This window comes from Microcaecilia unicolor, chromosome 10 (assembly GCF_901765095.1).
Source record: "Microcaecilia unicolor chromosome 10, aMicUni1.1, whole genome shotgun sequence".
NCBI classification, from domain to species: Eukaryota; Metazoa; Chordata; class Amphibia; order Gymnophiona; family Siphonopidae; genus Microcaecilia; species Microcaecilia unicolor.
Window position 1 is genome coordinate 19,075,617 of NC_044040.1, and position 70,998 is coordinate 19,146,614.

A 70,998-nucleotide genomic window follows, 5' to 3' on the forward strand; every position below is an offset into this window, starting at 1 on the left:
AGGGAGCATGGAAACAACGAAGTTGACCGGCGCGCGGCACCCCCCCCCCAGCGGCGTGCACCCGGTGGGGGGTTCTTTCGTCGGGGTGGGGGGTGATGAGGGGGTTCGCACTGCATGGGGGGCGGGGCGCATCGGCGACTGCCCCGGTTGTCAGCGCCCCTAGGAACGCCACTGCTGTCAGGTACTACTTGATGTCCTGAGCGGGTACTTTGACCATTGGATCGTCTACTTTTGACATATCAGACAAGAATCAAGGGGAAGAAATGATGATGGAATCTCTGTCTTAATGCCATCAGCATCACAGTAGCTGCTGCTTGGTGCCTGCATTGCTGTGTTTCTGATCCATCATCAGCTCTAACACACCTGGAGTTTCGACAGGGAATTACTCAAGGGCTAATCAGAAGTTCAGTCCTCGGTCATCTTGGGGGACCAGGAGCTCTTGTCCTACCTTCTATTTGCTATGATGGTGTCGATCACTACTTGCACTCCACAAGCCAAGGAAGATAATGCATTTTACTCCATAAACACCACAAAACGGTGCAGCAAATGTCTGAAAAGAGGCTGCATGAAATGCATATCATACCTCTACTTAATCTTTTTAATAATGGTTTAATCAAATATGTAACAAACTAGAAAGTTAATCGAGATGCTTATGTTTTCTTGTACTGACAGTGCTAACGAGAAAATACGTCATTGTTCCTTTTTTTGGAACAGGCCTAAATTTGAATTGAAACTTAAAATTTGATGAAAAACATGGCATATATGTCTAAATATATTCAAGATCTTACTAGTAATTAAATATCTTCTTAAAATTCAAGCTCTGTCACATGTTGGGAAAATAAAGGTTAAAAAAATAAACATAGCTGTACATTTATTAGTGTTCAGTTTTTTTACACTCATTAAAATTTTATCATGTGCTAAATCAATTAATGTAGGTTAAGCTATGAGTTAACATGTGTTAGGTTGATTAGCAAGTGTTAAATTCTAGTGCATATTAAAAAGTTATATTAAAATTAGCTGTTCAGTCAACATTTTTCATTACAATTAATTGCCCAATTAAAAATTTTGATCACAGTTAATCACTGTCCTGGGCAGTACAATAACCCAGCTAACTGGATAGTTGCGATATTCAGTCCGCTAACTGGTTAGTGAACTGAATAAAGTTAGGACAACAAATATTGGGAGGGTATGTTTACTCCCTTGATGCCCTTCCCCCAGAGCATTCACATCCCTCTTGAAGCCCTTAGAGGTTGCAGTCACCATTTTCAACCTGGAGTCAGCACTGGGAATCAGTCTTGGTTGCTCTACTCTATACAAGTAGGACTTGAGGGGCCTACATTCACCTCAGAACTCCCATTCCGGTATTATCACATCACTCATACCCTTACTCACAGAAAGTTATATACCATATGACTTCATGCCTTTTTATCGCCCCTAAGCTCCCATTGTTTCCTTCCAAAGTTGCAATGCGTATGTTCCATTATTACATCCCTTAACGACACCTCAATTGTTTCGCTTAACCCTGCATAATATAATCCATAACTATCTGTAACAAATTGTATTTCCAACATTCAACTCATATTGTAAGCCACACTGAACCCGCAAAAAGGTGGGAAAATGTGGGATACAAATGCAATAAATAAATAAATACAGGGGGTGGATGCCCTTGGGGGGGGGGGGGTGTTTCGTGGAGGGCTCTTCAGGAATGGGATATTTGGGAGGTGGATGCTCAATTCAGCTCAAAGTGGTCAGCATTTAAAAAATGCTGGCTGCCACAGGTTAAATACGGACCAAGCCGAAATCCTCTCTTCAGCGTGCCTAAACCTGGGGGAGTCCCCTTATGATGTAATTGATAGGAAACTGCCTGTCCCCTTAAGCACGTTCCCTCACAGGGTCACATTAACAGGCCTAGCTCTAGAGTTCTCAACAAGGAGGGCATAGTTCAGTCCAGGAAGATAAAATCCCAGAGCAGACGCAGGCCAGAGAGGCCCAGAGTAGGAAGGAATAACGCTCCAAAGTATGCCTCCATAGCTTATCTATGAAGGAGCAGAAGGCTAGAAAAGGTAAGAGAAAGTTCTTATAGCCTGGCAGGACTTTTTCATGTTTAATGTTGAACTCCAAACTGATATTCCTGTGCACATTGTGACTTTCTGTAGGCTGGCAGAAGCTGGTCCCTTTTGATGATTGAAGTTGAACTGCAAGAATATTTTTTTTAACCCTGAGTTTCCAGGCTTGTACATAGAATGAGATTCTATGCATATTTATGTATTTATTTTATTTTATTGCATTTGTATCCCACATTCCCCCACCTATTTGCAGGCTCAATGTGGCTTACATAGATTTGTTAACATTGTCATTTCATGATATCAGATACAGTTAGTAATGTGTAGTGATCAAGGGAGGGAGGAGAGCGATTAGGGTAGTTATAGAAGGTGGGCGTTCATAATTGAGTGGGTTGGTGAGGTGACTTAGTGAGGCTATATGTTCTCAATTGTATTTGTTTGGAAACCACCATTAATGGAGTTTTGCTTTACTTTTACACTGCGGCTTGGTTGTGTCTGTGGAGGCGCCGCGCCGTGCCCCACCCCGGCTCATGCTATCACAGTCCCTCTTCAGGATTCCTGAACTGGGAGGGGGGAACCATGTACAACTATCAATATGGCTCTTCTTTATGGGCCTCTTCAACCACTGTGAGTAGGCAAAAGAACTAGCTGCAACCCCCCTGATTGTTCAGTGGAGGATATATGGCTCTCCACCTCCCTAACCCCATGTTGGCACAATATCTCCTCTTTCTAGACCAACCCCTGCATTCTTACCGCATCCTCCCTGGCTAGCATTAGTGCCCTTCCCTTTCTGTCCTCCTACCTTTCCAGCTGCCCTTCCCACTGCCTCCCTCTTAACCCGTGCCTTTACACAGAGTTTGTGGTGGTTTAGGAGCACCTCTGTTTAGGGGCCCCGAGGATGCGGGTGCCCAGGTTCTGTTATGGAAAGCTAGTATAACCTGGTATCAGTATGCCTAACATTTTCACATCAACCATAGAACCGGCATAAGTGTCAGCACTTAAATGCAACAGGGATGCACGTACGTTACGCACACAGCTGGGAGCACCGCCCCCTTGCACTTGCGCAATATGTAAGTTAGGAGCGCCATTACAGAAGAGCGCTTAGGTGCCCTGCTGGCACTTTTGTGGGCAAGTGTATGTTTAGACAAGTGCTAGTATTCTAGACATTTCTGCATACAAGGAGCATGTAAATGAGGGCACCTAGATTATACAAGTACCCTTCATGTGTATTATATGTAAAAGATAGACTGTTCCTGAATATATAAGGGGGTGAGATTTGACGAAAATGATAGAGGGGATGGAACGACTTCCCTATGAGGAAAGACTGAGGAGGTTAGGGCTCTTCAGCTTGGAGAAAAGGCGGCTGAGGGGTGATATCATAGAAGTCTACAAGATACTGAGCGGAGTTGAGCGGACAGATGTGAAGCGTTTGTTTACACTTTCAAACAACAAAACCAGGGGACACAAGATGAAGCTAGAATATGGTAGATTTAAAACAAACAGGAGAAAGTTTTTCTTTACTCAGCGTGTAGTTAGACTCTGGAACTCGTTGCCGGAGAATGTAGCGACAGCAGCTGACCTTACGGAATTTAAAGGGGGGTTGGACAGATTCCTGAGGGAAAAGTCCATTGAACATTATTTTTTTTTGGGGGGGGGGGGGTTGCTGGGTTCTTGAAGCCTGGATTGGCCGCTGTCGGAGACAGGATGCTGGGCTTGATGGACCCTTGGTCTTCTCCCAGTATGGTGGTACTTATGTACTTATATGTACTTATGAGTGAGGAGGGGTACTCGGCGTGTGACTTGGGGGCTCATTTTCAAAGCACTTAAGACTTATCACTCTACTTCCCAAGCTATCAGTGTATCATCTCCATCAGTTCTAGCCCTTACTCAACTCTGTCACCACTGCTCTTCTATTACTAAGCTCATTCCCTCTCCGAGAGTCACAAGATGCAGACATGCTTCTTGTATCCCTTTCCTTCTAATTGGATTTGCTTCCCAGAACTTGGATTGGTTTCCTTTTGTCTTGTTGATTATCAGTAACTGTATCTCATCCTTTCCTTATACCTGGAAGCAATCTCCTAACCTCCTCTAAGGAAGAAGCCCGATCTCAATGTGTCCATCTGCTCTAATTACTGACCAACGTCCAACTTAATGTATCGATCAAAGCTGTTAGAGAAGCTGGTTTTTCAACAGTTTATAGAGCAACCCCAGTCAGGCTTTAGACTCTGATATAGCAATGAACTGTGCCGACCTTTTTTTTTTTAAAGCAAAATTCATAGCACATTTGACTCGGGCAAGGCAGGCTTGATGGTAGCACTAAATCTCTCTGCATTATTTGACTTAGTCGATCACCAGCTCCTCCTTGCAAGGTTAGCTTCCATCTGTGTGGAACACTGTGTTCTGAACTGTTTTTCATTTTTCTTCATGATTGCAATTTTAAAGTCATCTCTCTCATTCCACCCACTTCAGGCACAGGCAGCTCCTTGTGACTCTGGGCAAGTCACTTAACCCTCCATTGCCCCATGTAAGCCGCATTGAGCCTGCCATGAGTGGGAAAGCGCAGGGTACAAATGTAACAAAAATAAAATAGATACTATTGGAGATTCTACATGGAATGTTGCTATTCCACTAGCAACATTCCATGTAGAAGGCTGCGCAGGCTTCTGTTTCTGTGAGTCTGACGTCCAGACTCACAAAAGCAGAAGCCTGCGCGGCCACATTGGTGATCTGCAAGGGCCGACTTCTACATGGAATGTTGCTAGTGGAATAGCAACATTCCATGTAGAATCTCAAATAGTAGCAACAGTGGAGGAGTGGCCTAGTGGTTAGGGTGGTGGACTCTGGTCCTGGGGAACTGAGTTCAATTCCCGGCACAGGCAGCTCCTTGTGACTCTGGGCAAGTCACTTAACCCTCCATTGCCCCATGTAAGCCACATTGAGCCTGCCATGAGTGGGAAAGCGCAGGGTACAAATGTAACAAAAAACCCATCTTACCACAACATTATTTTGTATTTGTTCGCACCGGAGTCTGCAAATGCCTCTCCGGTACTATGTAAGCCACATTGAGCCTGCAAATAGGTGGGAAAATGTGGGATACAAATGCAACAATTAATAATAATAATATACTGCCTTTCTGTGGTTACAATCAAAGTGGTTTACAGGTACTTATTTTTCTGCCTGGGGCAATGGAGGGTTAAGTGACTTGCCCAGTGTCACAAGGAGCTGCAGTGGGAATTGAACCCAGTTCTCAGGACACTGCACTAATCACTAGGCTACTTCTCCAGTCTATACAGAATTATCACCTGCGCGCTTATAGATTTTTGGGAATATTTTTTTCATGAAGTGCAAAGGAATGACAGAAAACCATGAGGTCTCTGCAGGAGGAAGGAAAAAGGAGATAGTTGGGGGACATTTTCATTTTTGTTCCTTATTCAATTTATTTTGTTTTGATTTAGAGGCTGTACAAATGAATGGCATTATAGAAAACAGATAAGAGTCATACAAAATAAATAATTAAAAAGTCACTATAAAAGATAAGGACAATTATTAGTTTCTGCCCCCAACAGCTTCCACTCTACGTTCAGATCTCATTGATAGAGGCGATGTGCTGTGGGTGAGGGACCATCATTGCTGTTCCCCTGGCACTTACTGATCCAGAGCGTCCACTCAAATCTGCTGTTGTTCATCTGCATAATAACTGGTGTGTGTGTGTGTGGGGGGGGGGGGGGGGTTAGAAAAGCCCTAAGCTTCTGTCAACCTGTTCTGATACACTGAAACCTGAAGCATGTGTGCTGTATTGCTGAGGGACATGCTCAGGTTCACCTTGTCTGTTCTACCTGAAACACCTTGCACTGAAATCATGAAATTAATTCAAGGTTCAGTTAGATTTTTAATTATCTGATCACTTGGCACACGTGGAGGGGGATAATCGAACAGGGCACCCATCTCTAAGGACGTCCCGGCGAAGGGGCGGGGAAACCCTTATTATCGAAACAAGATGGGCGTCCATCTTTCGTTTCGATAATATGGTCGGGGACGCCCAAATCTCAACATTTAGGTCGACCTTAGAGATGATTGTCCCTGGTTTTCGGCCTTAATGGAAACCGAGGACGCCCATCTCAAAAATGACCAAATCCAAGCATTCGTAGTGCACTGGTCCCCCTGACATGCCAGGACACCAACCGGGCACCCTAGGGGGCACTGCAGTGGACTAACTGATGCACTAACTGAACGGAAAAAGCCCTTCCCTTACCGATCCCTTAGCGATTCGGAAAGGAACGGGCATGCATGAAGGAAATCGCATGCAAATGAGCTGCTTACTGTTAGCTCATTTGCACATGATTTCCTTCCTAAGGAGGGGAAGCCAGTGCAGAGCAGCCAAGCATTATGCTTGGTTGCTCTGTGCATGCCAAAGACGGCTTCATACATGCAGACAAGCTGCGTGTATAATAGCTCTCTACAACCTTAAATAAATTGCTATCTACAACCTTAGAAAAGTACAAGTCCAGGTGAAAACATCCAAGTGTTTAAAATGTGATGTTTCTGTGAGAAGGATGTCCATGCCTGGATGTTTCTTGTGAGATGGACATCCATGCCTGCTATGCCTCTGACATCTCCTTTATTTATTTGGATTTTGGATCACAAGTAGCAGCAGTGGGATTTGAACTGGCCACCTCTGGATTGCAAGACCAGTGCTCTGGCCACTAGGTCACTCCTCCACTCCACTCCTTTGAAATTTGGCCATCCCTGTGGCGGGGGAGACAGTTCAGGACATCCAAAATGTTTGAAAGAAGGATGTCCACGCCTTCGCTGACACACACATACCTCCCCTCCCATGGACCTGCATACTGCTGCGATGGACCTGAGTATGACATTTCAGGCTGGCAAAAAAAGTTTTTAAAGTTGTTTTTTTCAGGGGGGGGGGGGTTAGTGACCACAGGGGGAGTCAGGGGAGGTCATCCCCAATTCCCTCCGTGGTCATCTGGTCAGTTCGTGCATCTTTTTGAGGCTTGGTCGTGAAAAATAATGGACCAAGTAAAGTCGGCCAAATGCTCATCAGGGACGCCCTTCTTTTTTCCATTATTGGCTGAGGATGCCCATCTCTTAAGCACGCCCTTGTCCCGCCTTCGGTACACTGCCGACATGCCCCCGGGAACTTTGGTCGTCCCCGCGACGGAAAGCAGTTGAGGATGCCCAAAATCAGCTTTCCATTATGCTGATTTGGGGGACCCTGAGAGAAGGAAGCCCATCTCCCGATTTGTGTCGGAAGATGGCGCCCTTCTCTTTCGAAAATGCTCCTGATGGTATTAATCAGTTAGAAACAGGCCTGTACCACTGTCAACAATCTGCTAATTTCTTATTCCTTTTTTTTAAATTATTATTTAAAAAAATTCTAAAACAAATGCATTTTGGGGCTGATTTACTAAGCCACAGTAAAAAATGGCTGCCACTGTTGTTGACGCTCGGATTTCCTGCACACTGCAGCCACTTTTAGTACAGCGGGAAAATGGCTGCATTTGTATCTTTTTCTGTAATGGCCCCCAATTTGCGTGTGACTATTACCGCGGCAGCCCTAACCAACACCTGTTTTGTAGGTACTAGGGGCTCCTGTGCTAACCCAGTGCTAATTGGACAGCATGTGGCAATGTGCCTGCACTACCCAATTAGCGCAGGGCGCGCCTACTCTCCAGCCATTGACACGCCTCCCGCACACTACTGCGAGACGCCTCAGCGTGTCCCACAGCAGTACTTGTGCCTACCGCGGCTTAGTAAAAGGGCCTCTTTATCTTGTCTCTTTTGAGAAAGGAAATTTACTGTCGCCTCGTTACTGCTTTAGACTTCTGCCCAATTGTCCCTTTCAAACTGTGATTAGGAATCACAAACCCTACCGTAGGCCAAGTGTGTTTGCCCATGAGTACAAGAGGTCTTATAACTCCAGAGTGCCCCAGTGGGCTATATAGACATCTCTCTTGTTTCTGGCAAGTCTGCGTCTTCAAAGACAGCAGATGCTGGCATGTACAGGCCGTTCCTTCAAACCTGCCAACAATCTGGTCATGCCTTGCAGGTTTCAAGTCAGGCCATGGCTATTTTGAGACCATCTGCAATCTGTCATGAAAATGCTGAGCTAAGTTTTCAGTACGTAGAAGCATAAGAAATGCCAGACTAGATCAGATCATAGATCCATGAAGCCTAGCATCCTATTTTCCAACCCTTGCCAGTCCATGTCACAAATAACCAGTAATATGAATAGATGGTTGGCGTTTCCTTAATACTTATCCAAATCCCTGGTATCTTTTAAGATGGAGGTAGATTGTGCTAATCTGTCTTCAGAATAAAAGTATGGGTGAATTAGCAGAAAACTGAAATGCCTCTCCGCTCTTGTCTCACTATCAGTACTGCTATCTTGGTTGAAAGCTTTCGAAGACCATTGACGGACCTGGGTCATTGTGGGTTAACGGGAGCACTCGGTTTTCGCAGCAGAGCTCACGTCTGGTAATTGGAACAGGAACGGAAGTGTAAAAAGATGGTACAGAGATGCCTTGTGAAACAGGCAGTGACACATGCTGCATGCTCACAGAAACAGGAAGTGACATCCTCTCTAACAGAGAGCAGGACCATGGCCTCACACCGGCAGGGCTGGAGGAAGGGTTTCCATAGGAAAGTGCTCTCCTGACTGACAGCAGTCCTGTAGCAAAGCCAAAAACAAAAATGAAAGAGAATTTTAGGATTCCATTCTCTATTTTTCCAGAGACATTGGACCTGATATTCAGCGCTATTTAACTGGCCAGGAACAGCTCCCGGATGGTTAAATAGTGCTTAGCTGGCTAAGCACTAATATTCAGCCCGAGATAGCAGGTTATCTCTGCTGAATATTAGCGCTTAGTGGCTAGCCGTTGACCAGCTATGTCGTGAATATTCAGTGCTATATTGGCTAGTTGAGCAGTTAAGATAGGCCTGTTATTTCATCAATGAAAATCTTGGGAGTCACAATAGATGGTTTCCTCAACCTTGAAAATCAAGTCTCTAAGTTGACCTCGAGTGTCTTTCACTCACTTTGGAAGCTAAAGAGATTGAGGCCATTTTTCTCTAAATCTGTCTTTCATACCCTTCTCCTCACCAGATTCGACTATTGCAATTCCATCTATGCTGGACTTACAGGTGGTCTTCTCAAAAAATTACAAACAGCTCAAAATACTGCTGCTCATCTTATATGTAGATCTCCTCGCTTCGCTACAGCCACTCCTCTTTTATATAAGCTACATTGGTTACCAATAAGAGAATACCTTTCAAAATATGTGTTTTCATTCACCAAATTCTGTTTGGTCAAACCCCATCGTATATGAATAATGTTATTGAATTACACCCCCCCCCCCCCCCCCCGTAATGCTATTTCATCATCTAGAGAATATCTTGACTTACATTTCCCTATCTGTAAGAATGTGAAAAATAAAACAATTCACTCTGCTAATTTCTCCTATCAAGGCACCAAAATTTGGAATTCTGTTCCTAAATCAATCAAGTTTACAGATGATTACCTAACTTTTAGAAGTCTTCTAAAAACACATTTCTTCAGTCTGGCCTTTCTGAATACAAAAAAACTCTATTTGAATTTTACCCACACCCTTTTCTTAATCTCTTTTCTCATCTAGTCCTGCCTAATTATGCTCTCAGGTATCCATCCTTAATTATTTGTTTGTCCTTGAGATAGTCTAAATCCCTGCTTACTTACTGCACATGTATTCATTTGCTTCTTGAAGTTATTGTAATTTATGTTATATTCTGTACATTATTATGTTTTATTCACTTTATTGTTTGTTTGTAAGCCACATTGAACTTGAGTCTGTTTCGGACTAATGTGGGATATAAATGTCATGAATAAATAAATAAACATCCTGACTTTAACTGCTATGAACCGGCTAGCGCTGAATATTCGCTTAGCTGGTTAAGCTGACTGTTACGTGTATAAATTTTAGCTACACACTCAGTGGAATTCTAGAACTTATGCGCACAAATTCCTTAGCGCAGTGGTTCCCAAACCCGGTCCTGGAGGCACCCCAGCCAGTCAGGTTTTCAGGATACCCACAATGAATATTCATGAGAGAGATTTGCATGCACTGCCTCCACTGTCTGCAAATCTATCTCATGAATATTCATTGTGGGTATCCTGAAAACCTGACTGGCTGGGATGCCTCCAGGACCGGGTTTGGGAACCACCGCCTTAGTGCATAAATGCACGAGGGGAGAGTCATGGGCGTGCCCAACATTTACATATGTAACTTACCGAACGCTGTAAATTATATGCTAAAGTGCTGCATTTATAAATCACTTTAAACAAGTCCCATAATCAAATTGATAAGTGGGGGCACTAAACATAATACACACACACACACACACACACAAAAAGCCCAGCATTTAATTGAACTTTAAAGTCACAAAATTCAAATAGCCTCAGCGGTGACTCTGCTCATGGCTCACCAACCTCCTCACTGGCTGCAATCATAGGAGCCAACTTTTCAAAATGATTGGGGGGGGTGCTGATTTTTTTTTTTTACAGGTGGTGTATTCCCCCCTCCCTTCTCTCCCTTGACCCCCTCCCTCTCCTCATCCCCCTCCCTCTTCCCTGTCCCCCTCCCTCATCCCCCCTGTCTCCCGTCCCCCCTCCCTCATCCCCCCTCCACCTCCCTCTGAGTTCCAGGCCCCCCCCCCTCCCTTCGAGTTCCAGGCCCCCTCCCTCCCTTCAAGTTCTAGGCCCCCCTCCCTCCCCTCTCTCCTTTCCCTCCCCCCTCCATCCGAGTTCCAGGGCCCCCCTCCCTCCCTCCCAGTTCCAGGGTCCCCCCTCCCTTCCTTCGAGTTCCAGGCCACCTCCCTCCGAATTTTAAAAGTCATCTATTTTACCTCGTCGGAGTTAGGGCAGCAGCAGTGGTAAAAAGCATGCAGGCTCGGCGCGGTGCTTAGTTGTTTTCCCTTGTCTCTCTCTCAGCTCTGGTCCCGCCCTTGCGGAAACAGGAAATGAGGGCAGGACCAGAGCTGAGAGACAGAGAAAACAACTAAGCACCGAGCTGAGCCTGCATGCTTTTTACCACTGCTGCTGCCCTAACCCCGACGAGGTAAAATAGATGACTTTTAAAATTTGGAGGGAGGGGGCCTGGAACTCGATGGGAGGAGGGAGGGAATGAACTTCCGGTGGGTGAAATATTGGGGGTACTCGAGCACCCACAGCACCCATGGAGTCGGCGCCTACGGCTACAATTGAACATTTTAAATATCAAAACTTCACTTTTAATGCTAATTTTACCAACAGTGATATTTATCTTAAATAGGTCAAACAGACCAAATGCCAGGCGTACACCTGCTCCCGCCCCTTTCTTTCCGAGCACTCTACCAAAACCCTCATCCACACCCTTGTCACCTCTCGTTTAGACTACTGCAATCTGCTTCTTGCTGGCCTCCCACTTAGTCACCTCTCCCCTCTCCAGTCTGTTCAAAACTCTGCTGCCCGTCTCGTCTTCCGCCAGGGTCGCTTTACTCATACTACCCCTCTCCTCAAGACCCTTCACTGGCTCCCTATCTGTTTTCGCATCCTGTTCAAACTTCTTCTACTAACCTATAAATGTACTCACTCTGCTGCTCCCCAGTATCTCTCCACACTCATCCTTCCCTACACCCCTTCCCATGCACTCCGCTCCATGGATAAATCCTTCTTATCTGTTCCCTTCTCCACTACTGCCAACTCCAGACTTCGTGCCTTCTGTCTCGTTGCACCCTATGCCTGGAATAAACTTCCTGAGCCCTTACGTCTTGCCCCATCCTTGGCCACCTTTAAATCTAGACTGAAAGCCCACCTCTTTAACATTGCTTTTGACTCGTAACCACTTGTAACCACTCGCCTCCACCTACCCTCCTCTCTTCCTTCCCGTTCACATTAATTGATTTGATTTGCTTACTTTATTTTTTTTTTGTCTATTAGATTGTAAGCTCTTTGAGCAGGGACTGTCTTTCTTCTATGTTTGTGCAGCGCTGCGTACGCCTTGTAGCGCTATAGAAGTGATAAGTAGTACTAGTAATGTAGAAGCCTGCCCTTGCAGATCAACAACGCGGCCGCGCAGGCTTCTGTTTCTGTGAGTCTGACGTCCTGCACGTATGTGCAGGACGTCAGTCTCACAGAAACAGAAGCCTGCGCGGCCGCGTTGCTGATCTGCAAGGGCAGGTTTCTAGATGGAATGTTACTAGTGGAGGAGTAGCCTAGTGGGATGTTGTTACTATTTGAGATTCTGGAATGTTGCTATTACTTGAGATTCTACATGGAATGTTGCTACTATTGGAGATTCTGTTGCTACTATTGGAGATTCTACATGGAATGTTGCTATTCCACTAGCAACATTCCATTTCAGATTGTGAGCTCTTTGAGCAGGGACTGTCTTTCTTCTATGTTTGTGCAGTGCTGCGTACGCCTTGTAGCGCTATATAAATGCTAAATAGTAGTAGTAGTAGTAGTAGTCTTGACGTGGCATAAGCAGCCATACCTAAATGGAGGTGCGTAGATGCTGACTTAGGCTAATATTCTATAAGAGCAGCTCACAGCACATGTCATTTGGCAGCCTACTAACCTACAAATGCACTCGATCTGCAGCCCCAGTTGGTAGGTGGAGAGTGCTAGTATAGAGCATGAGCCCAAGTGCAGGCGAGGCTGCACAGTGCTGGGCAGACCCTCCAGGTGGCCACAGGGTTAACCCCAGGCCAGTGCTAGGTGTTTTATGACAACTAGAATAACAGGTTAGATACCATAATTTAGGTGACCTGGGGCTAAGGTGATTAGGGGGCTTAATGCCTATATTTTGTGTATTGTAAGGAGGTTGGAGGGTCTAAGCAGCTCAGGAGGAGGTATGGGGCCAGACTACATTCCTGACAAGGCCCTGAGAGAAGGGATCGGGGTGGTAGGTCCCAAAACCCAGTATGGCCCCCACGTGGAAGGGAGGGGGAAAAGGACTGGAAAGAGCAGCTGCTATGGCAGGCGAGGGCCAGAAGGGGGAGCAGGGATGACAAAGCTCACTACCCTTGGGTTAGAAATCAGTACAAGATTCCTTCCACCTGGGAGGGGGAGGAGGTCTCCAACCAACAGCCTAGCAGAGAGGCAGAGTTAATGGAGTGTTTGGAGGAAGGAGAGGGAGAGACCAACACACCAGGTTTGGAGGAGCCAATTGACATGGACTGTAATTGTACTTTGGGGCAGAGTTGCAGGGACTGAAGGCAGTGGGTGGTCACAGGAGTCATTTAGCTGTGTTGTGGGCAGTGTACAGCCATTCTGCAACCACCCAAGCGGAAAGACTTTTAAAACTGAAACCCAGGCTGTTGAACTGGGGGGAGAACTTGGATTTAAAGGGAAGGTTTTTTTCTTGTTGCTTTATTTTGGAAACTGAATGGGACTTTAACCGCTTGAACTGAGATTTTGTGGAGGAGGGGAAATAAACTGTTTGGAACTAAAAGCTGTGTTGTCTGGAAGGACTTTGTTTGGGGACTGCTAAAGGGAGCCTACCACCCCCTGAAGGTTTGCTACCGGGATTACAGTTATTACAGTATGCATGCACCTATTCTTTCCAGCGCATACACACCCACAATTACACCTGTCTACTTTCCTTGTGTCATTTTATAGAAATACAAACGTTGCCTTTAAAAACAAGCCCAACATAATGTTCCTATTACCTATGAATGGAATCTCAGGCCAAAATGCCAAGTCTTCTTACCATGGAAGGGGTCTTCTCCCAGAGATAGGGGAGATGTTTGCTGGTTCAGGTGGGCTGATGCACTTGGATACAAACTGAAGCCAGGAGGGCTGAGGGACTCTGCCATGGAGGGCATTTGTGGAGAGGTGGAAAGCTGCTGGAAAGAAGATAAAGAGATATAAAATTCAATCTCAGAGAACATCTGTAACACCGGGGGGTGTATGGAAAGAAGGCTTAGAGGAACAGACGTGCTAGAGAGCTGCACAGGAACGGAGTTAGCAGGAATCCTGCGGTTACCGCGAGGATCCTGCAGGGACAGATCCAGGTCCGCAGGGATGGACCCGGGTCTTGCAGGGATCCTGCGGGGATGGACCTCGGTCCTATGGGGATCCCATGGAAGTGTAGGTGAGACCAGTCCTGGGTGCCCTCCTTGAACGTGCCTCAGTACATCCTGGTGGTCTAGTGGCCTCTTACGGGCAGGAAAGATCCCCACTCTTTCCTGCCCACTGCCACCGCTCCTCTCACTGCCGCTGTTTCTTTAAAATGGCTGCTGAGACTTCAAGCTGCGGCCTTGTGAGGCCACCGCTTGAAGTCTCCGCACGCACATTTAGGTGCCGAATCGATGCCTAAAATTTTACACACAAGTCAGAAAAGGGGCGCTGAAATGGGAGGGCCATGGGCAGATTGGGGCAGATCAAGAGCATGAATTTTAGTTATGTGCATAATTATAGAATAAGGGGGGGGGGGTGCTCCATGCCTTGGTGCAAATGGCTGCACCTAAATGTAGGAGTGATCCCTGGGCTTAAGCAATATTCTAAACTGCACCTAACTATAGGCACAGTTTACAGAATACTGCTAGGAGCTTTTCTTTCAGCACCATTTATAAATTCCTCCCTAAATGTGTGCTTTACCAAGAAGTAACTGCTAGCGTAGAGCCGCAATAAGGAGCTATGTCATAATTTAGCAGTTACTGCGCAGTAAATTGCAAGTAAAGCACTTTTTATGTCAGAAAGCATGGCATGGGTGGAGGGAGGCATGAAAGATGTTCGGCAGTTAACCATGTGCTAACGTGGAGTTAATGTGGGACCACTTACCTCCTCCCATAAGTACTTCCGTATTATTCAGGAGCAGGTGCCGTACATTAATGTAAATCAGGGGCGTAGCCAGACCTCAATGTTTGGGAGGGTTCAGAGCCCAAAGTGTGTGGGGGGGGGGCATAGTATGTCCCGCCGCCCTAGCACAACCCCACATAACTTGGCTGGCAGGGGTCCCCAACCCCCGCCAGCTAAAGCCTTTCTCCGGCACTGTTCTCTGCGCATTGCCTTCCCTGTTTCCCCTCATGGTATGTGCATGCTCGGTTTTAGTGAAAAAACAAGCCTGCGTGCGACACGAGAGGAAGAAGGGCAGGCAATGCGCAGAGAACAGCGCTGGAGAAAGGCTTTAGCTGGCAAAGGTTGGGGACCCCCACCAGCCAAACCAGGGGTCCCATATCCAATTTGGGAGGGCTCCCCAAGGCCCCCCATAGCTACACCACTGATGTAAATGTTAATGCACATCCCGCAACAGAAGATACTGGGAATGCTTCCACTAGATGCTCCATTAAATTTGCAGCTGCTATGTAGTAAAGTCAAGTGTTGAGCTACAGTAACTGCAAACGTTATTGTGGTTTAGTAAAAGGGCCCCCAAATGTGTACAGTTTCATTATTACTACACCCTCTGTTTTAATAAGTACTTAAGTACATAAGTATTGCCATACTGGGAAAGACCAAAAGTCCATTGAGCCCAGCATCCTGTTTCCAACAGTGGCCAATCCAGGTCACAATTACCTGGCAGAAACCCAAACAATAGCAACATTCCATGTAGAACCCCAAAGAGTAGCAAGATTCTAGAATTCTAAAGAATAACAAGATTCCATGCAGAATTTCAAAGTGTATAGCAACATTCCATTTAGAACCCTAAAGAGTAGCAAGATTCCATAGTAGTAGTAGAATCCTAAGTACATAAGTGTTGCCATACTGGGACAGACCAAAGGTCCATCAAGCCCAGCATCCTGTTTCCAACAGTGGACAATCCAGGTCACAAATACCTGGCAGAAACCCAAACAATAGCAACATTCCATGTAGAACCCCAAAGAGTAGCAAGATTCTAGAATTCTAAAGAATAACAAGATTCCATGCAGAATTTCAAAGTGTATAGCAACATTCCATTTAGAACCCTAAAGAGTAGCAAGATTCCATAGTAGTAGTAGAATCCTAAGTACATAAGTGTTGCCATACTGGGACAGACCAAAGGTCCATCAAGCCCAGCATCCTGTTTCCAACAGTGGACAATCCAGGTCACAAATACCTGGCAGAAACCCAAACAATAGCAACATTCCATGTAGAACCCCAAAGAGTAGCAAGATTCTAGAATTCTAAAGAATAACAAGATTCCATGCGGAATTTCAAAGTGTATAGCAACATTCCATTTAGAACCCTAAAGAGTAGCAAGATTCCATTCAAAATCCTAAGTACATAAGTGTTGCCATACTGGGACAGACCAAAGGTCCATCAAGCCCAGCATCCTGTTTCCAACAGTGGCCAATCCAGGTCACAAATACCCGGCAAGATCCCCAAAATGTACAAAACATTTTATACTGCTTATCCCAGAAATAGTGGATTTTTCCCAAGTCCATTTAATAATGGTCTATGGAATTTTCCTTTAGGAAGCCGTCCAAACTTTCTCTGGAGAGTTAAAGCTCTTCCATTGTCCAAGCTGTGTTCATGCTTCATTCCTAGCAGTGTAATACCTTCATGGAGTTCTGATGAGGCGCAGCACCTCTGACTTAGATTTATAATAGTTGAGGTGGGGGGGGGGGGGACAGCATTTCACTCCACAGACTGTTAAGAACATCAAAAACAAAGAGAGTGGAAGTATGGCTCATTCAAGAACTGACACAGGGATTGTTTGCAGACTCGGAATTTGCATACCACCATGGCTTTTCTCACTGAGTCTGGAGTTCTTCCATTCTGAGAGATTAAGGTTCATCCATGAAGATGCCTGAAGCACGAAATGACAGAGGACATTACCTGTGATGAGGCAGAGCCGGTCAGTGTAGCTGGATGAAAAGCTGGAAATCCATGGGGAGCAACTGCAGGTCCACTCGGGGTGTGAATGCATTCATCTGCTGAACCTGAACATGTGGTGAGAGAGAGAATGAGGGAAGTAAGATTAGAGATGGAAGACAGAGGGAAGGTTATGGAGAGAAGAAGAAATGTTGCAGAAACAAAGAAGAGAAAGGAAGAAAGCAATTATAGAGAACAACATGGGAGAGAATTAGAGACAGGAAAAATTTCAGACACAGAAAATGAGATAGATGGTTTTGGAAATAAGTCCTTCACTTATCCCTTTAAGACCAATGCAACTAATATGGACAGCGGGTATTGGAAAGAAGCACTTCAATTACAAACAAACAATCACAGAATAAAACATGACAAAGCAAACAATAGAATACAGAAAATAAATTACCAAGACAGTATATACAGAAAGAGGAGGTGAAAGAAATAAAAAACACAGTGTCTTGTACTCACTTCACAACACAACACAAACTACTCTACCATAACCACACCATACTGTTCTCTACCCGTCTCACAAAATCTGAAAATCCTTGGAGTTACCATTGATCGAAATCTCACACTAGATGCCCACGTGAAGAATACAACGAAAAAGATGTTCCACTCTATGTGGAAACTCAAAAGAGTAAAACCGTTCTTCCCGAGATACATCTTCCGTACCCTGGTACAGTCAATGGTAATAAGTCATCTCGACTACTGCAACGCACTATACGCGGGCTGCAAAGAACAGACTATCAAAAAACTCCAAACAGCCCAGAATACAGCAGCCAGACTCATATTCGGAAAAACCAAATATGAAAGTGCAAAACCCCTAAGAGAGAAACTTCACTGGCTCCCACTCAAGGAACGCATCACGTTCAAGATCTGTACGCTTGTACACAAAATCATCCACGCAGACGCCCCGATCTACATGCTAAACCTCGTGGACCTACCTCCCAGAAATGCCATAAGATCAGCCCGCAAATTTCTCAATCTGCACTTCCCCAGCTATAAAGGACTGAAATACAAGCTGATACACGCCTCCACCTTCTCTTACATGAGCACACAGTTGTGGAATGCATTACCTACAGCCCTGAAAGCTATTGAAGAAATAACTAACTTTCGCAAATCTTTTTAACAAGGCCTACAAAGATAACCCTTAACCTTATAAAACTACCTCACCAACCCATCCAGTTATTAAAATCCACCGTCTATATCACCCAGCCTAACACCTCCCTTCTCTCTTCCCTTACTTAATTTTGGCGCATTACCAATTGTATCTGATTTAATCTTTGCACATTACAAATAAGTACATAAGTACATAAGTAGTGCCATACTGGGAAAGACCAAAGGTCCATCTAGCCCAGCATCCTGTCACCGACAGTGGCCAATCCAGGTCAAGGGCACCTGGCACGCTCCCCAAACGTAAAAACATTCCAGACAAGTTATACCTAAAAATGCGGAATTTTTCCAAGTCCATTTAATAGCGGTCTATGGACTTGTCCTTTAGGAATCTATCTAACCCCTTTTTAAACTCCGTCAAGCTAACCGCCCGTACCACGTTCTCCGGCAACGAATTCCAGAGTCTAATTACACGTTGGGTGAAGAAAAATTTTCTCCGATTCGTTTTAAATTTACCACACTGTACCTTCAACTCATGCCCTCTAGTCCTAGTATTTTTGGATAGCGTGAACAGTCGCTTCACATCCACCCGATCCATTCCACTCATTATTTTATACACTTCTATCATATCTCCCCTCAGCCGTCTCTTCTCCAAGCTGAAAAGCCCTAGCCTTCTCAGCCTCTCTTCATAGGAAAGTCGTCCCATCCCCACTATCATTTTCGTCGCCCTTCGCTGTACCTTTTCCAATTCTACTATATCTTTTTTGAGATACGGAGACCAGTACTGAACACAATACTCCAGGTGCGGTCGCACCATGGAGCGATACAACGGCATTATAACATCCGCACACCTGGACTCCATACCCTTCCTAATAACACCCAACATTCTATTCGCTTTCCTAGCCGCAGCAGCACACTGAGCAGAAGGTTTCAGCGTATCATCGACGACGACACCCAGATCCCTTTCTTGATCCGTAACTCCTAACGCGGAACCTTGCAAGACGTATCTGATATCCTGTAGACTATGTCATAACTACACTCTGTAAGCCATATTGAGCCTGCAAATAGGTGGGAAAATGTGGGATACAAATGCAATAAAAAATAAAGAGAAAATCAACTTTACAAGACAAGGAAGATTAAAAAGGAACAAACATAAGATTACAAAGAAAATGAAGGAATTTCATAAAGAAATCCCAAAAGGAAAGATCAAAAAGGGGAAGTGTGTGCCATAGAGAGATTTAAAATTTGTTGGAATATCATACAGATAAAATAATGTACAGAGACTTTGAAGATTGTGGAGAAAGAAGAAATGGAAAGAGTAAAAAGAAAAATCAGAGCGAATACAATTATGAGGGAATAAAGAAAAAGTGAGATTTGAAAAATGAAGAAAACTATGAAAAAGGAGGAGAGAAAAAAAATAAGTCAAGAAAGAAACAAAAATAAGTGCATTTGAAATAAATGAAATTAAATATTTATTAAAGGCTTTATTCCATTTGTTTTCTATGGAGAAACTGTTGAAAGCATCCTCTCTGGAAAATGGGATGACTTCTGAAATAGTCCCTGTGATCAGTTCAGAATAAACGTCTGAATAATCATGTAGGTAGATTAGAAATGAAGAGATCAAAGGGAAATGGAAGGGAACCTAAGAATAGCCATACTGGGAAAACCAATGGTCCATCTAACTCAGTATCTTGCTTCAAGAAGTGGCCAATCCAGGTCACAAGTACTTGGCAGAAACCCAATTAGTAGCAACATTCCATGTAGAATCTCAAAGAATAGCAAGATTCCAGAATCCTAAAGAGTAACAAGATTCCGGAACCCCAAATAGTAGCAACATTCCATGCTACCAATCCCAGGGCAAGCAGTAGCTTCCCCCATGCTCATCTCAACAACAGACTATGGACTTTTCCTCCAGTAACTTGTCTAAACCTTTTAAAAAACCTAGATATGCTAACTGCCATTACCATATCCTCCAGCAATGAGTTCTAGAGCTTAACTATTCTTTGAGTGAAAAAAAATAGAACCACAGATCTGTGACTGCCGCTTCGAATGCAGGGGGCCCCGGAGCCAAGGAGGCAGGCAGGTGAGACCGGGAACTGACCCCGACGCCAGGCCCCCCTTGGAGGCCCGGGGAATTTTGTCCCCCTTGCTCCCCCTCTCGGCGGCCCTGCTGCAGGTTTTTGTACAGTGTTGTTTGTGCTAATGTCTACCATGTAGTAAAACCTGCACTAGAAGCTTAACATAGTTTAGTAAAAAAACACTTTTGGGGTAATTTTATAAAGTCTTTTCTATGTGTAAAGCATGTTTAACACACAGCAAATGGCCGTTTTAACATTTTTGTATAATTTTTTTTATTTATTTTTGGTTTTTTTTGTTACATTTGTACCCCGCGCTTTCCCACTCATTGCAGGCTCAATGCGGCTTACATATAGTGTACAGGTACTTATTTGTACCTGGGGCAATGGAGGGTTAAGTGACTTGCCCGTATACACTTGTACAAAGTAGATGCACTACCAAATCTGCACATAGGTGTTCCTAGGGACATATTTTGGGTAGAAAATGGGTGAAGCTGAGATGTACACATGCACTTACATGCACACGTTTACAGCTGTCTCAGAGCAGGTGTAAATTTCTACAAGAACGTTGCCCAAATTCCCTCCCTGTGAATAAGGGGAAGGGGAAATGAGACTTGATATATTGCCTTTCTCTGGTTTTTGCAACTACATTCAAAGCAGTTTACATAGTATATACAGGGACTTATTTGTACCTGAGGCAATGGAGGGTTACGTGACTTACCCAGAGTCACAAGGAGCTGCAGTGGGGCTCAGAGCCACTCCCCCAGCATCAAAGTTCACTACACTAACCACTAGACTACTCTTCAGTTTGGAGAAACATAGAGGATGTAAGCACATAATTGTCTGTTCAAATGCCGATTTCTGCATGTGAATTGCTGTTTTTACTTTGAGAAATGCCAGATGGATGGTGGAAGAAAGAAAGAAGCTAGCTAGCAGGATGCGAGGAAGGAGTGTAGCATATGAAACATAGAGTAAGTATAAGTTAGAGAACATGATAAACACAGGAAGCACTAGAGTCAGGGCATGAATCACCTTTATGACTGGTCTCCATCTTCAGTTTCTCTTCCCGTCTCCACTTAGCTCTCCTGTTTGAGAACCAAACCTGGCAGAAAAGCAAAAAGAAAAGAAATACATTGCATTGCATTGCCACAACGTTACAGCTGTTATTGAATCACTGGGTACTGGGTGAATCAGCCCAAAGAACTATACCAGGGAGGCAGTCACATTGGATCTCATGCAAAACTGCTGCAAAGAGTTTGTTGAGTTTGTTTCAGCCGTACCAACGTCCTTATATTGGGTCTGGGAGGATTCTCCCATTACACATCTAAAAAGTAGTGGGTGGATCCATGTGGGAAGGGGCTCATCCATTTTGGGCTCAGCCCCATCCAAAACCCTCTGGCTACACCACTGTTTTATATGGTTTAAAGGTCAATAGTGATATCTGGAATTGCAGAAAGTTGTACTTTATTTCTCTGCTTTAAATCGAGTCATACACAGTATATATCATCACCTGTAGAGGGCGGCCTTACACCATGTCACAATCAGCAAAATATTTTGTACCCGCCCACCATGGCAGAAACCCAATCTGTTCACAGACAATATCGAACAGCACTTGAATCCTGGATTTGTGCTTTTTATTGGTGCTTTTCTCTATTAGTAATTATATTTACAGTCATTTCTATAGCGCGCTACTAGAAATGCGCAGCGCTGTATACAATCTGCAGGTGATACTTTTTCACTGAACTAATTTAATAGATTTGTGAGTAGCTTAAGGGAGCTATACACCTTTCATCAGGTGAGCGATAACGATCCAGAGACATTCGTTTCTGAATTCTGACTTCCTGGAGCTATGGGTACCACAGACGAGGCACAAGGCTTGACTAGCCATTGTGTGCATTTTCTATTAAAATAAACAGTATAAACCTCAGTGATTATTCTGCCCAGTATTTTGTGCAAAGGGGCCAAATCACTGTTTGTTTGGGAATATAGGTCAGTTGGAGAACTGCAGTGATCTCCTCACTCACACGAACAGTCCCTTCCGGAAGATCCATCTCTGTAGCCAGCTTCTCGCGGGTGAACATATCTGGGTACTGAACTCTACTGAACTCTGAGAAAAGGAAAGTTAAAGGCACATAGTAAATGTGTTTTACTGTCAAGTTTGTTGGGTTTTTTTTTTCTTCAAATGATTCTTTATTGAATTGTTAAAAGGTAGTACAATAAAAGAAACATATAATTAACAAAACATTAATAATAACAACTATTGTTGCATCAAGGGTTGCTGCTTTTTTTTAAAGCAACAAACACAGTGAAGGTGACTACAAAAAAGTAGACTAGATGATGTAAATAAATAGTTGCAGCTTTAATAAAGTCTTTGGATGTTTTTATTAAAGCTGTAATTATTTATTTACATCATCTAGACTACTTTTTTGTTGTCACCTTTGCTGTGTTTGTTTTTTTTTTAATTTACATTTGTACCCTGTGCTTTCCCACTCATGGCAGGCTCAATGTGGCAGGCAATGGAGGGTTAAGTGACTTGCCCAGAGTCACAAGGAGCTGCCTGTGCCGGGAATCAAACTCAGTTCCTCAGGACCAAAGTCCACCACCCTAACCACTAGGCCACTCCTCCACTGTTGCTACTATTTAAGATTCTACATGGAATGTTGCTATTCCACTAGCAACATTCCATGTAGAAGTCGGCCCTTGCAGATCACCAATGTGGCCGCGCAGGCTTCTGCTTCTGTGAGTCTGACGTCCTGCACGTACGTGCAGGACGTCAGACTCACAGAAACAGAAGCCTGCGCAGCCTTCTACATGGAATGTTGCTAGTGGAATAGCAACATTCCATGTAGAATCTCCAATAATAGCAACATTCCATGTAGAATCTCCAATAGTATCTATTTTATTTTTGTTACATTTGTATCCCGCGCTTTCCCACTCATGGCAAGCTCAATGCGGCTTACATGGGGCAATGGAGGGTTAAGTGACTTGCCCAAAGTCACAAGGAGCTGCCTGTGTCTGAAGTGGGAATCGAACTCAGTTCCTCAGGACCAAAGTCCTAACCACTAGGCCACTCCTCCACTTTTGTGCCTTGCAAGGGACTCTGTTCTTCTGTTTGTTTGTTTGTTTGTTGGTTTATTTTTCTTTTAAATACATATTTGTTGCTTTAGTTTAAAAAGTGATGCAACACTAGTAGATTCTGGTACAAGACAGGATGGTGCTGTAACCCCCCCCCCCCCATACTATCCTGTCAAGGTACCTTGGTTCTAACCTGTAGCATTCCTGGCTGTTCTAGTAGTTTGCCTATGTATCAGTCCTGTGCTCTAGCACCCCATGCAGCTATGCTCCTGCTCTTAAATCCTAAGCTGCTGAACTTGGCTTCTCTTTTGCCACCACAGAAGATCTAAATTACAAGCACAATGGTTTATGGACCACTGCAACTAATGCTTAGAGTATTCAGCCATGAAAGAGAAGGGGGGGGGTGGAGAGGGGGCAGGGAGATAGGGAGGGGGGGAGGTAGGGGAGAAAATCATTTATATTTGAAACTGGTAGCATTGAAGTTCACTTTGTTTGTATAATTGCGCAGCTGGTTAGCTGAATGTATGTATGATATTAGTGATGAAGTGTTTAATAAAAATTATCTTTCAAAAAAAAAAAAATTACAAGCACAATGCAGACAATGGAGAGTATCTCCTTTATAGTATATGAGTGGGAGCTAAGCACCTTTTTCCAGTGTGTCAGACTGTTCCTGGGTGAAGACCGTGCGACCGCGATGCTGAGTGCCTAGGCGTGGAATGCTGGGTGGAGATTTGGATTCTTCCTGGAAATGGTCTGGCATAGAGGCATCACATGGTGTCCTGAGAGTGTCTTCTTCTATGGACATGAGAGGAAAGAATTTCATTTCTACAGTGTGACTGTCTTGATAGGTGGACTGCAAACTTTCCATCTGTACGCCCACCTGGATGGAAGAGTCACTAAGTTATATAACATAACACAGGGGCTTCAGGCCGTAGTAAACCCAGATGCAAAGAAGTGAACAGAAGACCCAAAATGCTGAGTGCAGAGTTTCCTAACACTGGGGCTTTAATACCAGGTCTGAAGAGGAGTAAAAAGTTAACTTCTTCTTCTTTTGCTGACATAAATAGGGATTTCATGTCTGTTTCTTCCTCCTTCTGCAAGCATGAGAGTCCATCAACTCTTTCCTGAATTTGTAAGTGTATAGATGGGAAAAAACCCCAATCAGGTGATGAGGAGGAGCTGAGTGGGAGGTGCTGCTGTTGCTGTGAACAATATAACACTGGACTGCATATTTATGTATGGAACAGCACATACAATTAGATGGCTACTTTTAACACAATCCCTTGTGTGCATGCTTCTTGTGTGCTCTCCTTGTGAATGCGCAAACTATTTGCACACTACCTGGTTACTGCATTAGAAGGGGGAATATTTTCTTTATGCTCCAGTTAGGAAACTGTGCGCTGGGTTTGAGCACATGGCTCTAATGCAAGGTTATTATATTGACCCCCTCCTTCCACCCAGACTTTGAAACTCTCCAGCAGAGCTCTGAAATCTCACTACCATCCATTGGCTCACAGATAAGCAATGGACAGTCCCTGTTGGCTATAAATGTATCTGTGGTCTCGCTCCTGTGCTCTTGTTAACAGCTGCACCCTGACCATTTCTCTATGTGTAGGTAGAAAACTTATGCTGGCTCTTCTCAAGTAGCTTCCTTCTATCTTGTGTGCATTTTGCTTTCTTGTCTCTACTTTCCGAAACAAATTATCTCCTTGCTGTTTAGTTTCTCCAAATAAATCTGCTTTGCCATCTCTTATTTATTCCATTTTGGACTACTATATACTGTTACTACTGGTTTTTGAGAGCCCTACAAATAGTGAAATCCAATTTTAAAAAGCCAGCAAAAAACAACGATTACTATGCTCAGCTTTCACCTGAAGAGGGCGCACCAGAACTTCAGTCGCTTTCCATTCAGAAGAACCTGTTTGACTCCTTTCCTTCCTCCCAACCAATTTGAATATCTTTAAAAAAATCAGAAAGTGGTACTAACAGCTTCCCGAAAATTATGTGTATTTTTTTTCCCAAAATGTGGGTACTGTTAATGCTCCTTTGACTCCCTCAAACACAAAGTGCGCTTCTTTAATAAAGTCTAGCAGAAAATCTGCACGCTTTGGATGGAGCCTACGCCTCAGTACTTTCTGGTGAGCAGGTTTCAAGAATCTGTAGTGAGAGAAGACACTATTAACAATGGCAAGTATATTAAAAAAAATACATGAACAGCAGAGATTGCTACAATTGTTCACAGTGTAAAAAGCAGAGATTGCTACAATTGTTTACAGTGTAAAAAGAAAGCAGAACGGAAACCCTGGCTCGCTCAGAAGTGACGCGCGTTTCGGCTGCGAAGTCTTTTGGACGCTCCGCTTTCCGTACTCATTGTACAGCGATTGGTTGGAAGAGATGCCGGAAGTAAAGATGGCGCGGTCTAACTCCTGTTCGTGTCCTGCAGTCTGTTTATTTAGGATTGTATAATCGGGGGCAGTAGGATCTCTTTTGGCCTCTTTGCTGGCTGCCTGGTACATCATGATCCCTTTCTAGCACAAGCCCTAGCAGAGTCCTTAAAACAGCAGCTTCCATGCATTTTGGAGCTGCTGTTTGTTTGCTTTGGGTCTCATTCCTATGACTGCTGGGGCAAGAGGGGTTAGCTATTCCTATTTATTATGTTTTTCTTATTGTGTGTGTGTGTTTTTAATCGCTTTCCCCGAGTGTAGTCGGCACTCTGATCATGCTTCACGTGTGTGTCCCTGCTGTACCTTCTGGAGATCTTCTTGGGTGATTTCATTTGTTTCAACTATATTATAGAAAACAGTAGTATTGTTAGGATGTAAGGCTGTGTAATATTGCCAGTATGCGTGTTACTGGATTACTGTGATTTGTGTGTCTCATCCACCTAGTTGGAAAAATCCTATCATAGTAACATAGTAGATGACGGCAGAAGAAGACCTGCACGGTCCGTCTAGTCTGCCCAACAATTTAAACTCATATGTGCTACTTTATGTGTATACTTGACCTTGATTTGTTTCTGCCATTTTCAGGGCACAGACCGTAGAAGTTTGCCCAGAACAAGGCCCACCCCCCAACCACCAGCCCCGCCTCCCCCCACCAGCTAGTAGGACCTCTTATGGTTTAAAGCAAAATTGGCCCACAGTAGGAGCAGATGCACCAGCCCATGAAAATGCAACTGACTACCATGGACACGAATATGTTACACTGGTGGTTTTAAATTTTTCCCCCTCACATGCTACTCCTAGTTTTAGTTTATTGCATCTGTGCACTGACATTCCATTCATGCCATAGAGTAAAAATAGAACTAGATTAGCTTACATCGGGATGACAGGAGGGAAAATGGGCAACAGATAGTTGTTTCCAGCTGTGTAAGTATTACCGATCTGTTGGCAGTGCTATCCACTGCCATTCAGAGGGGCCTGGGTTTGCTTTCCGACAAGGGTCTTTTATTCCCTTGTTCAGCCTGTGCTGGGGAGGAGTAGGTGTAATACCTACAACTGTTGGTTTCTGAAAAGAACCCCGGTGAATGTTCCCTGGCAGAAGATTGTTAATATAATGAATGGACTAAATTAATTTAGAAGGGGATACAAAATAGAGGCTAAATCTCCAGGTCATTGCAAATGAAAGTTCATGGCATGGCCTTGGTTCTTCTCACTGAACTGGAAATAAACAGGAGTAGTGGGAAACTGCCATACCAGTGCACCCAATTTTTTCTTTATGGGCAGGATTAATGTGGCTAAGCTGATTGGCTGTTTGATCTTTTCATCTAGTGTGAATAGTTCCTGTCCTGTGTTGATTTTGGAATTCTCTTCCATTCTTATAGTCTGTAAACCACGCTGGCCTGTTTCTCAGAGTGGTACAGTACATTTTAATATAAACATTAACATCTTCTCTGGTGTGTAAGTCACTTCTTTGCAGTGCCTATTTTGCCAAATGTAGTTTATCATTTTGCATATAAGGTTACCAGAGAATATCTATTTAGAAAAATTGTGCAAGTCAAATGATGGACACCAAGTTTTAAATTACTTGAAATTAGCTAAAAGGTTTAGCAGCTGCATAGGCTAGTTCTTGTTTCATGCTTACTTTATTTTTTTTTGTCTATTAGATTGTAAGCTCTTTGAGCAGGGACTGTCTTTCTTCTATGTTTGTGCAGCGCTGCGTACGCCTTGTAGCGCTATAGAAATGCTAAATAGTAGTAGTAGTAGTATGATAGGAAACTGGAAGTAGACTTATGACTGGGAGCAAGGGGGAGGGAGAGAGAATTTTATTTATTTATTTATTGTATTTGTATCCCACATTTTCCCACTTTTTTGCGGGCTCAGTGTGGCTTACAATATGATATGAATAATGGAAATACAATATGTTACAACTTGGTTATGGATTACATTGTGCAGAGTTATGCGAGACGATCGAAGTATCGTTAAGAATGTAACAATGGGACATAGACATTGAAACATTGGAAGGAGACAATGGGAAGCTTAAAGGGCAGAATTAAGACACAAAGACATATGGTGTACATCTTTCTGTGAGTAAATGTATGAGTGATGTGAGATTACAGGGGATGAGAGATCAGAAGTGGATATATGGCGCATTGAAGATTAGTGAGTGTGGACTCTATGTGTTTTGGGGGGAAGAGAGGAGAATACAAGGAGGGTATGTAGGAAAGATATTCCTAGGGTACTTAATGCCCCATATATACATGAAATATATTTGTATATGTATAATCATTATGAGTATCCTATAAACCAGACCAATTAGGGAATTTCCAAAGACTGGATTCAGGACCTCTGCCTTGGAGAGAAATGGAATAAATAATAATAGATAAAGCAGAAGATGTAAGAAACTAAACCACAGGCAGTTTGTTCTAGAACATAGAGACAAGAAGACTGGGAACCTGAAGGCCCAGGTTCAAATCGTACAGCAACTCTTTGTGGCCTTGGCAACCCTCTATGCCTCAGAAGAAGACAATAGCAAACCACTCCTGCACCTTGGCAAGAAAATTATTGATCCATGGCTCAAAGTTCAACACATCACTTCTCCACCTCATCTACATAAAAGCACCTGATTCTTTCCCTGCATTGTGCTCACAAGTAAACTTGCATCTCTGCAAATAGTGAGATGGAGAATTTTGACCCAACTTATGGCTGACTCAACTCTTGATACTTGTCACTTCTTAGTGCAAGAATGTGGTAAAACCAAACAGTTAAGATAGAGAATTCAGCTTCTCACGCTTCATTAGCAGAACTAAACTGTGACATTGCTCTGACTAAATTCTCTCCCTTCTGACACACAGACACATCTAGCTCACATTCATTTATATTCCCAGGTTATGCTTGTATGCATCTCTGAGAGGTGGTTGCGATTGGAGAAAATATATTTGAAGGTATCTGTATGTATTTGTCTGCAGGAGGCATTTATAGGTGGGTAAATGGCATTTTGACACTAGCCCTCCCCCAATGGCTCCTGATATCTCACCTGGCACTGGGGAGTCTATGAAACAGTCAAGGGCAGCTGGCAGCCCCAGGTCTGCTTGCAGCTTTCTCAGGACCCGGTTTATAGAGGACACCTATGAAAACAAGAAGCAGGCATGACAAGTTGATATTGAGGGGCATTTTCGAAAGAAACATTTAAGTTGGAATTTGGACATCTTTGTAAAACATCCAGATTTGGAGGCGGGGAGAAGGTCATTTTCGAAAAAAAGATGGACGTCCATCTTTGTGTTCGAAAATACCATGGACGTCTTTGGATTTGGACGTCTTTGATTTTCAGCCATTTTCGAAACCTAAAACGTCCAAATTCAAGCCATTTGGACGTGGGAGGAGCCAGCATTTTTAGTAGACTGGGCCCCCCTGACATGCCAGGACAGTAATCGGGCACCCTAGGGGGCACTGCAGTGGACTTCATAAAATGCTCCTGGGTACACAGCTCCCTTACTTTGTGTGTTGAGCCCCCCAACCCCCCCCCCTTAAAACTCACTACCCCCAACTGTACACCACTACCATAGCCCTTACGGGTGAAGGGGGGCACCTATATGTGGGTACAGAGGGTTTCTTGTGGGTTTTGGAGGGCTTGCTGTTTCCTCCACAAATGTAACAGGTAGGGGGGTATGGGCCTGGGTACACCTGTCTGAAGTGCACTGCACCTACTACTAAACTACTCCAGGGACCTGCATGCGCTGTCATGAACCTGAGTATGACATCTGAGGCTGGCAAGTAATATTTTTAATCATGTTTTTTGAGGGTGGGAAGGAGTTAGTGACCACTGAGGGAGTAATGGGAGGTCATCCCCGATTCCCCCTAGTGGTCAAGTGGTCATTTCAGGCACCATTTTGTGCCTTATTCGTAATAAAAACAGGTCGGGTGAAAACGTCTGAGTTTTAGTCCTGGATGTCTTTGTTTTGTTCCATTATAGCTCAAAGACGTCCAAGTAACATAGTAGATGACGGCAGAAAAAGACTTGTACGGTCCATCCAGTCTGCCCAACAAGATAAACTCATATGTGCTACTTTTTGTGTATACCTTACCTTGATTTGTATCTGCCATTTTCAGGGCACAGACCGTAGAAGTCTGCCCAGCACTAGCCCCGCCTCCCAACCACCGGCTCTGCCACCCAATCTTAAGCTTCTGAGGATCCATTCCTTCTGAACAGGATTCCTTTATGTTTATCCCATGCATGTTTGAAGTCTTAGGAACGCCCAAGTCCTGCCTCAAACATGCCTCCAATGTGCCCCCTTGAGATTTGGACGTCCTTGTGACGGACTTCTGAGAAAGACGTCCAAAATCGGGATTCGATTACACCGATTTGGACGTCTATGTGAGACGGACGTCCAAGTGTCGATTTATGTCACTTTTTGGACAGCCATCTCTTTCGAAAATGAGCCTGATAGTCTGTTTAACCAGTAACATGGCAGTTCTGCATCCAATCAATAGGGGACGGGAGGCAATGGTAAAATCAACTGATAGAGGAGGTCAATGAAGCTCAGGATTCAGAAGGATAGGAATATTCCAGTGATTCATTCAGGGACATGATCTTGTAGTGTAATCATACATCATAATCTATAGGTAAAGCCTAGCAATTGAAAAATGTAATTTATGATATCTTGGGCAAATGATGCTGTGGCTCAGTGATACGAAATGTATGGAGCTAGTGCAGCAAATATCCCTCAAGTCATGATCACTTTTACTGACACAAGAATCGCATTTCTCCACTGAATTCTATGGAGATTGTGATACGTTTATTGGACCAGCATGAAAATAACCCAATGTTGATGTAGTTCTCAGTAGAGGCTCAGTGGCAAATGTATTCTGCCATGTAGAGGGTCTGTGTTTGATTCCTAGATTAGGACTTTTGACCCCTCAGGCTTGAGGATGATGTGAATGTAGTGTTCTCAGCTCTAAGAGGAGGAAGTCCTGTTCAATGGCAACAGCTAGGGGCTGGTTTAGGGTCTGTGTTGACTGGTCGCTAGAGGAAGCTGTGATTGGGCCCCTGACCAAGGGCAGTGCTGGGTTGAGATACATAGTTTTGATTGAATCGGAAGCCCAAAGGAGCATGAGGAAACAGCCAAGAAAAAATAAAAACCTGTGACATTTTTCTTCGAACCCGCCAAAAGCATTTTTTTGTTACTGGTAATGCGTTTATAGAATATATAAACTTTTATCCATTCTACTATAAACTGTTACATTTAAAATCCGTTATCAAACTAAGGAGATGAAATGAGGGAATCTGATGCACTAATCTCATAAATCAATCCTTAACACCTAACCAGCAAATGTCACAGTCCACCAAGAATGGTCCCAAATCAATGAAGATCAAACTGTGCTGCTAAATCCAATGTCTTGAAAAGGCTTAAAACAAGCCAAGATATTGTCATGTGTTCAGGAATATGCACAGGCAAACCTATATGAAAAAAAAGCCCATGAGGGATACCACCCCCTCCTCACCCCTGACTCAGGAAAGATGTCAGGAAGTATTTCTTCACAGAGAGGGTGGTGAACGCTTGGAATGCCCTCCCGCGGGAGGTGGTGGAGATGAAAAAGGTAATGGAATTCAAACATGCGTGGGATAGGCATAAAGGAATCCTGTGCAGAAGGAATGGATCCTCAGAAGCTTAGCTGAAATTGGGTGGCGGGGGGAAGAGGGGTTGGTGGTTGAGAGGCTAGGATAGGGGAGGGCAGACTTATACGGGGTCTGTGCCAGAGCCGGTGATGGGAGGCGGGACTGGTGGTTGGGAGGCGGGAAATACTGCTGGACAGACTTATACAGTCTGTGCCCTGAAAAAGACAGGTACAAATCAAGGTAAGGTATACACATATAAGTTTATCGTGGGCAGACTAGATGGACCATGCAGGTCTTTTTCTGCCATCATCTACTATGTTACTATGTTACTTTCAAACTCCCAAGAATAAAGGTTTCACCAAATCCTCTGTTGTCAGCAATAAAATTCACAGGTTAAAGTCCGGGCTTTTTTAAGCTACTTCGAGGCATTGAATTGGGAAGTACTCACAGCTTGATCGTCATTGATTTGGGAACATTCTTGGTGGACTGAGACATTTGCTGTTATAGACTGGTTAGGTTTTAGGGATTGATTTATGAGATTATCTTTAGGGCATCAGATTCCCTCATTTCCTCTCCTTAGTTTGACAGTGGATTTGAAATGTAAAGGTTTATAGTAGCATGAATAAAAGTTTGTATATTCTATAAATGTATTTTTGAGGTATAGTTTATGGTTCTGGTATTTATATTTTTAGATCTTTCTTTGAACATTAAATGAATGGATCTCTGTGCTTTTGAAAGGTCATTTGCATATTGCATTAGTCACGGAAGAAACCTTATGTTGGACCAAAAAAAAGATATGGAATGAGATTATAGAAAGGATATCCAACTCAGAATATTGATGTCCAAGTTAGCGCTTCATATATGGATGTCCATTTCTCACGTATTTTAGAACAAGATCTGCCAACATAGGGCGCTTTTACTAAGACGCGTAGGCGCCTTTCGCGCATAATTAGAACCACCGCCCGGCTGCCGCGTGCCCCTAGCGGTAATTTTAATTTCCATGCACGTCCAAAACGTGTGGCAGAAAAATAATTTCTATTTTCTACTACATGGCGCGAACTGGGCAGTAAGCGGCAGTGTACACGCGTTGACGATTACCGCCCAGTTAAAGCGTGAGACCGTAGCGCTATGTCAGTGGCTGGTGGTAAGGTCTCGGGCCCAAAATGGACGCGTGCTGATTTTTATTTTGCCGCATGTACATTTTCGGCAAAAAAGGCCTTTTTTGCAGGTGCGCTGACAAATGGACCTGTGCATGTCTAATACATGCGTCTACACCAGCGCAGGCCGTTTTGTTTTAGCGCACCTTAGTAAAAGGACCCCATACAGCCTTGTTCTAAAATACATGAGAAATGAATGTCCATATGCTAGTGAAGTCCAGCATGAACATCCATTTTACACAGCCAAATTAGGAACAGGGAAAGCGAGGCACATGGATATCTTTGTGGCAGTATAGGAACGTCCATCTTATAAAATGCTTCCTTCACCTCTCTAGACATCCAACCACACAGTAAATCATGGAATTGTTATTATGGACCTCAGCTGTGTGGCGTGGGGTCATTAAACTTTCACCATTGTGATTAACATGATCACTTCATCATTGGTCTTCTTTTAACTAATTATATTGCTTATATTTCTTATCTTGTAGACTTCTATATACTTTTTAAAAGGTACTCATCTGAATTTTCATGATGGTGAAAGTTTGACGACCCCGTGCAATGTGGCTGAAGTCCAGAATAACAAATCCATGATTTACTGTGTGGTTGAATGTCTAAAGTGCCGAAGAAAGTGTCTGTACTGTTCTAGACATTTACGAGCATTCTTTGGCCAATTGTACATAAGTACATAAGTAATGCCACACTGGGAAAAGACCAAAGGCCCATCGAGCCCAGCATCCTGTCCACGACAGCGGCCAATCCAGGCCAAGGGCACCTGGCAAGCTTCCCAAACGTACAAACATTCTATACATGTTATTCCCAGAATTGTGGATTTTTCCCAAGTCCATTTAGTAGCGGTTTATGGACTTGCCCTTTAGGAAACCGTCTAACCCCCTTTTAAACTCTGCCAAGCTAACCGCCTTCACCATGTTCTCCGGCAATGAATTCCAGAGTTTAATTACGCGTTGGGTGAAGAAAAATTTGGTTTGGTTTTGGTTTAGTTATCTTATGAAATGGCCATGTAGATACCCAGGCAGAGCAGAAGGGTAGACTAATCGTTAAAGCAGTGGGCTGAGAGCCAGGAGACACAGATTCAAATCCTGCTTTCCTTCTGATTTTTTTTTAAATTGTGAGCCTTTAAAGGCCAGAAAATTATCTGCTGTACCTGAATGTACACCGATTCACTAGTCTTCAGGTTTCTTATACATTCAGGAACAGTAGGTATTTTTCTGTCACTGGAGAGCTCACAAATCTAAACAAAAAATCACAAAAAGCTGGAATAGGATTGAAGCTGGGTCCCCTGGCTATTGGCTTACTTCACTAATTATTAGGCTACTCAGCTCTGCATGGAAGTAAACTAAACTAAAATATTAGTTCTATGAAGGTCACTAGTTCCTGAAGCTATTGTAGGGGAGGGAGGGGTACAGCAGCCACTGGGGGGGGGGGGGTTAAAGAGGTTGCTTGCCTTAATCCCTTCAGTGGACAGCTGCTTAATCAGAGCACCTTTTCTGTAAGCTGGATGTGCCAAATACCAGGTGTAAATAATAACATCCATCTTTTTAGACAAAGAAATCCCCCTCCCCTTATGAAATCAGAACTGGTCATCCATATTTTGGCCCCTCCCAAATCCCACCCAAAACACACCCACACCACACCCCTTGCCATGTTGACGTACTGCAATTTTAGTCAACAATTTCTCGACTTTATAAAATTGGGATGTGAACATCCATGCATTATGGATGACTACATTCCAGTTTTCAGATGTCTAAAACACGAACAGAAAACTAAGAGCCATAGCCTATAAATAATCCACTGGGATCACTACTCAAACCCTTAATTCCTAATTGTAAATTGATAGCACCTGTGATAATGTCCCCATCATTGCTCCAGTGGCGTAAAGTCCTTAGAATGGTAGCAGCATGAACATTAACCTCAGCTCTCTGCTGTCAGAAGGAATGGGGCATTGTGGTTTGGACCAGAGGCGTAGCCAGACTTCGATGGGAGGGGGGTCCAGAGCCCGAGGTGAGGGGGCACATTTTAGCCCCCCCGGCACCGCTGACCGCCCACCATTGCCAACCCCCCTCCCGCCGCCAACCCACCGTCGCCTACCTTTGCTGGCGGGGGACCCCAAACCCCGCCAGCCGAGGTCATCTTCTTCTCGCAAAAGGCTTCCTTCTGTTTCTGACTTCCTGCACGTACAACATGCAGGACGTCAGACTCACAGAACGAAGCCTTGCAGATCAGCTGATCACGTTGTACATGCAGGACGTCAGAAACAGAAGGAAGCCTTTTGCGAGAAGAAGAGGACCTCGGCTGGCGGGGGTTGGGGGTCCCCCACCAGCAAAGGTAGGTGACGGCGGGAGGGGGGTCGAGAGGGTCATTGGCAGGGGGGGTCCAGGGCCAAATCTATGGGGGCCCAGGCCCCCCTGGCCCCATGTAGCTACACCACTGGTTTGGACACATTACTAGGTGCAGAGAGGCTGTTTCCCTCAATTCCAAAGATTCCAAATGAGAAGGGAGCTATATTCAAGCCCTGAAGCAGAGCCTTACGGGAGGAGAAATGTAAGGGAATCAGTTTGGAAGAGACAGTCTTTGGAGGACGATATAATTTTCTCACTATGGAATAGATAGGCAGAAGCTGAGGGTGGTGCTGAAAGCAATTCTTACCCTGCATCAGCCCTTTTCCCTCCTCCCACAAAACAAGGACGACTTTGGGGATTGATACAAACTTACATGGTCTTTCACCTCCAGGTGTACCAAACCCAGAATAATAAACAGTACATTTAAACATGTCTCCTGGTTTCCATATCCTCACTCACACTTGGGATTTTGTCCACTGCACAGACTCCTTCTGACAGAAGCTTCCCTCGGATCTCCCAGGCAAAAATGGTTGGGTGCTTCCACTTCAGCTGGGCAATTTTTGCCACTACTTTTGGGGTAGCCAGACGAGGCTTACTCCCTCCTATTGCTTTGGGTTCCACAAATCCTGTCTGGTAAAATCGTCCCAGGATTTTGCTCACACACCCATTGGATACCTGTGTGTTTGTGTGTGAGAGAAAAAGACTGATAAAGTTTTATTATTCTTCTATCCATATGAAGTGGTTTACAACATTAAAAAAATAGTAAAACAGAAACATGCAACAACAACATGAATGATCGTAAACAGAAAGGTTTTACCTAGTTTATGGGAAGCCTGAAGGTTCCCAGCTATAACATGACATAGGTTCAACAGACAGCTGAGTTTTTAATCAGTATGAGAACATTCTCTGAATAGCATCACGTGAAACAGTTCCATTTGTAAATAAACTTTTTTGGCATGTCTCTTTTCATGGTTGGCCCAGGAAATTCTACCTATGCATAAGTAGTCAAAGGTATTAGGTGCTGTAGATGATCCTCTAGTTTTGCCCTCACCCCTTCAATGAGCTTTAAGTCTAACTTGTAATTCACACCAACAACACCCCTCCCAGAACCCTGTACAAAAACATAATTTCAAATCATAACTTTCACATATTTCATTTCTTTAAATCAATCACCTTACTTTCTAACTCTTCCTACTTTCTTACCTATGTGTTACATCTTTGCTTTACCCTTCACGGTCAATTATAATGTTCTATTACGTATTGTGTTGACATTGTAAATAGTATACCATGCCGTACTCTGTATTGTTTTTGAATATTTTTCCTGTTGTAATTGTCTATTGCTCATGTTTGATCTATTCTTACTGTACACCACCTTGAGTGAATTCCTTCAAAAAGTTTGTAAATAAATCCTAATAAATAAATATTAAACTTTGTTTCAAGTATATACATAATGGACTAGATTCAGGAAATAATGCTGAAAAATGCGTTATGCTATTCTATAAAGGGTATCTGCACTTTATAAAATAGTGCCTAAGCATTTAATGCCTTCTGAAGCCAGGTGTAAATTTCAGCGCCTAAATTACGAATGGAACTTATGCATGGAACTTATAGGAACGCCCTCGAAGCACCCCCTAAATATGCCCCCTTGAAATTACACACTATCCCTGGGATTCTATATAAGGCACCTTAATTTCCGTGTGGAAATTGAAGCATATTCTATAACCATGCGCGTAACTAAATTGCTTAACTAGCTAATCAGCACTGCTAATTGGATGTTAAGCAATTATCAACGCCAATTGGCATTAATTAAGAGTTACGCACACAACTCACTAAGTGTATTCTGTAACACGGTGTGTGTAACAAGCTTATGAGAAGTGGAATAGGAGGGTCATGGGTATTTCTAAAATATGTGTGTTGTTGTAGAATACATTCACTCCTGAAGCAGGCATTTGATTGCTGAAACCAGTGGCGTTCCGACCCTAGCTGACACCTGGGGCGGATCGCCGATGCACCCCCCCCCCCCCCGGTGAAATGACACCCCCCCGGGTGCACGCCACTGGGGGGGTGCCGCAGCGCGCACCTGTTGCCCTGTCTCCGAGTTCGCAATTCGCATGTGTTCACTGCTCCCTCTGAGTTTGCCCCGGAACAGGAACTCAGAGGGAGCAGTGAATACATGCGAATTGCGAACACAGAGACAGGGCAACAGGCGCGCGCCATGGCACCCCCCCAGCGACGTGCACCCGGGGCGGACCGCCCCCCCCCCCTTGGTACGCCACTGGCTGAAACATGGCTCTGTGTCAAGCCTGTTTTGCTGCATTTCCTCTGGATGTATTAAATACATTTTTCATCCATACTCTGACTTTTGGCTATGTTTGATGCTTGGTTGAAGCCTGCAAGTCTATTCCTATTTTCTTCTCCAGTCTGATTCTCCTGTAGGGATTCTCATCTCCTTGTCTTCTGGATTAAGAAGATAATGCCATTAAGCTCCATGGACTATATTAGGAAACTATTTCTAAGAAGGTGATTCCATTGAAATTTGTGGAGGCAAATTGAGTGGATAGACAGGTAATATGATTAGAAAAGTGATATGCACCCTCTAAGGGCTTTGAGTGCTATTTCAACAACAGTCCTAATTCGTACTTGTTTAGAATCCTGTTTAGAAGGAATGGATCTATGGAATCTTAGCAGAGATCGGGTGGCGACGCTGGTAATTGGAAAGTAAAACCAATGCTGGGTGGACTACCTGGAGTGTAAATTTTAAGGGGCTTCTACGTTAGCTTCAGAACTTTTAGTACAGGAACAGTGCTGGGCAGACTTTTACGGTCTGTGCCCTGAGAAAGGTAAGGACAAATCAAACTCGGGTATACATATAAAGTATCACATACCATGTAAAATGAGTTTATCTTGTTGGGCAGACAGGATGGAGCATTCAGGTCTTTACCTGCCATCATTTACTATGTTACTATGCTATACTTGAGAAGCAAGAACCAGAGCAGGCAATGGAAACCAGGTGTCTTGCTTAGCAATCACAAGACCATCTGGCTCACCCATGGTCATAATACAACATAACTGTCCAGCAAAAATGGTATCTGAGTCACTGTCCCTAGTTGGGTGACTATAAGTAACTCTAGACCTTACAGATTTTCTTACCTGTAAAATGCGAGAGATGTCCGAGGCTCGGACCCCACTGGATGCCAGCTCTATAATCCTCTTCCTTTTACAAGAAGGTAAGGGACGGCCATTCACAAACACACCTCCCAGCTGGTTCACAGAGCTCAGCCCTGAAGAAGAGCCAGAAATATCACACTCCATCTGTCACAAGGGGAGCAGCCGTCACTCTTCAGCCCAGGGGTTAAAATGCTATGCAGTCACTCAGCCAAGGTGAATTTCTTGGCACTCACAAGGCAAAAGTGCAGAACTACAATGATTTCAATGGAATAGCTAATTAAGGCTAGAAATTAGGGGCTTATCATTCTTTAGCAGTGGCGTAGCCAAGGGTGGGCCCAGGCCCATTCAGTAGCAGCACACTTATGATGCAGCTGGCAGGGATACCCAAGCCCCACCAGCCGAAAACTCCCAACAACTGTTCCTCCTGCATACCTTGTAAATAGCAGATCTTCGCCTGCAGTGAGCAGCAACTGATACCAGTGGCATAGCCACAGGTGGGCCTGGGTGGGCCATGGCCCACCCAACAGTAGCACACGTTTAGCGGTAGCTGGTGGGGAATCCCAAGCTCTGCCAGCTGAAGTCTTTCCCCTGATGGTAACGAAAACACTACTCTTCACGATATCGGCATCTGCGCATGCTCAGTTTTCAGCGCATGCCTGCTGCAGACTGCCAAGGTGGAGAGAAGCATTTTCCCCACCTGCTGAGATATTTTTTGGTGGTGATTGGGGGGTGGGGGAACACTTGGTACCCACCCACTTCTTGCCTAGGCCCACCCAAAATCTGTTGTCTGGCTACGCCCCTGACTGATACATTTTGTGGGGCCAACATGAGCAGTGTGTATTAGTTGCTACTCGCTGCCAGCGAAAATCTGTGATTTAAAAGGTATGCAGAGTGGGGGGGGGATGTTTGAGAGACCATATGGTATACAGGTGAGAGAGGGAGAGACCAAATCACTTGTGGGACAAGGTGGCGTTCTGCCCATGGATGTCTGGCTACACCCCTAGTCAACTTGTGTTCCCTAGGTCATTGAGGGCTGTGGATGCTACAGAGGGGGCTTTCACAGTCTTTAGTGGGGAGTCCCAATCACTGCTTGATGTTGACATCTACTGGTTATAACTAGTTCCGGGGCTCTGGAGGGAGTTGTGATCTGTGATTTCCAGCCAATGACCTTCTCTTTCCTGGCCCTAGGGCCAATTTAAAACTAGAGAAAAACCCCAGGTAGTTACAAATGAAGGCTCCTGGCATTGGTGCCCCATAGAGGCCAGTTCTGATTGAGTAGGAAGCTAAACAAGAAAACAGCAGGGTTAAAAATAAAACTAAAAAACACAGAAATGATAAGGGATACACTTTTTGATGCGTGCCGAGGTCCCCTTTTACAGCAGCAGGTAAAAAGCAGGTCTTTCTATTTTTTAAAAGAAATGGCCATGTAGCAAGTGAAGCACTTGCTGCATGCCCATTTGTGTGTGTGTGTGGGGGGGGGGGGGGGGAGCATTTACTACCACCCATTAAGATGGCAGTAAGGGCTCCCACGCTAACCTGGTGGTAACCAATTACTGCCGGGTACACACTGGCACGACAAAAATAAAAATATTTTTGTAGCATCTGAAATGGTGCACGCTGGGGGTGGGAACAACCACTGGACTGCTGCGGTAGCCCAGCAGTGCTTCCATTTTAGCAAGCATTGGGCTTACCCCCACTTTGTAAGAGACCCCCATAATCTGCCAGAATATTTTTTTTTAAAACTCATGCAGCCAGGATCAACATTGATTGCATAAATCTTTAAAAATATCAAGCCCCCCCAAAATTTGAATACTGCATTACTTACCTTGGGGAGTCATCGTAGCGGGGCTGTGCCTAGAACTGCCAGTTAGTCTGCAGAAGAGAAATAATCAACTCCCTTTACTTATAACAATCACTAATTCCCTTTGTTTCATATCATCCATATTGTTTTACATCAGTGATTCCTAAACCTGTCCTGGGGGATCCCAGGCAGCCGGGTTTTCAGGATATCTGCAAACAAATATGCATGAGATCAATTTCCATGCAATGAAGGCAGTGAATGCAAATTTATCTCCAGCATAGACCTGAAAACTTGACTGGCTGGCAGTCCTCCCAGATGTGTTAGGGAATCATTGTTTTAGAATGGGCCATTAAAATGTACAAAATCATTAGGACACACTGTTCTGCTTTTTATTTCACACCTGGGGATAAACAGGATGGGGAAAGAGGGAACGGAGAAACAGTGGGGACAACATAGACCAAGAGGAGAGAGAAATGAAGCAGACAAGGCGAGAAAGACAGGAGCAGAGAGAACAAAAAAAGCACAGGAAAAGAGGAAATGGGAGATCAGGGTAACTAACCAAATGAGAAAAAAGGCACACAAGAAAAGAGAGAAAGAAAGAAGAAAAGAAAAACCAGAGTAAATGAATGGATGAATGGCCAATGTGGCTGCGCAGTATAACCGGAGTAGAGGTTGACAACAGACCAAACCCGCTCAGGAGATGGTGCTGAGAATCACTTTATTAATTGCACAAAGGACCTGACACGACCTGAGGCAGGCGCTTTGTTGCGCCGAAACACGGGCCACGATGGGTCCTTTGTGCAATTAATAAAGTGTTCCTCAGCACCATCTCCTGAGTGGGTTTGGTCTGTGGTCAACCTCTATTCCGGTTGTACTGTTTGGATTCATCGTAGATGTTTCTCCTGTTCGCTGTTCCACCCAATGTGGCCGCGCTGCAGATTACCGCCGGGAATTCACCCCAGGGTAGAAAATAGAAAATGATTTTGTATCACGGAAAACAGCGCATGCCAACTTTGAAACTACAGCAGGGCCCCTGAGCTACCCCTGCATTAATGCTTATTTGGCGTAATGCTACCCACGCATTAGCTCTACCACTGCTTAGTAAAAGGACCCTTTTTGGCACCTGCAACTTGGAATTCTCTTCCCCTGGACATTCGCGCTGAACTGTCCTTTCCCAAATTCAAAACTGCCATAAAAGCTTGACTTGTCAAGCTGGCTTTCGGTGCCTAGCGATTGGGGTTCCATTCTCTTTCCCAGTGTGTTTGTTCCTTTCCCTTTCTCCCATCCCTTCTTCTTGTGATGCTTGTGTTTTTCCCTTCCCCCCACTTTCCTGTCTAATATTGTAGTTCCTTCAATTTCTTCTCTGTTTTTAGCTATTTTTGTAAACCGCTTGGCTCTATGTTTCAGTCAAAGCGGTACAGCAAATGCAAATTCAAAATAGAGACTAAACTGTAGAAAAGAGAAAGGCAATCCAATAAACCAGTAAAGAAAGTGGATATCACTTCGCCAAAGTTCTCACAGGTCTCGAACCCACTGTCCCATAACCTCCAAAGCGAGCAGAGAGGGGCAAGGGAAATCGTTCTGAATAGGTACATTTTTAACCCTATTTTAAAGCTTGAGTGGGATCCAGAGGTCCGCAATTAGGGGCCCCTTTACTACTATTCTTGTAGTGCTGGAACTTTATTGGCGGTAACTGGGGCAGTGCCATGCCCTGCCCGGTTACTGCCAGGTTAGAGCCAGAGCCCTTACTGCCACCTCAGTGGGTGGCAGTAAGGGCTCCACCTGGAAATGGCTGCATGGCAAGCGGTTCACTCACCCACAGTCATTTTTGTTCTTAAAAAAACCTGACGTTTCACCCGCTCATGCATCAGCGTGCGTCACAAACATGCACTGACGCTAGTGCAGGCCCCCTTGTACTGCATCTTAGTAAAATGGCCCCACAGGGGCCTAACTTTAAGTGCGATTTAACACAATCATCATCTTTAGCTTCATAAACGATTTTTATGTACGGGGATCATCAGAATATTTAACGGCAAGACCCATTCGGGAGCAGCAGTCCCGTAGTTCATGGCGCTGCGTACATCTTCATGGATCACCCGATTTATTTTAAATCTCTTTTTTTCTTTTATCAATATTCCTCAGTCTCTCCTTATGCTTAATTTAAAATTTTGAGATGCTTATATATAGCGCTTAGTAGTAGTAAAAGTTCTTAACTTTGGCTGCACTTTTGCATCCACGCTAAACCTCCGCCAACATGGCCAGGTTTCGTGTTCCTTCTTCAGGGAAGAGGTTCGCATCTCCTTTTCGCTCTTGTGGCCATTTTTTTCATATATGCAAGAGCGAAAAGGAGATGCGAACCTCTTCCCTGAAGAAGGAACACGAAACCTGGCCATGTTGGTGGAGGTTTAGCGTGGATGCAAAAGTTCATGTACGCAGCGCCATGAACTACAGGACTGCTGCTCCCGAATGGGTCTTGCTGTTAAATATTCTGATGATCCCCGTACAAAAAAAATCATTTATGAAGCTAAAGATGATGATTGTGTTAAATCGGACTGTGTACTACATATAAGTTGTATAAGTTGTATAAGTTTATATGAATTAAAAACTAATTTCCTCATTAATGTGCACCTCATCTGTTCAACCAACCAAAAGTAACAATGTGGGAAAATATGTAGTAGCAGTTCTGAATATTTGGGCTTTTCCAAAAATAATGTTCAAGATCTTGTCCAATGAAAATGTCAAAAATGAAGAACTGTATTTGGATGACCGCATAGCTTCATGACCAGAGAGGCAACCTGAGCCAGTCATGGGTTTAACCCATTGCATGCAGGGAGATGTAGTGTTACTTTTATTATTTATTTATAACATTTATATCCCACATTTTCCCACCTATTTGCAGGCTCAATGTGGCTTACATAGTTCCGTAAGTGGTGATTACCAGTTCCGGAGAGGAGAAATACATAGTTGAGAAGAGGAGACAGAGTGGATTTGGTTACAGGAAGGAAAGTTCGTCTTATGATAGAACTGAAAGGTATTAGGTTAAACTTCATTAGTGACAGATTAACTTGAACAATTAGGAATATTAAACTACAAATCAAGATATGAAGCTCCATAGGAAAATCCAAATTACAGCTCCCAGCATACAGTTAAATAAAACCAGAGTTCTCCCCTCTACATTTCCACCATTCATGATATATTGTAAGCCACATTGAGCCTGCAAAGAGGTGGGAAAATGTGGGATACAAATGCAATAAATAAATAAATAAATAAATACATGGCCCTATGTGATCATCGTAAGCATTTTACATTAATGAGTTTTCACTTATTGCAGGAGTGTTGAGCAATATTGATTGCAATATATACATGGGATCCTTTATTAGTTGTATCATTGCTCTAGTTTTCTTTTAACCAATGCGTGGTGATATAAACAAACCCCCTTCCCATTGCATATACAGTACTTCCCCCTTTTGGGTTCTGCTTGTTAATGATGTTGGCTTCCCACATAAAGACACTTTGGGAAAGGAGTTAGGCTAAGGATGAGAATGGACCAAAGCAAACAACATCTCCCCTCAGTGGAGCAATAGCCTAATGGTTAGCGGAGTGGGTTGAGAACTGGGTTCAATTCCCACGTCAGCCACTTGTGACCCTAGGCAAGACACTTAACCCTCCATTGCCCCAGGTACAAAGATTGTGAGCTCACTAGGGACAAAAGTACCTTAATGTAATATTTGTAAACTGCTTTGGTTGTACCACAGGAAGGTAGTATATCACATCCATGACCTTCTACTTTTCTGAAGAAAGAAGTTATAGAAAAATAAATGTACAGAAACTCTTTCCTCTGTTCTACCAATAAAATGTTCTGATTGAAGCCTTTCCACAGTCCAAAAAATCTGAGGGAGTTGATATTAAAAGTGGTACCCAATGAGGAATTTCCAATGACTAATGTCAACTGAGCACCATGAGATGTCTACAAAATATTTTCACCTTTCCTCCCTTTCTCTGCTTCACACATGGCATCATAGGAGCCAACTTTTCAAAATTATTGGGGGTGCTAAGCCCAGTGGAAATAACCCTTCCCTGGACACATACAAGGAATTTTCTCAATATTGGGGATCAAGCACCCGCAGAGTCGGCTCCTATGCATGGCATGATGCAACATAATAATAAGTCAAACAACCCAGACAACCAGAGGATTATTATCAGTCATTATTCCTGCTAAACTGAAAGTACTTCGGTTTAAAAGCAGTAGCACTGGAATAAACTTCCTGAGCCCCTACGTCTTGCCCCATCCTTGGCCACCTTTAAATCTAGACTGAAAGCCCACCTCTTTAACATTGCTTTTGACTCGTAACCACTTGTAAGCACTCGCCTCCACCTACCCTCCTCTCTTCCTTCCCGTTCACATTAATTGATTTGATTTGCTTACTTTATTTTTTGTCTATTAGATTGTAAACTCTTTGAGCAGGGACTGTCTTTCTTCTATGTTTGTGCAGCGCTGCGTATGCCTTGTAGCGCTATAGAAATGCTAAATAGTAGTAGTAGTAGTAGCACTGGGTGACTAAATGAAAATGTGATTGCCTGTATGAGAAATGTACATCCACTCTTAATTTGGAAAGTTGATCTGGGAGTCAGAATTAGGAATCAAAGGATTATAGCCCTGGCAACTTTGACTCTTTGTTGTCCATGAGCCAGGGGCTATATGCCTCAAAAGCTTGATTTACATAACTAGTTCTAATTATAGCACCCAATCTTTATTTAGAAAAAAATCTGGGAGTATTTACTATTTATATGTATTTTTTCTATAAAGTTTACCATAACAAAACTTGATTGCTGTATAAAATGTACTTGGAGGTACAAAATTTCAGCATATTGTAGCTGAGGGAGCACTGCATTTCCCTATAATAATTTTTTTTCTGTTTTCTTTTCTTCAGAAGCTGCTCTGCCAGTATCAGAATTCCCCATGGCAGATTCATTCTCAAGAACTCCTTTCTTTAAAACAAGGCCATTAAAAGTTTTGTTGCAACTGTTTCATGAAAAATACATTGAAGCCAGAGTAAAAATTAAAATGACATCCAGACAAATAGAAAGGTCACAAAAGGTGAAAAAGTAGAATTTGGCAAACCAAGTTTCAGATGAAGGTTTGTAAGCTTACCTTGCCCATGGGCCTGATTCAGCAGTGTTTTCTGGGCTTCACAGGAGAAATGTTCTCTTTCCCAGTGCACTAGCAAGCTGGGAAACTCAGGTTTGATGTAAACTGGTGTCAGACGTCCAGACCTGTCTTATAGGAGTGAATGCACGAGTCAAAGGCAAAAAAAGGAAAGGCGTGGCCTCTGATTAACCAATGACTTCTTTTACTTCTGTAGCACTGCACAGATTTAAAAAATATATGTAGGGGGAAAAAAAAGCAACCAATCTGCAGAACTTATGTTCCTGAAAAACTCCAGTTGCAAGGCTGGCAACATCTGATTGGAATTTTTACATACTTTTCTCATTTTCATTCGTGCAATCTAATTTTATGTCTTTTATGGCTAAATATTTTCTAGCTGCAATAATATAGGCAACCGAAATTGAAAACACACACTTTGCCAGTGCTGATCTAATGAAGAGGGATGGGAGACCTCAGGAAGGGATTTTCTGTCCCATTCCCTTTTTTGTATTCAGCTTATATAAGGGAGTATTTTTTCCGTTTGGATGCTGAGATGGCATAAGGTACAGGGCGCGTTGAACACTCCCTTCTTCTGCAAATGCCGATGTCCCTGCCAGTTCTATCCACTGCACTTTTTTCATTGTACAGAGAGCTCTGCTATTTTGGTTTTGTCACGTTGTAAGGCGGGGTGGTTCTGCTTGGCACCTTCATCAGAAAGGAAAAAAAACGCTTTGCAAATTAGTGTCCCTCTCGTTCTTCTGCAGATTTTAGGTGCTCTCCACCTTTTATAGCTGGAGTCTGTTGGAATTCCATCAATCGTTTTTTTTTTTACAAGGGGCAAAAGAAGCCAAAGAAATCCTATTGCATTTCCTTGCAGGACAGTGCCTTACCCAGTACTGGATGCACAGTCTGCTAAGTTTACCTAACATCTCAGTTTTGTTGCCTATTCAAAACACTTCTGTTATGATTTTTTTTCCTTTTTATCTTTTCAGAGGATGATGGGGCTATAGTTCATTGCTGGCTACAGTTATAAGAGCTGGATCTTAATGCTTAAGACCCCACAGAGCCCGAAAAAGCCAGGTCCTCATTTCAGCACTAGCTGCTTGTGGACAGCAGTACCCATGGCGGCTTGCTTCTGTAGCAGCACTACAGCTAGGGAGGCTCAGCCTTCCCATCAACCAATGCAACCAGCCTGAGGCTGCCTTCAAAAGGCAGCACCCAACAGCCTCAGCTCTGCTCCTTTTCCCACGAGGTCATGTAGGCTACGTAGATCTCAGAAACTACTTTCTTCCACACCTTTGGCTTTTTTTTTTTAAAGCACCAGCAGTCGTCAACCCTAGATGGCCACGTGATCTCAGCATCCTCTTTAAAACCAACTTGATGGAACTACCAACTTCAAATGACTTTCTGTATTTTTTTTTTCAAAACAAACAGGAAAAAAACTGTTGCAAACACAGCTGCCATATGGTAAAGTGCTTTTGATTAAATCATAAATCCAGCCTATATTCTGTTTTATTACATTTTTTTTTCTGCATTGTACAAATAGAAGCCAGGGTGGTAGGTGGCCCACTGAGGCCTGTATTTATAAAAATAGAGATGGGGAACTTTACCCAGATGTCCCTCCGCCTGGACTGCAGATAAAATATGTTGTAAACGTTTCAAACAAAATATTTGAAGAGCAAATATTAGCAAATGAAAATCCATACAAACCAGCTTCCATGGCCTGTTTAATGACTAATTGGCCATCATTAGCAAAGCACTCACAGATTTGAGCACTCCAGAAAGAATAGGCAGTATTTTAAAATACCATATGTTCCAAATTATACATTAACCACACTGAGACCTCAGCCTGCTCTCCACTACCATCTTCAAGACTGGGGGAGAGGCATTGGAGCAAGCAAACATTCACCAGTGTGCCCATCTCAGCCCCAAACTGAGGGGGTACAGGTCAGTCCCACCATAGCATTCAAAGACTCTTCAGTTGTAGGAACCACCCCCATGCACTGTCTATGAATATTGACACAATCCCTCAGGTTATACTAGTCCCATATTTAGGTAGTCAAATGCCTCAGACAGCACCCTTAATGCGTAATGTTGAGAGAAGAAAGCTTTCTGGGAAGTGGAGGAAGCTTCTCATATTTGTTCAGATGTGTAGCTCCATCTTTCTCCCTTTATGAGCTGGACTGGGAAGGCTGGTCACTTACAATCATTTGCAGAAGCTGTGCATGGTATTTGGGTGATAGAGAGAGAAATATGGAATGAACCGGTGCCCAAAGTGATCATGTGACATTTGAGGAAAAATCATTCTAGAGCCTCTTTGATGTATTTTTAGGGTTGGTGGGGCTATCCAGAATGCACAGGATGTGGCAGTTGCTGAAGGACCTTTTCAGAAGCTTCACTTTTCGTGGCACTGCTTTGCTCCTGATTTTTCTAGTTTTCTGCCTTGTAAGGAAATCAGTGTTTGCTCATCAATGAGGCCACTGACCAGAGTTTCATGCCAGGTATGGGGGCATCAGTTCATCCTGCAGGGAGAGAGAGAGAGAGAGAGGATCGAGAAGCAAGTATGATGCTTGGCTTCCTGATTAAAGTCTTCAGAAGATGAATCACACATGCCTTCTTCAGGTTCTCGCCTTCTCCCTCTTCTGGAGATGGATTGCACTTTGACTTCCCTGTGCCCTTGAAGCTTCGGCTTTGCTTTCATTCTGCATATCAGTGTCCGACAGTGCTAATAACTTGTAGAGGTCTTGTTCAGTTATATAAAAATGTATTTATATTATGGAATCCAACTAGTACGTGTTTGAAAGTTTTCAACTACTTTGGAACTCGTCTCATTTCTGTGAAGCAACCTCGCTGGTGCACCTTGGCACCATAAAAATATAAGCAGAACAGTTATATTAAGTAAGTTTGGATAAAAAAAAAAAACTAACAACAACATATTTCAGGGAACTAGATGGGAGCAAATGGAAACCCATTTTCTCTTTTATTTGAAATAGTGAATACCCAAATGGCCCGAGGCTCCAAAAGGAACACGTTTACCCAGAAAAAAAGCATCGCAAAACATTTTGGATTTACTCCTGTTTGGACGGGTTCTTTCCTTTTTGTTCTTTACAGCTCCAACTCTGAACAGGTCAACCGGTTCTCAAAACTCTTTGGTAAGGATTGGATGAAGAAAAGAGTTAGATGGCAGATCTACAATAGTGATTTCTGTGGCTGAAATATTTGATTTATTTTGTGGAATCTGGTGGGCTGTATTGAACCATAGGTTTTGCCTCACTGTCCAACAGAAATCTGCTTCTAATTCCCATTTTGTTTCTATTCATTTGGTAGATCGTGATCTCTACAGCTTTGTCATTTATCATCATGTGTAGTGTGTGTCTATGACTGTCTTTCTGTCGAGTAGGGGAAAGAGAGCGAGACCTCTACTAGAGCCATGAGCTTCATTCACACCAGTTTATTACAGCAGTCAGAGCTTTTGACGCAGCAGCCTCCCTATTTATTGTCTGTGACTGTAATCATCTCTCTTCTCGTACCTCCTTTTGCATTTCTTCAATGATGTTTTTAGACATCGGCATTTCTTTAGGATAAAGGCATGCCCATTTTATGACTGCTAAACCCTTCTAAAGCAGCCTGTGTTTTGCCTACAATTACACTTGCAGCTTATTAATAGGACAATAGAGCAGATCTATGATTAAAAAGGTCAGTACTGAATCTTTCTAAGCTGATTTATATCATTGCAATATGCAAAGTATATGCAAGTTCCTATTGGGTTCATGGTATTCTGGATAGATAAAAAGCATCTTCTATAGAATGCTGGAAAGCTGAGGTTACTGGGTAGAGCTGGAGGACGTTGCCTTTAAAGCTCCAGTAGTGGAGGAAATTATGGCAAGAAACTTTATGCAAACTGGAAGGAATTATTTCCATGATTTCCAGGCAGGAGAGTAGTTTCAATGAAGTCCTTGTCCAAGTCAGTGGTTTAGGGCTGGATCCTAGAGGAAGACACATGCAGTAGTATTCTACAGCTGCCCTGTTTTTAGCCTAGAGGAAAACTGGCCTTATAAGGGATCAAGTCTTTGACCTCCATTCTTTTTCCCTAAACAAACTTTCCCTTCATTATAACTTTTGAAGTGTCCAGCCAAGACATAGCATGTGGTAAAATACCAATGTACTAACTTCAATATGCAGTCCACGCCCATTCAGTCAAAACCCATCCATTTCCCGCCCTATAACATGACATTCCATTAGCCTGCAATTTAGTGTGTGCCGTCAAGCCAACATAGTAACAGTTACCATGCTCTAGCACTACCAGTGCATGCAAATTCACTCACTCACACTTTAGTGAATGGGCTGCATAGGTTTTTCTTTCCTTTTGCCTTTTTATGTATCTTCTGTGATTTGTTATAGTATAGTTTATTTTAGAAGCTCGATTCTTGTTTTGACATTTAGATGCCCATATTGCATGGACATCCAGATCCCCATTATATAAAGTCAGGATAGGGACATCTAATACTGCAGTACATCCATATGGCAAGGGGGCATGGTCTGGGTGTGTTTTGGGTGGGACTAGGGAGGGGCCAAAATATGAACGTCCAACTCCGATCACAAAAGGGGAAAAGACGTCCATGTCTAAAAAGATGGACGTTATTAAATAGACCTGGTACCTGGCATGTCCAGGTTACAGAAAGGTGCTCTGATTGAACAGCTGTCCACTGGAGGATTAAGGCACAACATCTCCTTAGTCCAGTGCGAGTGGCTCATCTTACTTGAAAGAGTTTTTGAGCACTGAGAAAAATTAGTTCCATTCATTCCTATCTGACTCATTCCTGCCAATTATCTCTTCTATAGGCCTATGTAGCTTCCAGACTTGACTACTGTAATTCCACCTATGCAGGATTGACTACTAATCTAAGCAAAAAATTAACAATCAGTACAAAATACTGCAGTTTGCATTTTGTGTCATGCCTACAGAACTGATTGAGTCACTCTACTTTTACATCAGCATCACTGGCTACTTGTTGTTTTCCAAATTCAGTATAAAATTCTTGTGCTTCCTCTCTATAAGGGCTGTGCTCAATATCTTTTTTCCATGATTGTTCCTTACACATCTATCTATAGTCTTCATTCTTCTTCTGTTCTTCCACTCACTATTCCCTGGGTAGCCCTTGCTTGACTTGATGCAATTAGGGTCAGTGTATTTTTCTCCCTGGTTCCCAAGCTTTGGTACCTTCCTTCTTCCAGCTCTTCAATTCGAGCCGTGTATTATTAATTGTAAGGCTGCACTGAACGCATTTCTTTTCAATAAGGCCTTTGGTACATGGTAGGCACTGGGTGGTGCTCTATTCATAAGCCTGTTTTATTCTCCTTTGACCTTCCTCTCCACCCATCTCTCTTAGTATGAATTGTAGTCTATTATTTTGTATGTACACCACTTTTCGCAGGAAGAGTGGTATATTAAGTTTTAATAATAAACATAAACATAATGGTTACTCTCTTTCTGTATTCCATTAACCTATACAACTCAACTTCAAACAGGTATTGTATGCTTGAAAAGATGGTCACTGGTTTGTTGCATTTACTCTTATGTCAGCTATGGGCCATGACACCGTCAACATTCAATTTGAGTCTGAAGGTGTAAATTTAGCTCCTCTTGTGATTTTGGTTGTTAGAACTAGGCAATGCCTCTACCTTACATTATGTAAGAGTACATAGGAGAACTGTCTAAGAAGAAAAGGAGTGGCCCTCTGATGTACCTTCCATAGAGACAGTGACTAGACATCAAGATGAACAACAAAACACAGCTTAAAGAAAAATACAAGGTAGCATCGAATATAAGCACGTTAATAATGTCCTATTCCAGTCCTACAAACTAATCATGGTCCTGGAGATCTTCAAGATCCCAACACTTCACAATGAGCTGAAATAGTTCCTTTCTAGGGTGTGAGTCAACCAGTTGATAAATTAATCCACAGAGGGAAGACCTGTGGGTGGTACAGATACTAAAAACCAACACATAAGTTATTCTTCCAAGATAACTCAGTGCTGTCTGGATGTCACAGTAAACTTGTAGATGGGGTCAAGGGAAGGCAGAGAAGGTTGATAGTTCTGTTTGTGTACTGTATATAGCCTCCTACATTTCCAGTGGGCATATGCACTGTCATGATTGTTCCTTTGCCTTGGTAGGTGGTTAAAACAGTCTGAGAACCCCCTAGTAAATTAACTACATATAATGTTGCAGAGTTCATTAACATCGAGAGTCTGGAGCTACTTCTTGAATATTTAAGTGATATATAGTTTGTTTTTAGTTGCTTTGTTTTGGTGGGATTGTTTTGCAAGTTGAAGGAGGGGGTGGTTTTTGGGTTTGGTGGGATTTTGTAGTTTCCTTGTCTTAAAATAAAAAGTTTGGCTATTGTTGGCTATTATTGGCTATTGTTGAAGAATGTCTTGAACTGTTATTATGATGAATCCAATAAAAATGATCATAACATAATGTTGCAGGATTGAATCCTAGGACGTTACAAATAGACTAGTCCAAATAAATATACTCTATCTGATGCTTCTGAACTTTCCTGGTGGGCTAGCAAGTATTCTTGGCTACCTAGCCCCTGAGGCTGCTGCGCTGCAGTCCCCAGTCTCCACCTGCCCACCCCCAGCCCCGTCGACAGCCCCCCCTCCGTCCACCACTGGGCCGAGCCCCCTGCATTCAAATCACAGTGACTCACCTCTGTGTGAAAGCGCAGCAGCAGCAGATCGCCTCCCTTCGGGCCTTCCCTCCCTGTGTCCTGCCCTCGCAGAAACAGGAAGTTACATCAGATGAGGGTGGGACACAGGGAGGGAAGGCCCGAAGGCAGGCGATCTGCCGCTGCACTTTCACACGGAGATGAGGTGCTGTTGAATTGATTTGAATGCTGGGGGTCTGGTGGCAGATGGAGAGGGGCTGTTGATGGAGCCGAGGGCGGGCAGGTGAGACTGGGGACTGCAGTGCCAGGCCCTCCCTGGGGGCCCGAGCCCAGGGAATTTTGTCCCCCCTGCACCCCTTCTTGGCAGCCCTGTCTATACTGACCCCCACTGAACCATCCACACCACTTCTTACAATGAGCAGTGATCTTTGGGGATCTCTCGCATCCAAATATTGGCCAAACCAGACCCTGCTTAGCTTCTAAAATCTTACTGGATCAGAGGCCAAGGAAGACAAAAAGTAGAAACAGCCTACTAGAAGCCTCTGGGGACATGAGTGCTATTGACATGGCTGCCACCAAGAAGGGAAAGGGAAATCAGACTTGATATACTGCCTGTGGTTTTTGCAACTACATTCAAAGCGGTTTACATAGTATATTCAGGTACTTATTTGTACCAGGGGCAATGGAGGATTAAGTGACTTGCCCAGAGTCACAAGGAGCTGCAGTGGGACTTGAACTCAGTTCCCCAGGATCAAAGTCCACTGCACTAATCACTAGGCTATTCCTCCACTCAGCCTCTGATTTGATCAGTTCTCTTTGGAGGTACCAGAAGAATGACTGGTCACAATTAATGCAGTTGATCCTTCATTGAAATGATGGAAAGGCAGCATATGTTCTGGGCAAAGGAGAATGATAATAGGGGCTGGAAGACACCAAACAATACCAGCTTCACTGAATGAGGGATATATCCTTAAATAAATCAGATCCACAGACATCATGCACATTAAAATATGCAAATAGTAAGAAATTAATTAAAGCAATGTGTCATCATTAGTTCATTATAGCTCTGGATGCCCACTTTTATGTCTGAACTCCACCCCATTAGTGAACGAGCAGGTTGAAATACTGGCTTAGTATTAGATAAAGCCAGAATAAAAACAGAGTAACCATCGGTTGCCATCTAGTGGTTATTCCATCTCATTACCATCTAAAACCAACTTTTCATACTTTTCTAGAGCTCCTGCACTTCGGTGTCTGTTGGTGAGGGACTAGGCATCTAACCCTGCCAATAAATCCCCTTCTTAAAACATCTGTATGACCAACATCTCTTTTTCAGTAACTTGTTAAAACGACCTTATTCAGATCTTCCTTTTCCTTTTACATTTGTGCTTTATTACTCATGAAAGGTTTTGGACAGTAACTGCATCTATTACTATGACTGTAGGGTAATTATGGATGCTGCTGTGCTGATCTTTATCAGAAACTCATGCAGACGTCACACTGATAGGAAGAAAGCATAAATACAGCACAAGCTTTTGTCTTTAAAAAGAACAACCATAGAGAGGTCTAGGTCTACAAACTCCTGCGTGGAGAAAAATAGGTAAATGTGAATCAATTGTTTATTCTTTCAAAAAGTTCAAAGACTAGGGGACACTCTATGAAATTAACTGGCTAAAAACAAATAGGAGAAAATATTTTTTCATTCAACAAATGGTTAAGCTCCGGAACTTATTGCAAGAGAATGTGGCAGTAGCTTATGTGGGTTTTAAAAAGGTTTGAAGAAGTTCCTGGAGGAAAACTCCATAAATTGCTATTAAGGCAGATAAAGGAAAAGCCACTACTTATCCATGGGATTGGTAGCATGAACGTTTGCTGCTGTTTGGTATTCTGGAATCTTACTACTCTTTGGGATTCCGCCAGGAACTTGTGACCTGAATTGTCCACTGTTGGAAGCAGGATATTGGCTAAATGGACCATTAGTCTGATTCAGTATGGCAAATTCTTATGCTTTTATGACCATATAAATAAGGCGTTATCATTTAATTTTCAAAAAGAGTAATAAAATATATTAAAATTAAAAAATCAATTGTAATGAGAATGAAGAAAGATATGATATTGTCAAGTAACAGGCAGTTGCTGTTTTATGTTGACATTTATAGATAAATGATTATATGGGTAATCATCACTACGTAAAAGGGTTAAATGTGAGGGTGCTTTTATAAAAGAGTGATGTGGGCATTTGTCCAGTGGCAGCTGAGCTGAGACCATTAACTCATTTCACAGAAGCTACCAAACAACTTTCAGAAGGTCCTGACTTCCAACCATTATTGATCTGAACCTGATTTGCACGTGTCTGTGTAAAACTTTGTATCCTCATGTCCATTCCCTGAGTATTTCTAGGGCTGAAGATGTAATCTCTGGTACAAATGAGCAAGTCCTAAAAATGGGATGAAATAAATGAAAATTACATCTACAATGTATGCTTTAAGGAAGGTCACTGTAAGATCAGCTCAGCTAGAGAATGGCCAGTGCATCTTAGTTTCCTTTGCATTTCACTGCTGTTCAGCACCAAGGCCTGGACAGCTCCGAGGACAGATGGCCATGTCTAAATTAATATAGGTTGTACAATTTTTAAATGCAATTCAAGGTTATTATTAGCTCTAAATTTACACAGTGACCTTTAGAACAAATTACAAACAGGAACAATGAGTAACTGGCTCAGAAAGCTTTCACCCATTTATAAAACACCAATATCTTTTTGGAAGCTCTCTGTAATATCAACACTTTCCAGCCTCCACCATAAAATGAGTTAACCACGAAGCTCAGCAGTGCCCCTTACTGATTCATACTTTATATCAGCAAGACTTACACACCCACCTCCTCATCGGTACATGGTACATTTTAAAATTACTTTTTAGAAACATTTTTTGAAAACTTTTTATATTTTATATCATATGCAATCAATGGTACTAATCAATGTTATATGATTTAAAACATCAATACTCATCTTAAAGATGTTATCTGAAAGATATTATCTCAATCAGCTGGGGGGTACTGTCTGACATAGACCATGTTTTGCTTTGCAGCTATATCAAGGCATAACCCCTAAAATATAACAAAGGTATAGATTAGTATTAAAAACTATACCAATGTCCTTCTAAATTCAAAATAAATAAATAAATTAAAGTACCTGCTTAGAACGGCGCCAGTATTTTTCAAACCGTATTACTCCTGGCTTCAAAATGGTGGCGGAGTTCTATATCCACCCTATATACCTCTCAAACCAATCACATGATGTGGGTGTTGAACCAATCACAGAGCCTCGGAATCCAATGGATACATTTTCTGAGTCTCCAGCTGATCCATATAAAGAGTAGCCACTGATGGGGCTAAAGTAGCCCCCATCGCCACTCCATTAATCTGCTGATAAAACACCTCTTCATGCCAAAAGTAATTTTTCTTTATGACTAATTCAGACAAAGATATTTATTTATTTGTTACATTTGTACCCCACATTTTCCCACCTATTTGCAGGTTCAATGTGGCTTACATAGTACCGTCAAGGCATTCACCAGGTTGGTTGATAACAAATACATGGTTATATAGTGATTGAATGAGGTAGTTGTAGAGGGTCGAAGGTAATGAAGATTGTATATTGTCCGGTACGATTGTTGGTCATGCTGTGTTGCTGAGTGAAGGGGTTACAAAAATTCTGTAGACACCCTCTGTGGTTGGATACATAGTTGTAGAACAGATGTAGTTACTTCAAGCACCCCATCTTGAGGAATGCTTGTGTAGCGAGAACCTATATTGAGCGTTACCAAAGTCACTGTTTGTGGGATTTCTGGTAATGTCTTCCATATTGGGTGGCTGCCAGATGTTATCTGGGTACTATTGGTATTCAGCACCAGTACCCAGATAACTATCTGGGCAAGTTAAGTTAGAATTCATCCCCAAATTCTGCTTCTACATCAACTCTTATGGCGGATGATTTTGCAGCTGCATTTACTAATAAAATAACTCTTTTGCAGTATTCTGTTTCATCAACTGATCTGTCATTACCTGCATTAAATATGTCCACACAGTCATGTAGTTCTTTTTCAGGTTTTCAAATTCCATCACAGTCCTAGGGTTCCTTTAACTAAGCAGCAATAAGCCCAATGCGGGCTTACCGCTCGCTATACAGGAAGTACCGTCAGGCTACTGCAGCAGCCCAGCGGTACTTCCCACCCCTAGTGTGCCATCATTTCTGGTGCTACAAAAATTTATTTATTTTTGTAGCACTGGAGTGTCCCCAGGGGTAATCGGGCAGTGCCTCGTGCTGCCTGGTTACCACTGAATTTCTTGTGGGAGCCCTTACCGCCACCTCAATGGCCCCCCCTAAAATGGCAGCATGGCAAGTGCTTTACTTGCCGCATGGCCATTTCCTGCAGGAAGGCGAGACTTCCCTTTTACCAGCTGCGGTAAAAGGGGGACTCAGTGCGCATGTAAAACACATGCCAATGCCAGCGCTGGCTCCCTTTTGCCGCAGCTTGGTAAAAGGGACCCCCAAGCTTCTTAAGGTAATTTCCGCTATGACCCTCTCCTCTGCCCCCACTGATCCCTTAACTAATTACCTCCTGAAGCAAATCTCCAATTTTGTCATTACCTATTTGCATTCTGTGAATGCCATAAGTCTTTCTACCAGTATGTTTTTGTCAACCTGGAAACTCGCTGTTGTCTACCCCCATTTGAAAAGGACTACCGTCAACATTTCAGATGCCAATAACAATTGCCCTGACTCTCAGCTTCTGTTTACCTCAACGCTTACTGAAAAAGTTGTGACCACACAACTTGTCTGTTTTCTTGATAAAACAAATTGTCTACATCCTTGTCAAACTGGATTTCGTGATTACTTTTCAACTGAACATTCTATGATGGCTATCACAGACCACTGAACTCTTGATAGATGTAGAGAAGTTCTTTGTGTCTCGTTGGACCTTAGTGCAGCATTTGAGTTAGTTAATCATGATATTCTTCTCTCCTGTCTCAAGGAGATTGGAATAACAGGTATTCCTTGTCTTTATTTTCAATTTTATTACCAGGATAGAGCTGTCAAGGTCTGCGCCATGCCTCCACACCCCAGCTCATCTTGCTGCTCTGAGGGATGGGTCCTGCTGCTGGCTAAGCCTCTGGAGCTTCCCACATCACTCTAGCTCGCTGGCGTGCTGTGCCAAGTGCCTTGTGACCTCCACCAGTCCCAAACATGACATCCTCTGTATGGTGCTGAAAGACACTGGTTTCCTGAGGGTGCACATGTGTATGAGTCTTGGGGAGTTAGAGGGATAGAAGCAAGGTGCAGACTGGGCACCAGGAGGTGACATTATTAGGGATATGACTTTTTAAGGAAGCCTGGGTGCTCTCCCTATGGCCTTTGCAATGAGTCTTCCTGTCTCCAGGTCATTCCTGACCTTGGTCTTGTCTCCAGCCTTCCCTGCCTGCCTCACCTCATGCCTGCCATGCCTAGTCTTCAGCCAGGCATCAGAGGAATGTCCGTTTGCAAATTTATAAAGAGGATCACCACAACGTCATCCTGAATGATTTAATCAGATTCAGCACAATAAGTGATTAAGTAAGGGGAGCTCCCCAATCTTTAGCCATTTGTATTTACTCAGGAATAAAGCAGAAATCAGAGCAAGAAGGTTTATATCAATGATACGTGTTTGGTTTAATTGTCAGTTGAGTAATGAAAACAGCATATGGCTATTCCTGCTGCTTTAAGGCTGTGGACTGATAATGAGGACAGAATAGATAGGCTTTGCCAGAGGCAATGACAGAATAGGAAGAAAGCTACAAATTAATCATATTTAAAAATGTTCTTGACACAGACTCATGATATTTATCATGGAAATTAAGAAGGAATTTTGGTGCCAGGTCTGATTCATTTATAGTCTGATCTGTTAGGCTAGGGGGCTCATTTTCAAAGGGCCTGATATTCAGACCACAGGAGTTAGCTCAGCTAACTCCCTTGGTCAATGCTAAACCCGACTATCCAATCCCAGAATGTTTCTGGTGACCAGCATTGAATATTCAGTTTATTTTTAGCTGGTTTGAACATAACCAGCTACGTAAAAATTTAGACTTAGCCGGTTATCTTCGAACCAGCCAAAGATATTTCATGTATTCATGCAGCCAAATATAGCCACGAAAGTGGGGTTGAAAATTAGCAGATAGTCAGTTATATCGCCTGATATAACCGGCTAGCCACTAGCTGCTAACTGGCAATATTCAGCGGGAGATAGCCGGCTATTCCTCACGGAATATTGCTGGGTAGCCAGTTATGAGGCATTTAACCGGCCAGGTGTTGATCCTGGCTGGTTAAATGATTTTGAATTTCAGGGGAAAGCACTTAGACTTGCAAAGTTCCATAGGCTACTATCCTGCTTATAATCGAAAGAGACAAATGCCTATATTGTGACCCAAATTGGGAGATGGGTGTATTTCTCCTGTGGACGCCCAAATCGGTATAATCGAAAGCCGATTTTGGGCGTTTCCAACTGCAATCTGTCGCGGAAACGGGTAAAGTTGACGGGGGCGTGTCGGAGGCGTGGTGAAGGCGGAACTGGGGCATAGTTATCGGCCGAGGAGAGATGGGCGTCTTTAGCTGATAATCGGGAAAAAAGGCGTTTTTACCGCGATTTTGGGTCACTTTATTTGGACCTTTTTTTTTCACGAACAAGTCCCAAAAAAGTGCCCCAACTGCCCAGATGACCACTGGAGGGAATCGGGGATGACCTCCCTGGACTCCCCCAGTGGTCACTAACTCCCTCCCAGCAACAAAAAAAAAACACTTTACAAACTTTTTTTTCCAGCCTCTATGCCAGCCTCAAATGCCATACCCACCTCCATGACAGCAGAATGTGTTCTATCCTGTGACAGCCTTTCCCTGGTTCTGATATGGCTCTTGGGTGAGTGTGACACCTTTTCTGTTATGCGCACTGCAGAGTCACATCAGCAATGCATTGTGGTGGGTGTAGGGTATTGGGCTCCGTGATTACACTAGCTTGTGGCAAATGCTCACGATGTTGGTAGTTGGTAGGCTCTACTCCCATGGTGCTTTTCCCCCTGCTTACTGGGTCAGAGTGTGCCCTGTTTTGTTTCTGGTAGTCCATGAGGTAGTGGCCATTTTTGTAAGCCAGTTTTAGAACCCTTTCACGTGTTAGCCACGTTACAGAACTTAGTTCTTACCTTGAATGTGGGTGAAAGAGGGCATCGTACAGCATTCTGCCAGCTCTGACCTACTGCTCATCTCAGTACCAGGGAGACTGTTTGCCAGTGGGGCACAACCTCTGATCTGCAGTTAACTGTGAGTAAGCGTGCTTATTCCAATAAAGGACGTTTTCGGAGAGATTAGTCTTCAGGTGTCAACTGGTGTGCCAAGGTTCTACAGCAGCAACAAGTCCTAGAGGCCTGCGTGTATGCAGGTCCCTGGAGCACTTTTAATGGGTACCGCAGTGCACTTCAGGCAGGTGGACCCAGGCCCATCCCCCCTTACCTGTAACACTTGTGCTGGTAAATGGGAGGTCTCCAAAACCCACTGTACTCACATGTAGGTGCCCCCTTCACCCCTAAGAGCTATGGTAGTGTTGTACATTTGTGGGTAGTGGGTTTTGGGGGAGAGGGGTTGGGTGCTCAGCACCCATGGTAAGGGAGCTATGCATGTGGGAGCTGTTTCTGAAGTCCACCGCACTGACCTATAGGGTGCCCAGTTGGTGTCCTGGCATATCAGGGGGGGCGAGTGTACTACGAATCCTGGCCTCTCCCATGACCAAATGGCTCGGATTAGGACGTTTTTGAGCTGGGCGTTTTTAGTTTCCATTATCGCTACAAAAAACAAATGCCCAGCTGAAAAACGTCAATTTTTTTTGAAAATACGGTCTGTCCCGCCTCTTCACGTACGCGTTTTCAGACATAGATGCCCATGGAGATAGGCGTTCGCGTTCGATTATGCCCCTCTATGTAATTTGTGCCGCCTCCACATCTCTCAAGGAAGCAGAAGCAGGGCTGTGGAGTTGGAATCAGAATCGTGAAGTCAGAGTCAGAAGCAATTTTGGGTAGAGTCGGAATAGGAGTTGGTAAAAATGTACCAACTCTGACGCCAGCTTCAAAATAAAAACTTACAACATTATAATATATGGTAAATTTATCATTTTATATTTATATATATATTTTGGTTCAAGTTCTTAGTTCAAACTTCAAATAAATATATTTTGTGGTCTGTTATTCCTAATTTTGTAGACAAAGACATATCCTATGTTTATATAATTAAGCAAATTTCTCTTGGATTTACTATACATAGTAGGAGTCAGATTTGGAGTCGAAGGTTTGGTGTACCCAATCCATAGCCCTGGTAGGAAGCACAAATATACCCAGTGCCAGTTCCACCATAGGCCGGCAGGAAGTGGAAAGGAAAGCTACAGGCAAAGCTACTAGAAGGGAAAGCTATGCCCCCTGCAGCGTCAACATTTTGCAATGATATATTAAGAAGGGGACAAGAACGGCAGCCACTTGGGGACAATTCTACAACTGGGTGCCTCCACTTAGCCATCCCGAGGGTGCACTATAGGAGTCTCTTCTACAAAAAGAACCTAAACGCCAGTGTAACCTGTATTGATGCACCTAATATTTAGGTGTGTTATGACCCGGTAGTAGTGAGCCCCTGTGCCCTGACTGAGCACGGCTGAGATGGAGTGAAGCCGTACTCGGTCAGGCAGCCAGACAACCCCTAGCTTCACCTGGGAAGCGACCACCGTTCACCGAGAGTTGAGCTCTCAGCTGCAGGTGGCCACCAGGACTTCTGGAACCAGCGGGGTTGCACAGCCGCTGACCAGGATGGCAGGAAACAGACACAGTCCAGCACCAGAACTCCGAAAAGGCAAGAATAGTCAAAAATCAGTCCAGGGTCAAGGCAGGCAGCAAACAAGCGAAATCCAAGAAACTAGCCAAAGTCCGGTACACAGGAAATCAGGAACAGAAGATAGCTGGCAAACAGCACTCCGACAGCAACTCCTCAGAACAACTGAGGCCGAAGCAAAGAAGGCCTGGAGGTAGTGCTTTAAATAGTGAAGCAATCAGAGCAAACCAAACTCAGGTGAATCCAACATGGCAGCCCCCATAGTAGATCCTCCCAAGACCAGATATGGAGTTCCTTCCTGTTCTCGTTTAGACAAGATGGCTGCCCCCTCCTGAGCTAGCCAAGATGGCTGCTGCTCTTGCTCCAAGCCGGATGATGGCTGCCAGACTTAGAAAACTGAAGCAGACCCTTAAGACTGAACCTTGTCCCTTTTGGATGGAGCTGCAGAATGACTTAGCCGGGAGGAGCGTCGAACAGGTGAGGGACGTAACAGGTGTTTGCGCTTAAGTAAGTATAAGTAAGGATGGAAGGAAGTGTAGTGAAGACTAAAAAAAAAAAAAATACAGGAGCCAAAGAGTCTGCAGGATGTAAAACCTTCTTTTACTTTTTGCATCAAATCACATAAAATAGAGGACAGTCCATGTTGCTATCAATTAATATGTCAAAAAACTGGAAAGTGGTCTGTTGTAGTCTTACATGTTGAATACTCCATACGGGGAGACAGTAATTTTAAATTCAACAGAAGGCAATACATTTGCTTCACTGAAGCTGATGCACAAAGACTCACAACTCTACACATTTGGACTTTCTGACTCCTGACGCAGGCACTTTTGCTGAAACACGGCCGTGTCGAGTCTTATCTTTCTTGTTACTATGTTAAGAGCAAACAACAGCCCGTACAGTTAAAAGGTGAAGAGACTATTAGAGCCAAAAGAACATCCTTAAAAAAATGGAAAAAGGACCCAAATTAAGAAAATAAGAAGCAACATCAGCACTGACAAGTTAGATGCAAATCATTGATAAAGAAGGCTAAACGAGAATATGAAGAGCAACTTGCCACAGAGGCAAAAACTCAAAGTAACAACTTTTTCAGGTACATCAGAAGCAGAAAGCCTGTGAGGGAATCCATGGAACCATTAGATCATGAAGGAGCAAAAGGGATACTCACGGAGGACAAGGCCATAGCAGAGAGATTGAATGAATTCTTTGCTTCAGTCTATATGGAAGAAGATGTACCAAAAATAGTTTTCAAGGGTGATGATGTGGAAGAACTGAAAGAAATCTCAGTGAACCTGGAAGATGTACTGAGCCAAACTGACAAATTAATGAGTAGTAAATGTCAGGTTCTCAGGTTCAGAGCCCACAGGGCCGGGCTCTGGAGCAAACGTGAGCCCTTGGGCTGCTGCCGAGGAGCGACAGCAGCAGGCAAAACCCACCAACCAACACTGGGCAAGCACACCGGCAGGGACTGCAGGCACTGCCCAGCGAACCGGAACACATGGACTGGAATCCCCCGGACTGGAGGATACAGGACTGGAACACTGGACTGGAGCACACCGGACTGGTCCACACAGCTTCACCTGCACTTAGCTACTAAGCCCCCCAGGAGTTGAGCTCCTGGGTTCGAGTAGCCGACAGGACTTACTGGGTACTGGATGACATAGGGACCAGGACTGGAAACAGAAGTGCTCCTAAACCTAAACTGATCTACGTGCTCCCAATCCCTAAACCAGCAGGAGTGTTCCTAACAGTAAACTGACAAAAGGACTTCCTAAGCCCTATACTAAACAGGAGCTCCTAAGCCCTGCTCAAGAAAGGGACTTCCTAAGCCCTAAACTAACAGAGCAGGGAACTAAACACAAAGCTAACACAGGTGCTACTAAGCACCAAGCTACAAGCAGAGCTTTACACTAATAAGCTAAACACAGAACTAACCAGCTACCTAAGCACTGCTCTAGCAAGCTAGATACAACTAACAAGGTGCTTCCTAAGCACTACTCTGGCAAGTAACCAGAAGAGCTCCTAGCACTAAAAGGGAAGACAGGGGGGCCACAAGGAAAAAGAAGGGAAGCTAACACATAAGCCAAAAGTGATTCTAAATCACCAAACACCAACAGCAAAGACTGCAATGCTCCCAATAGCACAAACACCAGAAGTACTTCTAACAGCAAACTCTGCAGTGTTCCTAACAACACCAAACCCTGAAGTACTTCTATCAGCAACAGAGCTTCCAAAGCCCTACACATAGCAATGCTTCCAAAACCAAGAGGAAAAAGCAGGGGAACCATAAGGGAAAAACAGGAAAGCTAAACACACAGTCACCAGTGCACACTGCACTAACACTAACCTGGACCTTAGCAAAAGCAAGCAGGGAAACTAGACACGAAGTCAGAAGTGCACACTGCACCACCCTACCTACAGCAAACACCACTGTTGCAAAGGCCCTGAAGGAAACAACACCACTTCCTTATCAAGGCCCTCCCTGATGATGTCACACTCCCTAGACCTAGGCAAAAGCACACTGACCCAGAGAGGCCCAACCCACACCAATGCAACACCGGGAAGCACTTGAAGCCAGTACACTCAAAGAGAGGTAGAGCAACTCAGGCAACACACACAGGTGCAGTACAGTGAAACAATTAACCCCATGCTGCTGGAAGCTGCCAGCACAGAGAGACAGAGCCAGCTTAGAAAGGACAGACAAAAGAAACAGAAGCCAGCTAAGAAGCTGACCCCCAGGAAAGAGGTAAGTTTGAGAGGGGTTCTGACCCCAATCATAACAGTAAATCACCTGGACTGGATGGCATGCACCCTAGGGCACTGAAATAACTCAAACATGAAATTGCTGATCTGCTGTTAGTGATCTGTGACCTGTCATTAAAATTGTCCATAGCACTGAACATTGGAGGTTGGCCAATGTAATGCTGATTTTTAAAAAGGGTTCCAGGGGTGATCTGGGAAATTAGGGACCAGTAAGTCTAACTTCAGTGCTGGGCAAAATAGTGAAAACTATTATAAAGAATAAAATTATGGAACACAAAGACAAACATTTATTTATTCGTTACATTTGTACCCCACATTTTCCTACCTATTTGCAGGCTCAATGTGGCTTACATAGTACTGTCAAGGCTTTCGCCAAGTCGGTTGATAACAAATACAAGGTTATATTGTGGTCGAATGAGGTAGATGTGTAACAGGCACTATGAGGGTCAAGGGAGTGAGGATTGTATGTTGTCCAGTACAGTCATTGGTTATGCTGTGTTGCTGGGTGTGGGGATTTACGGTGGGTCGGTGGGGTAAGCCTTTTTAAAGAGATTGGTTTTTAGTGATTTCCTGAAGTTTAGGTGGTCATGGATTGTTTTCTGTCCCATTAAACATGATTTAATGGGACAGAGTCATCATGGATTCTGCCAAGGGAAGCCTTGCCTCAACGATTTGCTACATTTCTTTGAAGGCATGAATAAATATGTGGATAAAGGTGAACCAGTTGATGTAGTGTGTCTAGATTTTCAGAAAGCTTTTGACAAAGCTCATGAGAGACTCCTGAGAAAAGTAAAGAGTCATGGAATAGGAGGCAATGTCCTGTTGTGGATTAGGAATTGGTTATTGGACAGAGAATAGAGGGTGGGGTTAAATGGCCATTTTTCTCAATGGAGGAGAGTGAATAGTGTAATTACCGCAGGGATTGGTACTGAGACTGGAGCTATTTAACATATTTATAAATGATCTGGAAATCAGAACGGCAAGTGAGGTGATTAAATTTGCAGATGACACAAAACTATTCAAAGCTGTTAAAACACATGCAGACTGAGGAAAATTGCAGGAAGACCTTAGGAAATTGGAAGACTGACAGATGAAATTTAATGTGAACAAATGAAAAGTGATGCGCTCTGGGAAGAATAATCCAAATCATAGTTACTTGATATTAGGGTTCACCTTGGGAGTCAGCACCCAAGAAAAATATCTAGGCATCATTGTTGACAATACACTGAAATTTTCTGTCAAGTGTGCAGTGTAATCCAGAAAAGCAAACAGGATGTTAAGATTTATTAGGAAAGGGATGGTAAATAAGATGAAGAATACTATAACACCTCTGTATCACATAAGTACATAAGTAATGCCACACTGGGAAAAGACCAAGGGTCCATCGAGCCCAGCATCCTGTCCACGACAGCGGCCAATCCAGGCCAAGGGCACCTGGCGAGCTTCCCAAATGTATAAACATTCTGTACATGTTATTCCTGGAATTGTGGATTTTTCCCAAGTCCATTTAGTAGCAGTTTATGGACTTGTCCTTTAGGAAACCGTCTAACCCCTTTTTAAACTCTGCCAAGCTAACTGCCTTCACCACATTCTCCAGCAACGAATTCCAGAGTTTAATTACGCGTTGGGTGAAGAAAAATTTTCTCTGATTTGTTTTAAATTTACTACACTGTAGTTTCATCACATGCCCCCTAGTCCTAGTATTTTTGGAAAGCGTGAACAGACGCTTCACATCCACCTGTTCCACTCCACTCATTATTTTATATACCTCTATCATGTCTCCCCTCAGCCGTCTCTTCTCCAAGCTGAAAAGCCCTAGCCTCCTTAGTCTTTCTTCATAGGGAAGTCGTCCCATCCCCGCTATCATTTTAGTCGCCCTTCGCTGCACCTTTTCCAGTTCCACTATATCTTTCTTGAGATGTGGCGACCAGAATTGAACACAATACTCAAGGTGCGGTCGCACCATGGAGCGATATAACGGCATTATAACATCCTCACACCTGTTTTCCATACCTTTCCTAATAATACCCAACATTCTATTTGTTTTCCATGGTGCATGGTGCCACCTCACCTTGAGTATTACTTTCAGTTCTGGTCATTGCATCTAAAAAAAAATATATTGCGAAATTAGAAAAGGTTCAAAGAACAGCGACCAAAATGATAAAGGGAATGGAACTTCTCTTATATGAGGAAAGGCTAAAGAGGTTAGGGGTCTTCAGCTTTGAAAAGAGACGGACGAGGGGAGATATGATTCCTGAGTTGTTTAGAATGGGTTAAAGTGAATCGATTTTTTATTCTTTCATACAGTACAAAGACACTCAATGAAGTTAAGTGGGAACACTATTGAAAGAAATGAGGAAACATTTTTTCACTCAACAATTGTTAAACTCTGGAACTTGTTGCAGGAGGATGTGGTAACAGTGGTTAATGTACTTGAATTTAAATAAGATTTGGACAAGTTCTGGAGGAAAAATCCATAGTCTGCTATTGAGATAGACATGGGGAAGCTACTACTTGCCCTGGGATTGGTAGGGGAGGGGGGGAAGGGGAAATGGGACGATATACTGCCTTTCTGAGGTTTTTGCAACTACATTCAAAGCGGTTTACATATATTCAGGTACTTATTTTGTACCAGGGGCAATGGAGGGTTAAGTGACTTGCCCAGAGTCACAAGTAGCTGCAGTGGGAATTGAACTCAGTTCCCCAGGATCAAAGTCCACTGCACTAACCACTAGGCTACTCCTCCACTCATTCCACCAATAAGAGCCAGCCTCATCAGTGATGTCACAATGGCTTGATTGCCCGATACTTGGCTCACTTCTGATATTGTGATGTCATAAGGGAAAGGGAAATAGGACTTGATAGACCGCCTTTCTCAGGTTTTTGCAACTACATTCAAAGCGGTTTACATATATTCAGGTACTTATTTTGTACCAGGGGCAATGGGGGATTAAGTGACTTGCCCAGAGTCACAAGGAGCTGCAGTGGGAATTGAACTCAGTTCCCCAGGATCAAAGTCCGCTGCACTAACCACTAGGCTACTCCTCCACTAGCAACATTCCATGTAGAAGCCTGCCCTTGCAGATCAGCAACGCGACCGCGCAGGCTTCTGTTTCTGTGAGTCTGACGTCCTGCAAGGGCAGGCTTCTACATGGAATGTTGCTAGTGGAGGAGTAGCCTAGTGGTTAGTGCAGTGGACTTTGATCCTGAGGAACTGAGTTCAATTCCCACTGCCCCTCCTTGTGACTCTTGGCAGGTCACTTAACCCTCCATTGCCCCTGGTACAAAATAAGTTCCTGAATATATGTAAACCGCTTTGAATGTATGTGCAGGATGTCAGACTCACAGAAACAGAAGCCTGCACGGCCGCGTTGCCAATCAGCAAGGGCAGCCTTCTACATGGAATGTTGCTAGTGGAATAGCATCATTCCATCTAGAATCTCCAATAGTAGCAACGTTCCATGTAGAATCTCAAATAGGGAAAGGGAAATGGGACTTGATATACCCCCTTTCTGAGGTTTTTGCAACTACATTCAAAGCGGTTTACATATATTCAGGTACTTATTTTTGTACCAGGGGCAATGGAGGGTTAAGTGACTTGTTCAGAATCACAAGGAGCTGCAGTGGGAATCAAACTCATTTCCCCAGGAGGTTTTTGCCAGGTAGTTTTAATCTGGATTGGGTACTGTTGGAAGCAGGATACTGGGCTAGATGGACCATTGGTCTGACCCAGTATGACTATTCTTACGTTCTTATTAGAGCTGGTGGTTGGTGTGAATCCCTAGTTGGAGAATGACAGCAGTACATTCTTGAGTCACAGAAGAGGTACAATAATTGATATTAAATTACAATGTTTATATTTTAAACATGTAGTCTACAGTTTATTCTAACTTTAACATTAGCATATTGGATAAATTGGCATGAAGAAAATGTCATGTTGCAATATTAAAACAACTGATAATTGATAATAACGGACAATATTTATTTTGTTTAATGTATTCTACAGTTTATTCTAATAAAATTAGCATAAGCACAAAATGTTCAGACAACACTGATGTTTAAAACTCTGGCAATGTCTGCCAAATAAGCAATTGGATCTCTATTACTGTAGTCAATCAACGTAATGTGAAGGGTTTCATCGATCCTTACATATGTCTTCTGAATTATAACATATTTAAAAAGCCTCTGTTTCTATGTCTTTAATTTTTAGATGACTGTTGAAATTTTCAGTAAAAACACAGAACAGGGTGCATTTCATTTCCCATTTTTCATACATCCTTGTTCATGCCATTTTGTCTCCTGACTTTTGGTCATGGAACCAATATTCAAAGCGATTTAACTGGCCATAAACGGCTCCCAGCACTGTTCTCTCTGAGTGGAGGTCCTCCAACTGCATTGATACCAGTAGGGGGTGGTGCTTTCAATTGCTAGGGACAAGCAGGATCCCTGGAGTCCTGAAGAACTTGCTTGTCCCTTACTATTGAAAATGTGATATGAAACAGCACCCCCCACTGGCAAGACTGTAGAAGGAGGACCCACCTGCTCAGCTTAGAGGGAACAGTGGCTCCAGCCTGGTTAAATCACTTGTTCGGGGCTATTCACTGATATTCAATGGCACTTAGGGGCCCTTTTACTAAGCCGTGAATGCGTCTATGAGCACCCAAGGCAATTAGCTTAGCAGATTTTAAAAAGGGTTTGGACAGTTTCCTAAAGGACAAGTCCATAGACCACTACTAAATGGACTTGGGAAAAATCCACAATTTCAGGAATAACATGTATAGAATGTTTGTGCGTTTAGGAAACTTGCCAGGTGCCCTTGACCTGGATTGGCTGCTGTCGGAGTCAGGATGCTGGGCTTTATGGGCCTTTGGTCTTTTCCCAGTATGGCATTACTTATGTACTTATAATGTGTGCCAAAATGGAGTTACCGCCCGGCTACCGTGTTGCTCTTGCAGTAATTTCATTTTTGGTGCGTGTCCGATACGTGGGTCCAAAAAAATAATTTTTATTTTCAGACGCACGTATCACACACACGCCAATTGGCATTTATGTGCGTAGGTCATTACCACCCGGTTACCGTATGAGACTTCACCGCTAGGTCAATGGCTGGTGTAAGGTCTTAGACCCAAAATGGACACGCGGCAATTTTGATTTTGCCATACTTCCATTTTTGGCAAAAATTTAATAAAGGCATTTTTTGCAGGGGTGCTGAAAAGTGATTCTGCACGTGTCCAAAACACGAGTCTACACTACCGCAGGCCATTTTTCAGCGTGCCTCTGTAAAAGGACCCCTTAAACGGTTAGTGACTCTGAACATCACCACAGACCTCCAGCTATTCTTTGGGCTGTTCAGGGCTGGACTCGGCCCTCGTACAGTTTAGTGTTGATAGTCTGTACTTAACCACCTAATTTAAATGACCAATTCAGACCACATAGAAGTTAGTCTTATCTTTATACATTGTCACCTAAGCGGTTAAGTGCTGAATATCGCACTTAAGCGGTTAAGTGCTGAATAGCGCACTTAACTGCGTAAGAGATAGCCTGCTACATAAATCTGGATATTCAATGCTGGTGCCTGGACGTGGTCCAGCCCTGAATATCCAGGAATGCCAACAGCTGCTAAAAAAACACCCACCTGTATTGTTTGTCCAGAACCAACAGCCAGGATGTCCTTTTTATACATCCAGATCCTGCAGTCCCTGCCTTCCTTGTATGATTTGTCCACCTTTGCAGTTCTGATTCAGGAGCATGGATCAGAGGATTCAAAAGGAGCTTAAAAGGACAGCTACGCTCTTATCAGCAACATTCCATGTAGAAGTCGGCCCTTGCAGATCACCAATGTGGCCGCGCAGGATGTCAGATTCACAGAAACAGAAGCCTGCACAGCCTTCTACATGTGGAATAGCAACATTCCATGTAGAATCTCCAATAGTATCTATTTTATTTTTGTTACATTTGTACCCTGCGCTTTCCCACTCATGGCAGGCTCAGTGCAGCTTACATGGGGCAATGGAGGGTTAAGTGACTTGCCCAGAGTCACAAGGTGCTGCCTGTGCCAGAAGTGGGAATCGAACTCAGTTCCTCAGTTCCCCAGGACCAAAGTCCACCACCCTAACCACTAGGCCACTCCTCCACAAATGCAATCAGATTGAAGGGTAGATCTAAGAAGGATGGAGAGGAATGAACACTTACTGACATCTGCACAGTTTGGAAATCAGTCCATGCAGTATTGCAGGGTGAACCAGCAGAAAAATAAGCCACCTCTAATGGCAGGAGGTGAATACTGTGGCTCAAAGGTTGCTTTTCTTTGCATTGACTGCAAGAGGTTTCTTAAGAGTGTTGGGTGGAGAGACCAGAGGTTGGTTTATTGACTGAGCTGGGACCCAACACCTCATCCTGTGTTCTAGAAAATTCTCAGTTCTCTGCATTAGTGAGTTAAGGAAGCACAGATTATCAAGCAATGTGTGTCACCTGGCATCAGAGCCACCAATCCTGTGATGTGGTCAGCACTTCACTGCCCACTCAAAAAGAAGGAAAGAAAACCAGCACTATAGCTGGACACAAAGGGCACTTTTATGAGGCTGACTCAGAGCTTCCAAGTTATCCAGTTCCAGGAGGGAGATTTTAGACCAGGCCTAGATTTCTGCCAACCTCATCCTGGTGCATTATGGGACCTTTAGCACTGATTTCCATGGAGTTACCAGGACTGCCCCAGACATGTCCTCATTTTCAGAGGTCTGTTAGGGTTCCAGATGTTTTTTCCCAGCCAGCCCGTTTGTCTGGGTTTCTGGGCAGGCAAGTTGACAGATGGGCTGGCCTTCTCTCTCCCCCCCCCCCCCCCCCCCAGCCTACTGTAGCACATCCTGGTGGTGTGGTGGCCTCTTGAGGGCAGGAAAGAACCTCACTCTTTCCTGCCCACTGCCGCTGACATCCCCGCTACAGCCGCTTCTTGCAAATGGCTGCCGAGACTTCAAGAAGTGACCTTGTGAGACTGTGCAAGGTAGGCCAGAGAGGGGAGGGAAAGAAGGGGACAAGCCCCAGGCATAAAAAAAAAAAATCAGTGACAGGCTGCATTGTAAAAGGGGCCCTCAGTGATCAGGGCACTCAAAACGCTTTACTTAGAATTTTCATTCTGTATTGGATGCCTCTTTAGTACTGTATGACTTCATAAATAAATAAATACATGTAACAAAATGTACATCAGACAAACTGCAAGATAATTGAAAGTTAGATTAACTGAACATAAAAGCTGTGTCATCAATAGGAGATTAGAGGCTCCCCTGGTATCACATCTTTTTTTTTTAATGTTTAAATCTTTTTTATTAAGCAGTCAAAGAGACAAGAACCAGGAACATACATTGTGTAAACAAAGCGGTATCACATCTTTTAACTCACAACCATGATTTTTTCCAATTTTTCCATCTTTGCCGCCGCTAACAACGCCGGATAGCAGAGGAAAAATAATTAAGATAACAAAAAACCGCCGATTAAAGTCACAGACGCTGACACATCACTTTTTATTTTTTTTTTTTTAAATAGCTCCGCCAGAAAAGAAAACAAAGACTCTTCAAACAGAATAAGACAGAAGAGCTACCTGCTCGTTATAAGCCTGGGGAAAGCAAAAACTAACATGGAATGATTATGTCATAACTAAACTCTGTAAGCCACATTGAGCCTGCAAATAGGTGGGAAAATGTGGGATACAAATGCAATAAATAAAAAAAAATAACAGTGCACACGCCAGAGCCGAGTTTGAAGGAAGGACAGGCCGGTAAGTCTAGATTCGCAAGTTGAACATTACCCGTTATAAAGAAGTGCTGCATTATAGTTTGAATGA

General features: G+C 43.5%; 1 protein-coding gene across 1 annotated transcript; it reads right to left on the reverse strand.

Moving 5' to 3' along the window:
- Positions 1-298: 298 nt before the first annotated feature.
- On the reverse strand, positions 299-39,722 carry PAX4 (paired box 4). The gene is made up of 10 exons (XM_030216707.1): positions 39,710-39,722; positions 37,867-37,997; positions 35,176-35,391; positions 28,623-28,713; positions 23,793-23,942; positions 22,097-22,179; positions 21,105-21,174; positions 16,852-16,955; positions 13,805-13,940; positions 299-363 (listed from the first exon to the last, which is right to left on the reverse strand). Exons 1-10 carry the CDS (start codon positions 39,720-39,722, stop codon positions 299-301), a joined length of 1,059 nt encoding a protein of 352 aa, XP_030072567.1.
- Between the last annotated feature and the right edge of the window lie 31,276 nt (positions 39,723-70,998).

Bases quoted from the DNA above. Each gene is read 5' to 3' on its own strand.
- PAX4 (XM_030216707.1), bottom strand. The intron at 22,180-23,792 runs GTGCTTAGCTCC...TCCTTTTCTCAG, and splicing joins GTCTGACACACTGGAAAAAG to AGTTCAGTAGAGTTCAGTAC. The intron at 16,956-21,104 runs GTGATTCATGCC...CCACATGTTCAG, and splicing joins GATGGAGACCAGTCATAAAG to GTTCAGCAGATGAATGCATT.